The following is a 63954-nucleotide window of genomic DNA, read 5'->3' as shown; positions in this document are numbered from 1 at the left end:
TAGCTCAGGAACTAAGACTTCAAACTGCCTCTAGACAAACAAGTTTACTGTAACTACACACAGTCCTATCAGCATCTGTATGCATCTAAAACCCACACAGGTCCTGAAGCTGTTTTTGCCTCTGGGATGCAGATGAAGGAAACAGAGTAACTTGGCAAGTGAGCACAACTGCATTGCAGTGAGCAAGGAGATCACAATGTCACACAGATCAGCTCTGAAGTGATGCTGATTGGATGGGTGGAGATGTCCATCAAATTACTTCTCAGACCAAGGCAACTAAACCGTATTTTCCCTTGTTTCTCTTTCCTTCTGAAGAAAAGGTTATATTCTCAACCAGAATAATGAGTCACCCTGACATTCTGGTCCCCAGATGTATTTAAGCAGAATCACAGAGCCATAGAATATGCTGAGTTGGAAGGGAACTCTCAGGACCATCAAGTCCAACTCCTGGCCCTGCACAGGACGCCCCAAGAGTTACACATGTACCCTCGAGTGTTGTCCAAACACTTCTTGAACTCTGTCAGGCTTGGTGCTTGGATTACTGCCCTGGGGAACCTGTTCCAGTGCCCAGCCACTGCCAGGGTGAAAATCTTTTTCCTGATATCCAACCTAAAACCTTCCTGACTCATACGGCTGCACACACATCATCTTTAGAAGCAGCTTGCTTTTCTACACTTCCCAATTAAAATGTGAAAATGCACTCTAGATCCCAAAAGGGCTTCTTAATCATATTTTAATTTTTATGACTTCAAAAAGGTACTTACAGAGTATACTAAAATCAGTGTTAATTACAATAACTCCTTGCAATCAAGGTCCCACCCATTTTCATATGCATATCATAATGTCACTGATCTCCCATGAAAATCAACACAGGACTAAATTTCAGGAAATACAATACAGATATGATATATGATAGATAATATCTATGATACATAATGCTATCTACTGCACTGTTCATGCTCCCAAATTAATTAGATGTGCAATTATATGCAAGTGTGGTTTGTCCCTGCACTTCCTTTTATTTTTTCTTATGCATCCACAGTTAACTATGCACCTTCTGGTAAACTCTCACTGTTAGTTCACCACTGATAGTTCTAAAAATTTTTAAAATGTCATGTTCTGCAGTTTTACATTTTTTAAAGTATTTATTTCATAATCACATATTCTTTCTCTGTCATTCCATGTATAGGGAGATTTTGAGGGAAACACTGAGAAACCCAGTGAAGCATAATCAGTAAACATATTTCTTTGGACAAGTCTACTTATTTGTTGGGTTGGGGATTTTCCCATTCAAAAGCTTATTGTTAAGAAATCACATTGATCCAAAATGTATATTAATAGACTGGACACGGGCATCGGTGGATAATTCATTATGCTGCTGGTCTCTGAGGAGAGCAAATCAATACTTTTGTTCTGTTGTTCAAGTAACTAAAAACCCTATGTGAATTCATTCATTATGGGCATGTTTTCACTACAGGTTCAGTGCTTGCAGGTGAAGCTTTTACTGGCATTAAACTAACTGACTAACTGAAGATGTCTGAGGTCACACAAAGGGTAACTTGCACTCTTCTCAAAGGTCCTCAGCATTGACAAAGTAATAATTTCATTCTTAAAACAGACAAAATAAGCAAAGTCAGAGTAAAAAAGGGATTCACGTTTCAGATTTCATGTGTATACAAAGGTAATAATAGATTGAAGATGTTATTTATAACTGCTTTTAAACTGCTTCCCTGCCTAAAAGAAAGGGGGGATCCGTGCTCACCAAGGCACAACCCACTTTCCCCAACAAATGCAGGCCTACCTGCAAGAGGTTTGCATTTCTTAGCTTTTCCAGTAATTATTTTTAGGAGGCTACATCCACTTAGAGGATTCTATAGATCATAGGTGGAAACTCGCCAGACAGAGCAGACCCCCCCCACTTGAATTTCAATATAGCCCAAGGCAAATTTTGGCAAAGCTTGACCCTGTTCTCCCCATTGTCAACTTCAATTAAATCTTCAGAAAAACTGGGGGAAAAAAAGGCCAAATTGATTTCAGTGTCTGTGGAAAAGCAGTAATTGCACAATCTACAAAAAGTAATCCATTACACAATATTAGAATGTAAAATGAGTCCTGTAGTGAAGTGCAGTTCTGTGGTAGGGGGTAGTACAATGGAAAAACACTGAACTATACACAGCTGTGCATGCATGGTAGCTGTGCATCCAGCTCACCTGAAATATTATTTGAGACGACATGGCTCTCCTGGGACAAAATGAACTGTACTTGTGAAAAACATATATAGTTTAGTTAGAAAGCACTAAATCATATTTCCTATGAGTAACCAATGCAGCTCTTTGCCCAATAAACAAGCTGCTGTTAAACCATCAAATTCCTCAAATAGCAAGTTCTGCCATGGAAACTGCATGGAAAACAATCTTTGGATTTTTTTTTTTTTTTAATGGAAGGATTCTTTCCCCTTTAGATGCAAAATGCTACTCCAAAAGCAAATCTGGATGATGACAAAAATCTTCAGTCTTCTGAGAATTCACAAGACATTACAACACTCTTGCAATCTTTGCTTTTAGTTGTGCTGAGGTGCAATCCACAAACTCAGGGAGGGAAGATTTAGATTAGAGGATATGAGGATAATCAAACACTGGAAAAAGTTGCCCAGAAATGGGGATGCTCCATCCTTGGAAGTGTTCAAGACTAGGGTGGATGGGGTTTTAAGCAACCTGTTTTACTGGAAGATGACCCTCAACATGGCAAGGGGGTGGAACCAGATAATTTTTAAGGTTCTTTACAACACAAAATCATTGCATGACTCTATTAATTATCCCATGCAAAACTTAGATGCGCTACTCTGGCAGCCACTGGGTGCATTCAGAGTGGAGCTGGATCTCTCCATACTGCACTGCACTGTGCTGCACAGAAATAATTCTCTGTCCCATGTAGCACCAGTCCTTGAGTGAAGACAAAGGGTTATAAATGTCATGAGAGTAACAGATCATACTCATATCTCATCTAACCTCCTGAATACTGCCACCATTGTATTTTCTTTAGACGCTACATCAAAGTAAGCCATTTATAAAGACCTCTGATTTTTGTTAAGATTTCAGGCAATCACAAGTGATTAATTCCTATATTACCCTAATAGCTAGAACAGCAAAGCTTACTCAAGATTGTGTTTGTTAAACTTCCAGTGATGGGATCACCTTATGTCATAAGACTATAAATTTAAAGACTTTAAATCCCTCCAAAGTTATGCCTCTTCCTACATACAGGGATTCATTCCCTCCCTTCTTATCTCTTTTCTTTGATAAACTTAATTTAAAGTCCTTCAACCTCATGTCAAAACTGATTTTCTATCTTAAAAGGCAAACATCACATCTGGACACAGTTTTCCAGTCAGTTGCTCCATGGATGCCACATACAGCAGAAAGATAATTTCCCTATTTGTGTTTGCCATTCTTCATTTATATACTGTGTTGTCCTTTTGGTGACATCCCAGAAAGAACTTACACTGAATGAGCTACTTAAGAACATCCCTACCGAAAACAATCTCCAGTCCTGAAGTAACCTGAAGTAATCCTGAAGTAACCATTGCATTCTTCATTGCTTGCTTGCAGCAGCATTAAAACACATTGCTTTTTAAAATGTAGCAATTGAATCCAGCTATTCAGATAATTCTTACTAGTAATTTAGACAGTTTACTACAGAGCCATCAAATAATTTATGTTGAAAAGGATCTGAAAAATATCCAGTCTAATCCCTTGCTTAAAGCCAGGCTAGTGTCACAGTAATAAGAAGTTGCCCAGGTCCTTTCTTAGCCTCTCTGGACACCATCTTTCACAGTTTACTCACTTTCAGGCAATTTTTAAATTCTATATAATAAAATATGTATTATCTAAAAGCATAGCCATGGAAGACTTTATGACCACATTTATGACCACAAAAATTTAGCCACTAAAAGTATACAGGCACCTAACTAGCAACAACCTTATTCACTGGCACCTGACCACTGGCTATCTGTTATAGAAATGTAATAGTCCATGTAGCAGATACAAAATCTAATTCAGTTAATTCAGTCTAATTTCATTGGTTCAGTAAACAGCATAGGATATTGAATTAAAAGCTCCAGTACAGCCCAAGGAAACATCATGAAGACTGAGAGTCAGATGAGTTGTTTCTGTCAAAAAAGATCTACCTTCTAAGATGGCAGGCTGGCTGGTACTTTTTTTTGACTGCTAACTTTAGCTATCAGTGTCCTCCATTGCTCCTGGGAGTTAGCAAAGCAAGAACTACTGCCTCATTCACCTCCTTTCTCCAGTTGCTAATTTCAGCTGTACAACTTCTGCAATTTTCTGCAAAGGTTCAGCTGCTTAAAGTACTCCTCATCTAGGTCTTTAAGATTCTTGGGAACTAACCATACAGCTATGCTGATTAGAAAATGTTTAATTTCAACAAATGCTGCTTTATATCTTCCTTGAGTGCACTTCTATTCAAGTCTTTTATCTAAGTGCCAATGAGTCCTTGAAGCACACAAAATCTGACCAGCAGCAGATAAAAGATAAACCCAGAAGGACCTTATTGCTTTCCACAGGCACCCTGCTCTTGGCATTATTGCTACATATTTATTGGTAGAGAAGGTATTGTTATGACAGCATTTGGCTTCAAAATCCTGTTTCCAAGATAGCACTCAAAGAAAGCAAGTCTAAATGCTATGAAGTCCAATATGGAAAGCAACTTGGTTTACACTTTTACTTGGCTAATTTATTTGCCATCTTGCTCTTAATTTTATTTGAACACACTTCTATATCTTTAATAAAAGTTTTTTTAAATGTTGTAACTGTTTGAATGCTGTCACAATAGGTTGTTATAGCTCAAATGTTTATTTCTTCTCCATTTGGGACTATGAATCTAATATACAGTAATATAGCTACTTAAGAGGAGCTATTACACTTTATGTCAACCCAGCTGCTACGCAAGTACATAAAATTTGCATAATAACAATCCTGATGTTAATTTTCATTTTAAAAACTGTTTGCCAGGAACTATTTGTCAACTTTTGATATTTTAGCTAATGGAAACATTTTCTTGCCAAGATAACCAAATATGCTAATATTTATTGTTAATTAGATAAATTTGTGCTGAAACCAGTTTATCAGAAGTGGGTGGTTCATATATAAACTCCTCTAATTTTAAAACAGCAAAATATATTTTTAATCTGCTCGAAAAACTTTAGGTGGCTATTTTTCCACATTTTCCCTAATTCTCTATACTAGTGCTTAAATACCCTTGCAGCTGAAAGCTTTTATGCATGTGCAACCTTGAACTGCTGTACTTTCAAGTTCTCTGTGGTATGTGAAAAAATAGTGGCTGAGGAGAAGAATGCTATCTTGCCCTTTATCCCAGCATTCAAAACAAGCCTAAAGTGCACAGGTGCTACACAGGGAAATAGCTAAAAAGGACACCATTCTTCATTCAATCATTTATTTCTCCACACCATCATCCTCCAAAGAGAAGGCAACTGAAACTCAGTAGAGCTCTGCCACCCTGTCACACCTTTCTTGGATGGCAGCTGACCACATTCCTTTCTCTTCTTATGGACGACAAGGGCAGGAAAACCAGAATGCTGCGGACAAACCTCGCAGAACTCCAGTGAAATTCCACCTTCGTGGATGGTTTTTAACAGAGGTCTCCACGTTCACACGAGCTGCAGCTGACCTACAAGAGGAGGCCGGCAAATGTCTGTGAACAACCCCTCGCGGAGGAGAGCTGGTGTGCGTGCTGGGCTTCTGAAGGATGCCCGGCCGCACATAGCACGTAGAAAAGAGGGATGACTGGATTGATGAGGCCGCCGCCTTGGTCCATCCAAAAGGGTGGCTACATGCTATATCCCCTAAGGCCCTGCACAATGGCAGGAACAGCCTCTCCCGGCTCCGCGCGCGGATCTTCCTTCCCCGCCGGCAGCCCTGGGAGCAGGGCCTCCCCCTGGCACACCGCTCCCCGCGCCGCAGCCGGGCCCGGCCCGGCCCACCGCCCCCGGCCCAGGCGAGGCCGGGCCGCTGGATCCGGCCCCGCCGGTCCTCCCCGCCCCGCGGCGCTGCGGAGCTCCCGCCCTCGCCCCTCTCTCTTCCTCCGCCGGCAGCTGCGGCATTCCCGGGGCGGCGGGACCGGCAGCGAACGGTTCCCCGCGCACGGCCCGGGCTGCTGCGATCTCCGCGGTCCCCGGTCTTTGCCCGAGGCGAGCGCGGTGAGGCGGGGGCCGCTCGCCAGGCCCAGATCAGGCAGCGCAGCAATGCCGGCAGCCCGCGCCGGGCCGCGCCGGGCCGCTCTGCGCCCGCAGCATCGCGGCGGCCCGTGTGCGATGAGCCGCCCACCCTTGGGCACCTTCTCCGCCCCGCTCGCCTCCTCCTCCCACGGAGCCACCCTCCTCCTCCGCCCCCTCTCCCTGCCAGCCTCCTCCCCGCCCTTCCCCGCACTCCACGCCGGTGCCGGAGCCGCGCGTCACTCGGGCTCCAGCCCCGCCGCAGACATGGCGACACTGACAGCGGTCCAGCCGCTCACGCTGGACAGAGGTAAGCGCGGCTGCCGCCGCTCCCCGGCCGCGCCTCCGCGTCCGCCCTGCCCGGGGGCCACCGCGGCAAGCGCCGGCTCTGCCCCCGCAGCTCCAGCGCGGCAGCGCTCCGGCCCCGCAGTGCCCGGGGACGGCGGTGGCGCCGGGCAGCGGGGACGCGCCTCCCCGCGGGGCTCAGGTGGGCTGCGGGAGAAGGTCTGAAACGGAGGAGATAAAACTTTGCGCGGGCAAGGGCCGGGATGGGGTAGGTATCCCGCCGCCGGCAGCGCGGCGGTGCCGCAAGCGCAGGACGCGGCTCCGCGGCCAGCGCTCCGGTCCGGAGGCGCTCCTCGGTGCCGCTCCGCCGTCCTCGCCCTGCCGGGCTCCCCCGTGGGCGCTCCCCGCCGTGGCTCCGCGCCGAGGCTCCGCGTCGCCACCCCCGCTGGTGGCTCGGCGGGGGATGCTCGGTGGTGGGGCAGCGCCGCTCCGGCTGCGGGTCGGGAGCCCGAACCTCTCGACGAGAGCATCGTTTGCCGGCAAAATGCGGCTTTTTGGGGGCTTGCGCGGGGGTGTGCGGGGAAGGGATCCGTGACTGCAACTTGTCCGTCCGCATGCAGAAGATCAGTTCTGCGTATTCCTGTAGACAGCTGCTCGGTCCGGGTAGGGAGAACGTGGTGTTTGGGTAGCCCTGAGGCTGAGTCTGTAGTAACCTTATGCAGGTAGAGTAAGAGGGTGCTGAAATCTTGAAGTTTACAGTTAAAGTTTTGCCTTCAGGCCGTAAAAATGGAACCTCGTTCCCTTGCAGTGCAGTGCAGTTGTGCCCGTAGAACTGTTCACCAGAAACCTCATTCGATTTCTGTGGATTACAAGGGAGAGCAACTTTGCTCCTACCGCTCCCAGTACGGCATTCTGAATTGCCGAGTTGTCCTCCTTCCTCACTTGCATCCAGAGGCTCCAAGAGGCTCAAAGTCCCTATAAATCTTGTACTCTTGAAAGAATAATTGAGGCCAGTGGCTTGCTGTTTTAAATGTTAGGGTTTTTTTTCCAAAAGATTAAGATGGACTGTTGAAGTAAGATGGAGATTTTTTTTTCTGTGAATCCTATGCAAACTTAGTTTCAGAATTGTAAAGGAGAGGTAGGCACCTTTTCTAGAACCTGATTGAGAGCAAAACTGTCCACAAAGTACTCCAAATACAGTTTGCTGGGCTTAGATTCCAGCATTAGTAGAAAGGGAGAAGGTAAAGTTATTTTTTTACTGAAATAGCAAAGTGTTAGCCTGCACTTTAAATTAAACTGCTCAGAAATCCACTGTGTAATCTACAGTTTCACCCTAATACTGTTTTCAGTAAGCAGGACAAATCTACTTTCTGGCAAAGGGTTGAACAGATGGCAATCCATTAGTAAACCTGACTTTTCAAAGGAAATATTACTATTTCAGAATTATACATCCCTTTTTGCAAAACTATGCTTTAAAAATTCCACAATACACAAAAAGGCAAATTAGTCCTAATTTAAATATAAAAATCTGTTGTCTGCATCCAGAATATGCCTAACCATTTGGCAGGCGTGCCAGTGTTACGGTCCTCCTGGTTGTCAGCCACAGCTGGTATTAGTGTGAGTGAGATAAAACATCACAGGATGATAAGATGTGATGTGCAAAACAAAAACACAGACAAGAGGAAATAGATTTAAATAGTGCGCCTGGCCTGCAGAAGGCCATTTCATCAGAGGGTTACACTTATCACTTGTAACATGATGCTGCATCGACTGTAGAGGATGGGCTGAAGCAACTCCAGAGGCAACTAGGCAACACCAGTGCTTCCAAATATTTCCTCTATAGTCTTTTTTTCACAGTCATGGGAGAGGGGAACTTCTGCATAGTGAGATTTTCTAGATTCCTGTTACTTTGATTGAAGCAGATGATCCATGTTTACTGTCACTATGCCTTGCACTTCTCTGCTGTGATCTAGGCATAGCCCTTAAAAGTCTTGTACCCTCATATCCATTTCACCATGTCCCACAGGGAACTCAGCACAGCAAGAAAATAGGGAGCGTTTCAGGAGAGGTGGTATTGTTAGTCTTGTGCTTCTGAGGGAATTGCTGCTTGATCTCTGTCCAGGAGGTGTTCTGCATTCCCCCTTGCTGTGGGTCACTGACACTGGTAAAACATCATAAGGATATATACATTAGAAATCTGAATTACATTCTGATGTGTCTTCTCCTGGACAAAAGATATTGACTGTATTCTAGTACATAGATGGGAGCTTTCTTAAAGCCTGACAAAAATGGCATTCGCAACCTGTATGGTAAAATGAATTACCATTTAAAGGTGAAGGGCATGATGTGTGTGAATGATTGAAAGCCAATTATATTCTGGAAGATTACTTCAGTCCAAAGCACAGGAATTAATTTCCCTAATTCCTGTCATCATGTGCCTTTCTACCTGCACAAATGTGTGCAAGTTCCATTAGGGCTTTTTAATATGTAGAACAAGTTCACAAAATAATGGAAATTTTAATCACTTACAATTTAATCTCTAAGGCTTTTGCCTGACCTTTGCATGGTGCTCTGTTGGGAGGAGGGGAAGAAATCAGCAACCTCCTCAGGAAGGAAACCTAAGGCATTGTAGTGAGGAGTGGTACCACTTAGGGGAAGGTGGCCCCAGCATTTGGGAGCCTGCTGGGTGTCTTCCCACAGCCAAGTGAGTCATCTCTTGGAGAAAGTGCTCCCTTCCTACCTTTATTGCAAATGTCTTACACCCTGAATCAGTAGCACCCCATCAGTAATCTCCAGTGTCCATGACAGCTAACTGGTGGAATTTTCCAGGCAAATTCAAAGCTTAAACCTTCAAGGTATAGGGAGCTATACCTTGTTTCAGGCTGAGATAAAGTTACACCAATGTCTTCAATAAAATGACAAGTAAAAGAAAGCAAACTTGGAATTTTTATTTTATGTTCAAGGTTATGGATTTTTAAAAACCTCTCCTCTCAGTGTTGTTTGCCTTGCAGAGAGACGTTGCTTCACCCTACCCCATGGCCAACAATAGCTGCCTTTCTCTTTATTATCCAGAGCTCCAAGGTCTCCCTTGCATGCTATCTTCTGTTGTCTTGCTCTTCTCAAAGCCCTGGTGCAGTTAACTCCATTGCTCTGTGCGTTGTCCTTAATCTTTATCCATTTTCATTGTTCAGCAACCCAATTTCCTGCTCTAATCCTGGGTTCTTCTGCTGTCCAGTGACTCTCAGCACCTCACCAGCCTAACATTGTCTCAAATGCTGCATACAGATCCAGCAACAATGTTCTGCTTGTCTCCAAGTGCAATGTCATCTTCCCCAGCCATTTTAGTCTCCTCATGGTTATAGGAAGACCTCCTGTGAGTTCCTGCATGCTGCAGGTACATGTTCTAAGCAATGACAAATTAAAGCAAGCTTGTTGTGGTTGGGATCACTTAGACTGTTTCAGCACAGCCTGATGAAAGCATTTTCTAGAAGTACCATTTCCCTCTTGGAAATACGTTAGAAAGGAATAGATTTCTGTGCTTCCCTTGGCACACATTTAAGGAGTGCTCATAAGGAAACCTGCAAATGGAAGGAGGCATCTTTCTAGCTATGCATTATGGATGTTCCTCTCTATCAGAACTTTTTTATTTGACTAAATGTCTGACATATTTTTCATAAACCTTATTTCAAATTTTGCTTGTGTTCTTCCTTACAAGATTAAAATCTGCTTCGAAAGAAAACTGACCATGTATTTTCTCAAACTGTTGCAAAATCTCAGTCCCAGTTCCCCTGAATAGCATCATGAAAATGGCAGCTTTAAAAGGGCACATTCTTGTTTTTGAAAATGCACAACTAGCCTATATAAAGACCGCCTCCTGATCAAGAACAAGGAAATATATTTTCATATGAAAAGGGACTTTCAACTGCCTTTTGTTAATAATCTATATCCTACCATGTTTTTCCCTATATATTTACTATTAATTTCTTAATGTGAGTGAGGGTAAAAGAAGAAATTTGAATACACTGAATATACAGTGTTGGTACTTAAATCCCTGTGAAGTTTCATAGCAAGGTCATAGCTATTGGCTATTGATTAGCAAATTTCTCTTGATTTCAAATACATCCTTGGAAATGGAAAGATTTCTTGCTGTTTGCCTGTAATGCATAACTGAGTTCTGGGGTTTTTTTTTTACAAATTCAAGCAAGTACTTTTCCAGTGAAGTGGGTGTCCCAAAACTTCCTGAAATCCTTTATAAAGCACCATGTTCAGTGACAAGAAATAAGAATATGAATGGGATTGGAATTGTCATCAGCTGTTAGACAAAATTCAGATGTGGTAGTAGATGGCACCTGACCATTAATGTACATAGGTGCTTGCTAGAGTACTCCTCCTTTCTTTCTCTTCATCTCTTCTTGTCATTTTTCTTCTCATTACATCCTCATAGCCTACATAATTGGGAATTTCTTCCCCATCTGTGCCCATGTACAACAGAAATTGTATCAAACATAAGTTGCATCAGGCTGTGCATATATTATTATAATGTATATTATCTTGGAAAAGAGATAAAACATACTCATCAGGAAGAGAAAATCAGATTCATCAAGTGTGAAAAACAGTCCTTGACAGGGGAGCAGTATAAAGCCAGATCTCTTCTGCACAGGGTGAAGCCCTGTGGAGCAGTGCTAAGTGATGTGCTGTTCCCTGCCTGGCTGCCTGTCTGTCATGGGGATGTCTTCTCTTGCTCTTCAGCATTGCATGCTAAAATTCTAGTTTCAGGCTAAAATGCTTGGGTTTTTTTACGTCAAGGTTATCATTGATTTGATTTTTTTTTTTTAAATGCATTTTTCTGAAAGGATGGATTAAGGTAAGTGGATTGAGATAGTGGTTTGTGGGTGTTGACTGGGACACTTTATAGGAATCTGTACAGTTAAAGCATTGGTTAGTTGGGTGTGTGGCTAAGCTGTGCCACCTGGAGCTCTAGAGCTGGAGTGGAAGCAAATACCCTCTCATGTCATGGAAAGAAATACATGTCACCTCTGATGCTCACGAGTGGTGTAAAAAAACATGGGTTTAAAATTTAATACACGTGTCCAGTTTAAAAGTCTCCGTAGAGTCCTCCCCTGAAGAGGTGCTGGGGCACATGGGAGCTCTTTGCAAGATGGGATGTGCCTGAGGCAGCTGGGCCTCCACAGGCACACATCTTTTAGGTTGGACTTCGCCTTGTAGGCAGGGCCTTGTCCTTCAGCCCAGAGTGATGCATGGTGACGTGGAAATTGGGAGCTGCACCTGTATGCAGTCAGATGGAAACATCTGCTGCAGAACTCATGGCAGCTTTTAACATTAAGTCACCTTTTTGAAGTGTAAAGGGGGGGAAAACCCTAAATTCTCAGTCATTTTTCCTTCAGAAACATGTAACTGATAAGAAGGCATAATCTGCAGAAGATGGATGTGCTGTCAGGACAGGTTTGTGAGGCATCTTCCAAACCGATGGCACTGCAGGGACCTTGAATTCTTCCTTCTCTCCCCAGATGAAAATGTTCTTTAGACATAATAGCAGTGAATGAATCATTTTAGTCCATCTGAATTCATCCTCCATAGAGAAAAATGGTAGGGTGGACTCACATGTATCCTGCTTTTGATCCCTCTAAGAGAACCTGCTATGACAAGAAGCTGAACAGTTTCAGGATTCACCATTGGCAGCAGGCTGCAAGTGTATTAGTGATTAGAAGGCATGAGGCATACTATTTTCTGTGTTGTAAATGTACACTCTCTAGTTACAGATAATTTTGAAAAAGACAATCTATTTTCTAGATTACATCCTTGTGCTAGGTTATACATGTTTCAGTTTCACACCGATGTCTGACAGACATTTTTGTAATTTCAGAAAAATGTATCAATCTTTTGATGTAATTGTAAATAAACAATTTTCTTAATTCCATTCTATTGCTTGAGTTGGACTTCTCTGATGATGTTACCAGAAAGAAGGCTTTTGAAAAATGGAACAAGTGAAGTCATCAGCTTTTTGCAGAGGATTATTTGTCCTTTGAGTTTACTGTTTCAGGACATGTATATCCCCATTTCTCCTTAACACAGATGACCCTCATGCAAGTGCAAAATATATAAGTACAAGTTTTTGTCTGACCTGTGTTGTTTGGATACAAAATGCTGTTCTTGAAGGTAATGCAATAGAATTTGAAATAGGAATTAAGTAAAATTATTTATTCTGGTCACTTGTTAAAAGTGCAAATAATGAGAAGGAAGGATTTAAGAGGAGACCAAGCTAAGTCAGATAGTGTTCTGGAGCACATAACTCTAAATTTGTGAGTCAGCCTTCCATCACATGGAATGCAGACAAACAAAATATTTATTTTACACGGTGCATTTTTGACATTTTTAAAAGCAACATTTACTAATGTGCTATGAATTACATAAATAAAACCAAAAATAAATAATAAAAATATTAATTATATATGTATGTGTAAATCCAGGCATTTTCAAAGTTAATCTCAGTCAGCCTAATCATCTTTTGTGACATTTGCTGAAGAGTCAGCCTCTGAATGAGAAACTTTTAACAGTTAATTCTCTATTCAGATGAGAAGATTTGATTGATAATTTTTACATATACACACATTTTCATATAATAAAAATGTTTTCCTGAGTGTATAAATCACAAGCTTGGATCATAGAGGTGTTAAATAAAGAGGGAGATGTGTGTATATATTTGAGAACTTGTTTTACCAGGGTCGAAAAGGGAGTGGTTAAATAAACCTCAGATTTGTCAAATGCAACTTAGCTAAGCTACCAGGAAATGCACACAGCTTCTCATAATGTGTTGTTACCCTACTGCTACTTTACTAATATATATAAGAAAAAAGAGATTAAAAAATCTTGATTAGAAAAAAAGAGGTAAAAAGATCTTTTTTAGAATGCCATATCTCAAGAGAAGATCAGAGGATGATTGTTCTTTATTACTTGAAAGATGGAACATTCAAGTATCCATGAATACACAGAGCATCAAAGCATTGATTTTGTTTCTGTTCAAACAGGAGTAATTGTAGAAGAAAGAGTTTTGCTGAAAATAGGCTCTTAATTTATTTCTTCTGAACCAGTTACATTTTACTAGTTCTTTTTGACAAAAGCCCATGTTTAATCACTAATCCTTCACATCCACTAACTCTTTAATTTTCTATCTCAAGCATGTCTTCTGAAAAAGTAAACCTCCTAGACCTTAAGGATCAATTCCTCTACAATCAGTTAAGCATTGGGGAAGAATGTACTTGAAACAGATTACGTGGATAACTATGGCCATCAGCAGCAATCCTGCCCCTCAGAAATGGATATATCATCATCTCTTCACTTTTCAATAGACTTGGCAGCTGTGTTTTTGTGAAACACTACTTACTGAATCAGCACAGTAGCAAAAAGATAATATAGCTGTTCTTTGTTACACAGAGACAGACCAGGGAAACTTGAGAGGGCATGGTGGCTTTCAAATCTATGAAGCAGTCATTGGAAAAATAGGTGGTTGTGTGTCTGATCTCCTCTGTAGCCTGACAGTCTTGTAAAGCGATAGTAATAGCTATGGAGTTCCTAGATACCACCTTTTGCATCCTACTGTAGAATTACATGTGCCCCTCATATCTTAGGTAGATACCTTGGAAAATCAAGCTGCAACCTGAGAGGAGTTCTAGTACTCCTGTTTCAATTCTTGGGATCATTCAACATGTAGGACACCAAGCAGCAGAACTGCAAAGGTGACAGTGAGCTCTCTGTTTCACATGGGTTTTCTGTTTCAAGGTTTTGTTCGTAAATTGCTGCAGCGATTCAACAGTTGCAGCTTTCTTGGAAGATCATATTTGTTTCAAAGTTGAAAGCTAACAGTGATCAGTTGTTGAAATCTGCCAGCAGTGAATCTGTACTGCCTCGTTTTACAGGGATTTATTAACAAAGGATTTTATTTATATCACTTTCTTCTTGCTGTTATCAGTTTTCACCTACACACTTAGAAAGAACAAGTTTTTTTTTTCCTTTCCTGAGAAATTACTAGGATGTAACCAAGTACCAGAGAGATTCAATCTGCAAAAAGCAGTATCATTAAATCCACTAAAATTTAAGACAGAATATTAACTGTCTTCTCATTACCTAAACCTACAAATAAAGTGTTAAACATGTATGTAATAATTGTGTTGCATCCATTGTTTTGCACAAATTACGTATTTTCACTGTTGTCTCATTAGACTCTCATACCATGTAGAAAAATAGAAGATAAGATTCTGATTCTAGACTTCAAGTGACAATTTGTATTGTCACTATGTACACTTGCCAGTAGCCCACAGCCATCTTTCTCATCTTTCTGGTAATCACATGAAGAGATTTAAGGCTAAGATTAGCTGGAGAGAGAAGAACTGAGGAGAGGCAGCGGGAGACTCTGGTAATGACATAGGAGCAGGGAAAAAGTGAGAGTTACTGCTTTGGCTCAAACACAGTGCCTGTTGTGAAGGAGAATTAGCATCCCTAGGTTAACCTTACCTCCCTTTGTGAGACACCTGTTGGGTCCTTTTCTTCCCCCTCTTCCTGTCTTCTTCCCTGCCAACAGAAATCTCTGTGATGCAGACTAAAAACACACACTGGAAGCAGCAGTGTGGGAAAGGCAAGAGGTTGCCCATATGCCAATAGTTTTGTTTCGTGATGCTCACATAGTTTGTATAAATACTTGATTTTGCTTAGGCAGGGGACCAAGAGAATGGATTTTAGCTAAGAGGAAAGTGTGTTCTTTTTTCTTTCTGTTTTTTTTTGTTCAGGCTAGCTTATTCATTATAATAATTTCTGTTTTCTGCTTCTAGCTTAGTCAAATTTTCAATTCTTTCACTGATTTGAATGTTTTTTCTCCATATGCTTGAGGTTTAAAACACAAAAGTGAATATTATGTTCAAGTCCTGAGGTTATGTTAATGTATCAACCCTTTATGTTCTTCTAATCTGGGAACAGAACATCTAAAGTTTTTTTTACATTTGCTGTTCCAGCCAAGTGTCCAGAGTGATTTTGTTTAGTGTTTAAAGGAGCTTCATGCCAGCATTGTGAGTGGTCTCTGCTGATGCAGAACTGATCCTACAAGATCAAGTGATGTGATCAAAAGAAGAGAGGCTGGTGAAGTTATCAAGGCATCACTTTACCTGATGTTTATTGCTACAGAAGGCAGCATGCAGTTTCCTTGCTTTGACATAGCTCAGCTTGTAGGGACTGAATGAATTAAGGCTAGGTGTATTCACCATACTTTCTCAGCAAGTTATAGCTTTCCTTCAAAGGTTTTTTTTTTTTTTTTCTGTTATTTCACAGTTTCAAGAAGTCAGACAGAATATAATTTATCATGTCCTGTGTAGGTAAATAACTGCTTTAAACTCTTGTCATCTCTATTTTTTAAATAAATGCTTTCAGAAGGATTGAGAATTTAAATAACAACAAAGTCAGAAACTACAGAATACCCCGCTTCCTGCAAGAAACAAGATTAAATAATACATGCTTGTATATTCCTTATATAAATAATATATTCTTACTTGAATACAAAATAAATTTTAAGAAAAACTGTTGTCTTTTTGTAATGCATTTGTAGCCAACTGTACCTAGTCAAAAAGAAAGGATCAAAATCATGTCTCAACTGTTCTGTTCATTAGTGAGTGACTAACGATAAATCATAGTTATGATCACAAAGAGCAAGTATGATGAAACTTTATGAAGTCAAAACTACATACAAAGGGAATAAATTTTACCTTTTAAAAAAGGACTCTGACCTTCCTTTCCCTCTTCTCTACAGCTAATTTAGGGGGAAAAAATCACGAGATTTTGTTATAAGTACTGCCTTAGAAAATACCATAGTTTTCAATGCTCTTCCGTTCTTTACATTTTCAGCTTTATGTTTTTATCTTTTCTCTTAAAGGATAATTCGGTATCTTGTTTTCACACTGATGCTGTGTTCAATGTCTTCTATACAATGCAGTGGGTGTTGTCAAATGTGAAAGGGTTGTTGTAGCTGTAATTTCATCTTTCTCACAGATGGCAAAATCTTCTGGTGAACATTTTCAAACTCGTATTTATGCACCTCCTCATCCTGATTGCTTTAGAAATTGCAATGAAGCTAATAATTTGGAAGAAGAAAAATTATATCAGTGTTTAAAAATTATTAGGCTTTAAGGTTCATTTTAAATGCTCATCTTTGAAAATTCTAATTGCATTATTACTCTTCAGGCCTTGAATTAAGCCAGTGAAACTCATCTTATTTAAATGGCCCTGAATTATCTGTTAATTTTTGCTTTACTGTTCTATGATTCATTATTATTTCTTTAAAAATCAGTACTGGAAATGTGACAGTACCATGACACTTTCTAAGTAACTGTTGAACTCTTAATAGTTCTAGGTACGCTGCAGGTCAATCTCACACATGCACAAACAAGTCAAATCTGAAATTACTGGCAAAGATGCTCCTGTGACTTACATTAGTCATGTGAAGGCTCAAGGAAAAAAATGGACTCATTCTATCTATGTACAGTAATGAATATGCTATGAAGATTGATCAAAATAAAGCAAATACAGTTCTCACAGTTGGCCTTCATGCTTGGTTAAGGCTATGAAAATCCCTAGCTGAGGACATGAACAGAAGTCACTAATCAAAATTAGTAGAGTAAGAAGCGGGGCAAGATTACTTAAGACATTGTAGGCATTGTGAGGTTCAGAGAACACATAGAGCATATTTTTTCATTTAAAGGACCTTTTGAATGTTGTGTTTGAATGACCTAAGCAGCGTATTCAGGAGCAGTTTGCCTGAAATGTCAGCATTTCAGTGTTTGCCCAAGCCACCCAAAGTGACTGAAGTATCAGAAGATAGCACTGAACGGCTTTCATGGTGTTGAGGATGCTGGACTGGGGGGGGTCTCAAGACAGTTTGCTGTCTGTGATCACAGATGGCACTGCTTTCCCTGCAACTAAACTGTGTCCTTTCTATAAGCTGTTTTGCAAAACATCTCAGATTCCTCAGACCAGCCTGTCTTATTCAGATGTTGCTGCCAAAGCTGCTGGAAAAACTCATGGTATATAACACTGCCCTGAGTTGTGCAACAGTTGCATCAGGGGTTCTGTGTCTGAGAAATGGACTGAAGCAGAGCCTGGATGCCTGTGGTATGCCTGAGAAGCTAGAGGCAAACGGAATCTGAGCACAGCTCAAACACACAGGCTAAAACAAGGTCTGATGAGTAGCCAGAGAAAATGATGATATTGATTATATGGTGACATTATGACAGTGAGGCACCAATGCTTCGCGTATTGGGGGAATGTATGCAGAAACTCATGGGGACATACCATTAATGTTTTTGAGGGCAGTCATCTCGCATCAGGCAAAGTCAGACTGACAGACATATACTCAATTATAGCTCATGACTTCCTGATTTTTTCTCTTACATTAAGAAGGGGAAAAAAACCCCATAAAATAATCAGTTAAGGCATTTTAAAATGCTTTAAATCAAAACCATATTGGCCTGCCTTGTAATGACACTTCTCTTGTCAAATGTAACTCTTCTGAGGTATGATGTCTCCTGGACCACAGGGAGATAAGTTTGCATGAGTCTTTATCTATCTGGACAGTAAGAGTGGGTTTCATCATACTGATGTCTGATATGTAGGATGCAGGCATTTACATCTGAGGTAATCATCTAGTCTTCCTTTGTAGTCAACAAAGGGACAAGGCACTCCAGATTATGATTCATTTCATGTAAAGTAGGTCAGATGAATTGTAGCCTCAAAGTGTCTGTTCTTCCTCATTGACTGTAACAACAGTTGAGGGTGAGTCGCTGAGTCTACGTCAAAAGTGCAGCACTGAAACCCTCAGCAGAAGATGAGTCATGAGAGCTCTGTATGGTTGTTCTTTGTTATTTTTATTTGTGTATTCACAGTAATGTTTAGCCACAGGACTGTAAAGTGACAATGCATTAAAACTGTAACTGCTACCCATATCATCCAAACCAGAGTGTGAAGGCACTGGTAGTATTATTCTTGTTTGATCTTGCTTATTCTTATTAATTTGAATAGACCTCACAGATGCATACTATGAAGTGTTAAATATTATTGCTGTTTTCTAACAGTTTAGCTTGTGGCTCCCTGTACATCAAGTGTAATTTACCATGGTGAAGTACATCTTTACGCTTACTGATTAGCATGAAATTTAGGGCAAGACAAACATATCAATTTAAATGAGAAAAAAGTCTGCTCCTTCCCTCAACACTTCTGAACTATCCAGATTAGACTAAATAAATATATTAAGTTAATGGAAGGACCTCTGAATTTAGGAGAGCACTGTGCTGATAGCGAGGCACCAAAGAGGTGAATGGAAGCATATTGGACAGTGGTACCATAAGTGTAAGATTTGCTGTGTTCTATAAACCAGTGGCTGAGAGCAGAACTCTGGTAATACAGAACATTTTCCAGAGATAGACACTGAATTTTTTCCAAAGCTGGTGCTTTAACCATGCAGTCACATAAATACTTTGATACAATGTACTAGGGCTGTTGGCTATGAATTATGAATGAACTTTGCTAATCACCACTGAATTTTGATTTCCCAACCATTGATTACCTGCTGTCATTTGATAGTGTTTGCAGAGGATTGCTAAATATAATAAAGCATCCTGTGTAGGCCTGTGGAATTATGATAAAAAGTTGACAGAATAACATTAGGAATTCTGGAATATATTCTCATGAGCTTGAAGGAATAACAGAACCTGAATGCAAGTGTTAGAGGAATGAAAAACTACTGACAATTATAAGGACCCTTTATGTCATGCAAATTCTTCACCTTCAGCCTGATTAAAGGTCTTCAGGCACAACAGAACAGAGCTTGCGAATTTCCAGGATTATTATTCTGTAATGCCATGGTGAAGCTAGTGAATATTTTACAGACTTACTGAGTATCCTTGCTGTCAATTTGCAGTGATGTTTTACCTCAATAAGGAATCAAAGGTTGCTCTTTATGCAGCACATTTACTTTTCCTAGTAAATACTAATGCAGTGATAGTGCCCAGAATAAAAAGGAATGAGGCATAGAAAGACCTCAAGAACATGAGAAACCTGTTCTCTTATACCTTGATAGTACAAGATGTCACCATATTTTGGCTTTGGGAACAGCCCAACAACTTAATTCTAGAGTACCTACCACAGTAAAGAAATGCTGTGTTTTCTGTATGATTACTGTTTTGACCCAAACTGATAATGCATAGTAGCATTGCAGCTACTATTTAACTGCCTAATATTCTCTAAAGTCAGAGGATAATATATTTATTTTAAAGATTGCAGACCAGTGCTCTCATAGACAATCACAAAAAAGGAAGGTTAGATAGACACTTATCTTGGTAGATCATTTTGCAGTATAAGATATGCACATACTTTCTTTTCCATCAGTCATTCAGGTATTAAATGAGACACGTTTAGCATGCTAAAATAATTTGCTACATTTTTCTCAATAATTTTCAACCTAAGTAAACTAAAACAAATATAAACCCTGCACAAAATCTACCAGAGTAAAACCTCAGCCTCGACAACTTTCAGAGAATGCTAAAGCCTGGTCTACTCAATTTTAGTGGTTATGTGAAAGGGCACCAAGTTCAGACCAGCCAGGATTCATTCTGTGGATTCATAATTTGCTTTCGAGTTGTAAAAGCTGTATTAGAAAAAGCATTTGCTTTTTAAATGTCTAGCAAATAAAAGCCATCAGTGCAAGTGAACAAAAGCCAGCAAGTGAAAACCATATATAACAGAACAAAGAGATAACTAAGCCAGATGACCTTTTTTTTTCAACTGCACTCAGCTGTGTATATATGTATACATGATCTATACAGTGTTCCACTTCTATTGCAGTATGGTATCCTGCTGCTTCCTGCTTCTAGTGGTTTCTCAAAGGGTTTGTGTAGTCATCTTCTGCTTGTGTCCTGCTAGCAGTGCAAGTGGAACTTTCATCATTCAAATGAAAATACAGAAAGAACACTTGAAATGAAGATTTTTTTTTTTCTGAGAGTCATGCTTTTCTTCTGATGAGTGCACTTGATAAAATACATTCCATCCACCCACAGCCCCCTGCCTTCTCTGTGTTCCACTGATAACGTGACCCACCACACTGAAAGAGTATTATTTCCTGAAAGGCTGTAGGCAAGCATGATGATGAGAAGAAAAAAATGGAATGAATGTTAAGCAGAATGGGAGAGAGAGGAATTGTGTGTATGAGAAAACAAAAAATTAAAAGTGTGTTGAGAGTTGGATTTAGTAAGGGAGAGGAAGTAAGTGCATATTCCTTTTAAGATGTATATATCATAGAATACAAAGGAATAATTCTACCTGCACCATCAGTCAATTCCTACCAATGTGTGAGATATGAGTGGGGGAAATGACAATAACCACATCAGCACGATTTGTATGTTAATATAATGGAGTTCATATTTTGGAAGATGTGTGAGAGTATGCAAAACAATCCTTTTCAAAAATAAGTATCTTTGCTCAAGAGAGGACAAAGGAAACACACAGAGATAAAAAGTAAGGGTATTTCATTTAAATATAATTTAACTAGTTTTAACATAATTCCAATGATTTTTTAAACATATATCTATGTAAGATCACACACACTCTTTTCATCCATTTGCCCATTTCACAACTATGTAAGAAAATGGTATTTAAGAACAAATCACTGGTGATAGTATTTACAAGCAAAACTAGTTAGATTTATAGCAAAGATGGATTGAGACAAGAAAATTATTCTGTCAGTATTTGTCAAACATAGATAGTGCTCTCTAATTGACTTCAACAGGGGCAGATTCCCTGCTATGTGCTTTATTTAATGTAACTTTAAAGTGTTACTCATTGCCAGTCATATCACTTCTTTGAGCAAGCACTTCAGTTTTAGCTGGAGCTCACCTTGAGAGAACCATCAGGAAGAAACCTGTGCATCACTTAAGCTCTTGTGCACTGCTAAATTTCACTTTTTAACCTGTCCTAAAGTTTCCCTTTCAAAGTTATTAATGGAAGGAAATACAGTCTATTTCATGAGGTTTTATATACTCATATTTTATACACTCACATTTTTATATTTTTAGCTGGCTCAAAGTTGTCTGTTTTGTGCAAAGGGTTATATTTTGCTCTTGACAAAGCATCAGCTAATAACCAACAGCTTTGGCCCTGAATATATGCCTCATTTTCTTCCTGTAATTTATATACTGTTCTCTATTCTGTGAGCAATATCCCACCAGTCATTGCCAAATTGAGCAAACTATGGGCCTGTTGGTGACAAGAGAAAGAAGATTGCTTATTGCTAATGGATAGGTGAATAATAAATCAAAACAAGAACTTGGGCATCAGCATTCTTGTATTTTAGCGTGCTGGATGAATTTAGAGGTGCAAAAAATCAGAATGCTTTGGGGATATTCTGCCTTTGTCTACCTCCAATCACTTCTGAGTCAGAAAGTTAAGTAATGTAGTACTGTCAAATGACACCTTAGTGCCCAGTTTTGCCTATGAGGCTGCATAGTAAACACCCATGCTAGACTATTCAACCAGAAGATGAATTTATCATTTGTACTGTAACACTCATCACTTTAAAAGTGATTAATTATCCTCTAGAGTCTGACCTATGCACTAGGGAAATGTTTAGACCTGTACTTAACTCTTTTAGATTGATTGATGTACCTAAAGCTTTTTATGTTTCCTTCCAATCTTTGCAAATTTCTCATTTAATGTAGTTTATTTCAGGACTATAGAAATGTTGGCTGTTTCCCAGAACTTTCAGGTGTGGTGATGACACTTCAAAACAACTGCGATGTAGCAACCAATCTGTCATCTCTGGCATTATCTTTTACAGCTATACCTGCTGAGAGGCAAAGACAGTCCAAAACTTAACCTGAACTGGAGTGGATAAGACCCCAGTCTGATTTAGATTATGTCAGTAGCTATCATGTATAACATGAATTACAGAAGCTTTATCTGATCTATTATGGTAGGCTGTTGAAGCTTCTTCAGAATAAATCATACCATTACTTTGTGTTGTCTGATATATCAGTTTACACCAACTAGTAGTAATAACTGGGGAGTGTGGATTCTGTACTTAACTAGCTACAAGTCTTGTGTTGCAGATAAAGAAAAAATCCAAGGCAAATCATCCAACAGCTTGGTTAAAAAATCATTGTGACAACATTGTTATTACTGAGAACATCAAAAAATTTGTTAGGTTTTCATATTAAGTTTCCAGCCTAAATGATTCTGTGATTCCATAATACTTAATGTTTTGTCATTTTTTGCACTCTCTTGAAATGGTTCTTGTTACAAGTGTATTTACTGCTACTCAAATCCTAAAACCATCTTCTTTGATGTATTAGCTCTTATCAGTCACATTCTTCTCTCTCGAATCTAATTTTTTCTTGATTTCCATGGCCTTATTGTTCCAGATCTCCTTTAAGCTTTCTGGTCATTACTTCAGGAAGTGTTTTAGAGGTATCTTGCTTGATACAGCTGTGATCTGGTAACAAGGACTGGGTGCCCAGTGGCAGCTGAATCACTGCTTGGAGCAAAAGCTCAGGTGCAGTTGTTGAATGCAGGGCCAGGTTAGTTTCATCTGAAAGTGTATGAGCTCCAAGACTGCTCTGCCATGCAAGCTACAGCCCGCCAAGTGATCATCCTCCTGAAAGAAACACTCTGCTTTCTGCCATGCTTCCTCTCATTATTTGAGCTGTCTTTTGGCAGAGGCCTCTAAAAAAGCTTGAGAATTGTTTAGGTGTTTGTTAATCTACTAAGGCAGCAGATACCATGCTGACTAGTTGCCTTCCTCTTTTAATTAAATTGTAAATTTTTTGAGATGTCATTGACTCTTTTCCAGTGGAAAAGAGAAATTGATGCAGTGGATAATAGTTTTTCTTATAAACACAAATTTATTATGATTTTTTTTCCTATTGCATCTCATCCACTGTCATATATTTTTTCTTTTTCCAGAAGATTTCTCATATCTTTGTTGCATCAGACATCTGGTCAGTATAGCTCAGTTGCAAGCCAAGGATTGTAAGAACTGTTTCAATTAGCATAATCTCCCAGTCACGAACAGTACGATCTTTGTCATTGGGAAGGAGAATTATATAAGGTTGCTTCTAGACATTGCAGTAATTCTGGAGTTGTGTGGTTGAAGGGAGAAGTGGGTTGGGTTTTTTTTCCTGCACTTAAAACACAGAATTAAAATGCCTCAAATACTATTTTATCATTAAATACTGTGTATTAATTTCTTTACTCGGATACAGACCTGTGTTTAGCAGAGTGCTGTAACTAGCCAGTAGTGGCTCTGGTGGCTTTGCAAAAGACACAAGAAGATGTGAAAATGGCCACATAGTCAAGATTGCAGCATTACCAGGTTCAACTCTACTGCCAAACTTAAAGGGAAAGCTGGAAGGCAACCATGAAGTGGCAGAGGAGCAAATCCCCTCTGCATAAGCTCTGTCATCCTGAAGACTGACCAGGATGAGTTTTGCTCAGTTCACTCCTAATGTAAGACAGTGTGTTCCTTGCTTGGCTAGGCTACTCTCCATAAGACCAGCCACTATTTCTTATGGCTCTGTCCCCAGCCATAAAGGATTGTTGGGCATCTTATGGGTTGGTTTGGGCTTTTTCTGAGGTATTTTGGTGATAGTAATAATGGTAATTTATTTTGTGTAAATTAGGAACTAGTGTTAAAGAGAAAAAATTTGAGTGAAGGTGCTGGAACTGTTCAGCCAGACCAGAATCCCACTCACCATTCAATATGGCTTAAGCCATCTAAAGTGCTCTTTGGAGACAGTTTGATGTTTCCCTTGACAATACCAAGGTGCTTAAGGAGAAGTCAAGCCACCAAAAACACTGTTTCATGTATTTCTCCATGTTTTCTTTGGGTCATATGAATTTTCTGTAGTAGATCAGGTCTTTGGAGACCTAGAAAAGAACGTTACATTTACTCTTCTCTAGTAGACTTCCCATTCTTCCAGAGCAGACTTTACCTGTCTCTAGAAAACTTTATTAGTTGATAGTTAGATTTAGAAGAAGAAAAGATCAAATTTTTTTCTTGGGCATTATCATCCTGAGGGTGCTTACATAAAGACACAGCTTCATTTTTTTCACTTTTTCTGAAGGCAAACCCTATGTTTTTGCTGTGCCATTTTCTCTTATGCAGAAAGTAAGAAATATTTTAGTTCTAATACAGATTAGCCACTTTGAACTTGTACCTTTGTTCCAAAGATTGTTTGCTGCTAAGACAACCTCTCTCTGTCTGTTGTACCTGCATGGCTTGTCTGTACTTTGGGATTTGGATCTCTCAACAGCAGTGTTGTTGCCTAGCAAAGTCTGGTATGACACAAGACTAATATAGTATGTGTAGGTAAAGCTGATTTTAAATTTAAAATGACAGTGTGCCCTTTTTAGTCATTTATTAGACAATGTTTATACTGACCTGTATCCCTTTTGTTTTCCCTACTCAGATGTTGCAAGAGCAATTGAGCTACTGGAGAAACTGCAGGAATCTGGAGAAGTACCAGTACACAAGCTACAGTCTCTAAAGAAGGTGTTGCAGAGTGAGTTTTGTACAGCTATCAGAGAGGTATGAATTTGAGATTTGTAGTTATTTCTCAGACTAACATTCCTCATTACAAAGAAGCATATTTGCCTTTCAGTGCTATGTTGTATAAAGGATGATGGATGTGAGATGTGTCTGCAGCTGCCTGCTACTGTGCAGAGCGTAGAAGTTCCTGAGAAGCAGACACAGAACAGTTGTGTCAGCAAGACATCAGAGCTGAGGCAGTCAGCCTTGCTGAGGACAAAGGGTGATGAATTAGTACTTTAGTATTCTGCTCTCATTGTCTGAGGGTCTGTGGTAGCCTGTACAGTGCTGTGTTGGGATGTGGGGTCATGCCAGTCTGGGTCAGTGCAAGTTTGAGTGCCTCTCCTTTGAGCTCAGGTGTGGGATAGGGAGGTGCTGATAAAATCAGAATGCAGTGACAGCCAAAAGGGGCGAGCCTGAAGTTAACTGAGCTGACAGGAATCTTACCTTGAAAGTCAGTTTTTGGGTCCCAGTGGGCTTTGTTCCTCATGTCAGAAATCCTTGTCATACTGCTAAGAACTGTGATCATTCCACCACCAGCTGTGGTCAGGGCTTTCCTAAGCTCTGCCCAACAGCAGATGAATGAATAGTAATTGTTTCCTTCAAGTCAACCTAGAGAAGATGCACCACAGTTCTACATGCATACAAGCAGTATCTTTAAAGCAGTTAAACAACAAACACTTCTGTTGGAAGTTTATTAGAAAGAAAACATGGTTTAATACAATATTGTGTCAGATATTTTACCTGCTAAACCAAGGAGACTCTTAGCCTGCCTAACAGAAGCAGCTCTAAATGCCCTAATGAAAGCAACATGTTTTTAGAAAACCTCCAAGAACTTCTGTTTCAGTTTGTCTGTCTACTGCCTGGAACTGATCATCCATTGCTGAAATCAATGGGGAATCTCATGTTCCCTTAATGGTAGCAAAACTGAGCTCCTGATAACTAGGCAACAGGAGCAGATTGATTGAGGAGACTGCTGAGTGGCTGAAAGGAAAAAAGAGATGAGCAGACATTTGTTTAATAAGCAAATTGGAACACACTCTTTGTTTTATGGAATATATTCTTCAGTGTGAGAATCAGAGAGAGGCTTCCACCTAATTAAATTGCAGTTTTCAAGACTTTTTAAAGGGAACAGTGTTCCCTGACAATAAATAATAAATAGTGTTCCCTGACAATAAATAATGGCACTGTGTACTCTCAAAAGCTGATATTTTGACTAGTCATTTCATTTAAGCAAACTAAATGCTTCTTTAAGTAACTACAGAACATAGAAAACTTGTGGGGCTGTTTGGGGTTTTCTTCAGATAGCAGAGCCTGGTACTCCAATTGTTAAAGGCAGCTTTGACTCTTTGTGCAGCATCATCAGTGCAATCTTAAACAAATTTGTATTAGCCTCAAGAAAGCAGTTTTAGCAGAAGCAGAATTTAAGAACATGGAAGTTGGTGTAGGAAAATGCTTTCTCAGTTCAATAAACTGAAAGTAGATCTTGACAAAATCATCTCAGTGGCACAAAAGGACTTTACATAGTATTGTGTAAAGACTGTCTGCATGTGACTGGAGCTAGTTGTTACACAAGAACTGAGTGATGATGAATAAACAGTTCAGCCAGCTTCATAAACAAAAAAATGTATTTGTTATTAAGTTTATATATAATCTATCTTTCTAACATATCACTATCAGAGAACAAAATTTCTACACCAAAAAAATTTGTAACATTCTCTGATACATGTGTAAATCTTCTTTTAGAAAAAAAAAATTCACATATAAAAGGCCCAATAATAAATCTTTTCATTTAGGGAGAGTGGGAGGATTGACATATGTACATTTTGAGTACTTAAGGTTGTTCTACATGTGGCTGCTCTTTTCAGCTACATTAAGTCCTTGGCAGATATTTAGACTGTAACTCTCTTTTGTTCTACCAATTGAAGAGCTGTTGGAAAACCTAGAAAATAATTGCTTCTATATAAAAAAAGATTATAAAAGCATGGAATATTTTGGTCACATTACATTGTTAGCCATCTCCAAGCACTGCAAGAGGGACTGGGAGGGTATCTGAGCTGTGTCATGTCATTAATCAGGGATGCCCTTCTTGTCTGTCCTTCATGTACACTGGAATTTATTGAGCAGCACAGATTTTTCTGTGTGTTTGAGTTTGTGATAGGTAAGGCTAGACAAAAATTTCTCTACAAATGCTCTCTCCCATTGTTTATCTTTTCTTACCTTAGTGCAAGATGTGAGAGTGTGGTGACTAGATTTTAATTTTCTTTATTAGCTCCTACACAGACTAGAGGAGAAAAGTTGTTGACATTACAAGAGAATGCACAGCAGCCAGTTGGAAATAATGAGAAAAGTGGGAGTGAAGCAGACCTGGTGTGAACTGTAGGTAGGAGTAATCAAAATAGGATGAGGAGATAGGCTTTGTGTTAGTATGCAAATTCTGAAAGAGGCTGCTTTTTATATATATGCAGATATTCAGATCTGCAATGTGCTGTGTGCATTCTATAATGCAAGATCTGAGCCTTATTTTCTTTCATCAGAAAATGTAGTAAAAGAGATTAAGGCTGACTTTTTTAGTCCTATAAGCACCATAATGGAGGAACTTTGTAAAATAAAAATTTTCATTTTCTAGTCCAAGAAATTATGGAAACTTAACTGTCCAGTGAGTTTGATTGTTGAAATAAGTCCCAGAGAAACTCAGCACTGGGCTGAGGGTAGGTGAAAGGATCAAAGATGAAATGCAATATGCACTGTACTAAATGTGTCTTGTCCATTCTACAAGTAGGAATTCTTTAACTACAGAAGCAGGAGGTTACTTTCATGACCCATTAGCCTTTAAAAGTATGAGATATGATACGAGATGCCATACTTTCCAATCTAATATGTAGAAATCTATCTAATGGCTGTAATTAATTGTATTTATGGGAATTTATTTAGTAAATCAAGTTTCAAATCCCTACACTAATATTCCATAGAAATAATTTTTTTTAAAGTGACTGAGTGAATGAAATTTAAATAGAAGTACTTTAGCATTTTTCAAGGATGCTATGTTAGGAAATGGTGATTAATGGTTCTCACTTAGCTAAATATAAGTGCCACCAACTGAAATATTCTGTCTGGCACTAGGCAGGAATATGGATTAGCTCTGACAATAATGGAAATAATTGAAGTGTATAATGACCTCAGTATTTCCTTTTCACCTGAATACCCCTAGACCGGAAAACAAGTTAACCAAAGTCTGATCACGCTGAAAGTCAGTTTGGAGAAAAATATAATTTTGTTTTAAAATTACTTCTTTTAAAAGCTCCCTAGCTACATGAAGATTAATTAGGCTTCTATAGCTTTGTCATCTGATAAAACTTGCACAAATCTCTTCCATTATACCATTAAGTCCTTTACCCTTCTACATGTTTTTGCTGTTTATTTAAAGCTGTTGCTATGTTATAGTCATCTGATTTCCAAGGGGTTACTGGAATAAATGAAGTGCTTTGAAATGGAATGCATAATTGAGCTACTGAGAAGTTACATTCATATGCAACATAAAACTAGACAACCTAATTGATAAAGTTACTTAATTGTTATAAGTCAGCAAAAGGAAGTTGTAAGAACTGTAAGATAAGGTAAATTTCTGGTCTGGCAAGAAACCCTAAAGACCTCTGGGCACAGATGATAGAATAAAAAGCTGAGGAAAACACTGTGGATCATCAACAAGAAAAAGCAACATGCCTTAGCAGCTATGTGAATTTCATTTACTGCTAACATCTGATAATTGGTGGTCAAGAACCAGGAGAATAACAGTAGAGTTTAATAAACGCTTCAAACTCCTGGTGAGCAAAGTTTTCTTTCAGGTTGATTCCCTGATTTCCATTTCTGTGTGTTAAATATGTAATATTCAGGTGTATTTAGTTTTTCTCCCAGCTTGCCTTTACTACTCAATTTTCATTTCAAAGTTAAAGCTTAAGTTTTTCTGTGTGGCTATTGTTTGAAATAAGATCTGACTAGGAAATACCCATGGTGAATCAATGCCAAAATGAATCAGATTAAAGTGTGATGTGGCAACCAGACACTCAAAAGCAACCATTTTTTTATATTGTTATGACTCCCACCAAAATATCACATTGTCACAGAAAAGCAGTTCTGTAGGATTCAGTCACTGATGCAGGAGAAGCAATCAACACGAAGTACTCTAATCTTTTCCATCTTGTATGAAATTAGTCATTGGGAAAGCATGTTGTCTTTGAAAACAGTTCCTATGTCAGTAGTTTAAAATTTGTTTAATCTTGCTATAAAATATAAACAGAGCATCCTGGACATTTAGAGACCCCTCTTGACTTAGAGGCATAAAAATGGCAATGGCAGAACGCTGACACATATTTTTCAAGAGCTCCTGATGCTCCCTAGTTACTTTAGAGATATACTTGCTCATGTTGTACAGTATTAAAATCACAGTTTCATTATATATTTGGTAGGATAGTTTCACAAGCCTAGTCAGTATTTTGGAATGTTTTCCTTTAATTACTAGTTTCATTTCCATGCCTTCATGATCTGAACGCCCAGATTCCCAGTGCTGCTGATGTGCAATGGTTCTTTGTCTGGTCATTTCCTCAAGCTGCCCACACACACTTTCCATTATTAACCCTGATATATGGCTTTGCAAATGTTAGGGACCAGAAGAAGGCCGCTGGGTGGTGAAAACTGAATCTGGTGGTACTGTGCTTATCATGATACTGTGATGCCATATGTGAGAGCAGAAGGCTGGCTGGAACCCTTAGATGTGCATTCACTTCAGATGTCCTAGTGTGGTTGTGTACTCCATTTTTACAGGGCTTTACTGAGTATAACAATCTGGATATTAGCAGGACTCAAGCAAAAATCCTCTTTTATTCTTTTATTCCATTATTAAGATTTTAATGTAGGAGTCATTTAAATACCTGTTTTCGTTGTGCTGCAATAATCCTAAAATTTATTTGTTCAGTTTGCAATATAATGCTGTTACTCCACATCCCAGACCTAGTCTCTGAAAGCAGATAGTCATTGTTTTCTGCATCATGAGTCCTTATGAAAATGGAGGTGCAGCAGGCCAAAATCTCCCAGTTGGCACCAAGGTAAGCCCCCAAGTCCAAATCTTAACGCTTTATTTTTGCTGGAAGTTGCATATTTGTTACAGGAGGAGAAATACAATTCTGGTTAGTCTCTCATCTCCACAGGGCAAGCCCAGAGTTTGAAGTTTTTAAATTACAAGATGCAAGCTTGGAAAAAAAAAATGTATTGAGAAGACTTACAGCTATAATTCACAGCCCAGAGCTGTGATTAAAGCTCAGTAGGAAGCCTGACATCTGAAGATCCCCTGCTGTCGCATTTGCCCATGCAAACCCAACTGTTGGTCAGATGGAGCAGAAGTGATATGCCAGACTTACTAATAAGGCAATTAGTAAATAAAAGGGCAATAGGACAACACATAGGAGTAAAGTGACAGAGATTTATCAGCTCAGTGCTCTACCTCAGGTCACAGAAAGAGTATGGTTTTATTTGCATGATGCCTCATTAGACTGGCTGGGAAGCAGAGTTTTTCCTTAGGCAAATCTGATACCTTGTTATAACTTGTTCTAGTGTTCCTGATGGCTTATTCAGAATCACTGCACCATTAGTTTAGTAGTAGGACTCATGCTGTAGCAAATGTGGAATTGTGCAAATTCACCAATTTAATTCAGAATTTGCAGGTTTGTGCATTGATTTATTTGTAACTTTTCAATAAAATTTCTATTCCTGGATGTTAATTATAAAGTTTTGTTATTTTATCTTTTTTTCTTTAGATATTGGAGTAGATGATAATGTCAGCCAAACCAGTTCAGTTTACCTGAATTCTGTAGCATTTGCAAGAATTTTCTACTGTACCTTTCCATCCCTTTTTCATTCCCACTATCCCAGTGATGAAAAGTCACAAAAAATAATAAGTTTCCATTAAATGAGTACTTCCATCACTGAGAGGAAAGGGCATTACTTAGCTTGACTCAAATATGATGGTATGGCACAGTAGCAATGTATTCATTCGTGTTTTACAGAATTCAGCCTTCTGCCTCCTGGTTGCAGGTACTGTACTCATAATGATGAGTTGAAAGAAGGATTTGTAAAGTATGTTTATTAGATAGTAAAAAAATCCAATTTCTTAAGATGAACTGTCTGCTCTTTGTGTTGCCACCATGCTGGATTAGGAACTGAGGAAGTTCAGCAGAAAAGCAGAAGTTAGCAGTACACACAGAACTTTTTTTCTTTTTCTAATTACCCAACTGTGTTAAAATATGTGTAATTTTTTAGGGTGAATGTAATCAGAAATTACTCCAATTTTGAAAAACAATGAAGCATTACTCTGTTGCTCGCAAGCCCTGGATGGCATGAATGAGAACTTTTGGAAATTATTACCTTGTAACTCAGCAGATGGCCTTCATTAATGGCAATTATGTGAATTTACCAAGCTGCCCAGGCATTATCTGAGAGAAGGCATTATTTAGTCTCTGTGCAATTACTAAGTTCCTACCACTTTCATGACTTCACTGCAGGAGATTTAAAACAGCTGCTGTTATCACCTGGTTTTTTATCTGCCTAGAGCTAAATACGTCGATTTCACAGATAAAATACTCTAGAATCTGGGACCAGACTGCATCATGGCTCTTTAATGGATGCTTCCTCCCACTGGTTTTGATTAAAGATCACTTTTTAGAGTTGGCTAGTGGCTTTAAATCTAATTATACTTACACTCTGCTTGTTTAACTTTGCCTTTTACAACAGATAAATAAAGTCTATAGTGCTTCAAGAATCCCGCAAGACTCAAAAAAATCACATATATGTCTTGTACAGTTTGTCTGGGTGGCTGTATCATATTTACCAAAACTGAGTGGTGCTCAGGTGATGTTCTCATTTTGGCACACAGCTGCAGCTGCATGTGCTATGGAAGGTGACTCCAGTGGAACATGTGTGGTGCATCTCAGCATCTTTTTTGTTTGCTCACATTATGATTTTAGTTTATTATTGCAGTATCCTATTTGATTATATAAAACTCTTCAGAATAAACAGAATAGCCTCTGTTGCAGTTCATCTCAAGCTTACTTCTTCCTCTTGAGAGGAATCAGCAGCAAGGCTAACTACCAAGTAATATTAATATAAGTGAAAGATTGTTGGAAGCCACTGCACCATTTTTTTTGCCTTGATGGAACCTCAGTATCCCTCTGCTGCCACTTAACTGATGTTACTGATGAGACTGCTGAGAATTGCTGCATAGTCTCCATTGTTTTAAGAAAAGGAGTTGTAAAACTCTTTTAAAACTCTATTTTATCTGATTTTTTGTTGTTGAAACAAAAATTTAAAACAAGAAGCATCAGTAGTTTCCTTCCTTCCCCCTGCCTTCTCAGCTTGATAGGAACATTTGAGATGAGTGTGATGATGTCATGTTTCATCCAGGTGCTCATTTTGGCAAGGTTTTGACAAATCTGTTAAAGTTTGGAATATGGCTGTTGAATATGTCAGCCTCAACAGCATGTACTGATGAAGTGGAGGGTATTAGATGTTTATTAATGCTTGGTGTATTTTTGAACTCAAAAGTAACTGGCAGTGAGGTCTAAGAGAGTGGTAAATTATAGGCTGTGAGTTCCAAGTGGTTTTATGGGAATTAACTAATCACACATGTTGGTATATCTTTTTATCCCAGTATATTGCAGTAGAAACAGCAGAAGAGACTTTTAGGACTGTATTTCACTAAGGTTTAGTAATTGCAAAGGATACAGTTTCTGTAACACCTGTAACAATAAAGATGACAGATCATAGTTCCCATTGACTTAGAGCAGAATATAGAACAGTGTGCAAGACATAGGAAATAAACTAATGATCCAATTATATTTTTCTTGTTCCTCATAGAAATAATTTTTACTTGCAAATAAAAGTCTATCTTTATTCTTAAAAGGGTATTAAGCAACTTCCTACTGACTTCAGAGTGTCAGCGATGACTCCAGACAGAATTGACATTGGAGGGAAGAGGGGGTGCACAGAGGTCTTGTTGTCCTAACAGCAACACCAGGGGTGTTTCAATTGACTCACCCAATATGTGCAGAGGATGTGACAGCATGAGTTTTTAGGTACATCTGCTACATACTTCTGCTCATACATAAGGGAGGAAAGAGATTCTGGCCCCAGTCTGTAACCCCTGTTGGGTTGTTTCTTGGACAGTCTCAGCATCATATGGCAAGAGCTCAGGGACCAAAACTTGGGTCAGCTTTCTGACACCACCACAGATACTGTCAGAGTAGAGTGCACACCACCAAACCACCATTTTCCACCCCCCCCCAAAAAAAACAAAACAAAAAAAAAAAAAAAAAAAAAAAAAACAAAAAAAACAAAAAAACACAAAAAGAAAAATTTCTTTTTAACTTGAGCCTTATTTCACCCTAAATTAAAATATTAATGCTTTGCAGTGATTATCCTTAATTTGTTTTTAACAATGTCTCAGGCCTATGCTGTTTTTTTTCCTACTGCTTAAGGACAGCTTAATAATGCATCAGTATTCAGATCAGTTTTTTCACTTTGGTAGAACTGACCTAGTTTCCTCCATAACCCCTATCCCCTAAAGAAGGAAACATTTATATAAAATATCCTCAATGAAAATGCTAAAGCCAGCATTCAGAATATTTCTTACACATGGTCTGAATTTAAAACTGTCTCATCTCCTCAAGTCATTAAACAAGACTGAATTTCCAGGTTTGTGCTTTTTAATGGATTAGCATCCCTATGACATCATGTGTCAATATCCATGCTGTGTTACTTCATGGAAAGGGATTGCTGCAACAGTTGTGAAAATGATGCAAAGTTTTGTTTTGAAAATAGACACCAGTGGTTTTTCCAATGCGAACATGTAACTGCTCAAAGGCTAATGAGAGCTTATCATGTAAAAATATTCAGAATGCCAGCAACCTTGAATGACCACATTCTGTCTGATATAAATAGCACATTAATGCAGACTAGTTGTCACAAAGCAGCTTTTTCAAATTCAGTTGTCGAAATTCAGTAGCTGCAAGCAACAACTTACGTAATACAGACACGTTGGTGCTTCCAGTAAGAACAATAATGTATCACATGCCTTCCTCTCACAGGAATTTTCCAGCCATTTCAGCCTCTCTGTACTCATAGGTACCTATCAACTTGTCCTGCTGACATTGATTAAAGAACTTTGATCAGCTTGCACTCAGGGGCAGACTGGATTATGTACAGAATATACACTGTGATCTTGGGTGTAAGATTGCCTAATTCTGCTTCTCTTGGGATTACTCAATCACCTGTCATAGTCCTGTAACAAAATGGGCTTTTGTGATTCATTTGCTCAAACAATCTTCTTTAAGAAGAATCTGAGTTTATTGTAAACTTGAAGTTGTTGTGTACACATCGCATCTGTGGCGTTCTCCCACAACCAGTGGTTTTATGGGGGTCTGTCCCTCACAAGCACTGCTACTTAGACAGTTACCAAATCCTCTTTCTTTTTAGTCACTCAGAATAGTCTCTTCCCCAATTTTTTAAATTAACTACCTAAGATAAAAGTAGTTATTAACACAATGTTACTATTTTTTGAGTCAACTAGATTGATAGGAGAGAGAATCAGCCTGCTTTCAACTACCAAATGGAACTACTGTTCTAGACTGTGGTGTATAACAGTGTTTAGTACGGTATCTTAGCAAGAGGCTATAGCTCTGTATCTATTTCTGGAGAAAACATGCTCTTAAAGATGTAAATGTGCTTTCCCAAGCATGCTTATCACATGAGATGATTTTTTAAGAAGCAGAACACAGGCAGAAAACCAGAAATTCCATCTGATATTCAAGAGATACAAAACTTAACACACTCTAGCCAGATGTTTTCCACTTTCATTGAGCTACCACAGGTTTATGGCTGAATGGAAATGCTCCACTGCTTTGGTTTTGAGCTTGAGTAAGATTTCAGATGTAAAAAGTCATTAAAAAAGAGGAATTAAGAAAGAATTATGAAAGAGGAAATGTGGTTGGGTCAGCTGCATACCTCCTTGCTGCTAATATACACACTTTTAGTTCTGTTTGACATGTGTGCTTTTTTTTATGTCATCGTCTTAGGTGTCATCTTAGATGGATAATTAGATATGTTTGTAAGTAATTTTATAGAAAAGGAAATACTGTTTGAAATCTCAGAAAACCTACCATAAGGGGCAGAGATATTGAAAACTCTTGAGTTCTGAAAAGTCTTTAGTTCAGGCAAAAAGGGAAATTGGTGTAAAATACTACCAGGTAAGCTTCCATGGTTTATGTTGTACAAGAGGTTACCACAATCTCTTCTAACCTTTGTAGCATTTAAACCTTGCTCCCTCAATTCAGATCCAGCTTGATCTGAATTGAGTGTTGAAGCACAGCTCAAGGGGAGTTTGTCCAGGCATACAAACCAATGCACTCCTTTCCACAGACATAAATATGTTGGATTAAGAGTGGAAAATATAGCCAAGAGGTTACGGGTGAGAAAAAATGCCAAACAGCATGTGAAAGAGTCAAAAATTATGAAAACAAAGTAGAGTGGGAGAGACACAACCAATTTGTGCTTCAGGTGGCATTTTCTCTCAGAAAATAGGAATTCACAAGCACCACTGTGGAGAGGTCTGCAGCTCTCCAGTGCACCTTCGCTCTGTAACTTCTCCCAGTCACAAGACTGGGCGTTCTTCTGGCCTGCCCCAAGGACTGGTTCATGCATCGAGTGAAATGAAATGGGGGTCTTTGAGCAGAAGGAGACTGAAGTCCTGGGAGTGAGCTCCAGATTTGGAGAGGAGGGGAGAAGAGAGGCCAGTAACTATGCTGAATAAAGCATCTTCTACCCTTCTCACTATGGGAAAAGACTGATTAGGATACTTCTTTTTGCTTGACGCCTTAGACAGGAAAAATATTTATCATCCACTCCAACATATGAAGGCAATTAGGAAGACATGGATTCAGCTGCTTGATGGCAGATGCATAGTACTGAGGTGTAAGTAGATAACAATCTCCCTTTTATAGCTTAGCATCAGTTCTGCAAGGATGCACACATGTACACTGTTCCATTGACAAGACTACAGAAGCTCAGTGAAACCAATTATGTCCTCCTTGCTCTGGTTATTCTCATGCTAACTTTCCCCTCTGTACTGTCTGTCAGACTCTTGTCTTCCCTTCCTTGAAGGTCTTCTTCCAAAAATAGATACAATTCTTTTCTACACTTGAAACAACAAAAAATACGGCAAAGGAGCTAAACCCAGATGATGGCAATATATTTTTAAAATGTCATTTGTTGGTCTTTTTGCAGGTTTTTTCTTCATTTCACCTTTTTACCTGCTTACCTGTGATTTACCTTAGTCACTTACTTAGGTTGTGACTTCTTGAAGGAATCATATCTTTTTATTGTTATCATACTGCAGGCACTATGGAAACAGCTGATTATTACTACTTACATGTATGATATGATGCTAAGAAACCCCTAACATTTTTGAAAAACGTTACTTCCCCACTTAAAAATTTCAGAAAACTGTGTCTGGGCTTGCTACATCACATGTCTGAATTGCAGTGTACTCTGTGTTTATGGGGGGTTTCTGAGCACCTATTCATTGCTGTAAAATGACTTCTGCCTCATACCTCTACCCTTCTGGTGTTCAGATCAGTTTGTTCTGAATTTGAGCATCATTATTGTAGGTACAGTTGTACTTAGAATTACACATTTCATCAGGAGATGAATCACTAAATACCACTTACAGAAGTTAATGGAATAAAATTGTTTAATTAGATTCTGTCTTAGAGAATTCATCAGAAAAGATGCTGCATCATTCAGGTTGTAAACAGAAATACTACTTCTGGACACCTTTATAAAACAGGCTGCTAAGTGCACTGTTTTTCCTGGACCTTCTATGGCTTTGTGTTGACTTAAATAGCCAAGCCCTAAATGACCTGCTGCTTTGTTATGAGTCTGTATGGAGTGATTTTTGGTAAGAAGCTAGCTCCTAAAGTACCTGTAAGGCTGTTCCCCTTCCTGTGCTCCAGTAATCTTAAACCAGCTTTTTTGCCTCCCAGCTGAATGCATGGGGGTGAGGCCCATCATCATAACAATAATACCTGCTGCATCTGACTCACTACAGCTCCTGCTGGGAGAGGTAATAAAATGTGCATTTCTCTGTGCCTGCGAGAGCTGACACAGTACAAGGAGGATTCACTTCCAAGTTCAAATTTTCTAGCTGTAATTTACCTCCCGCACTCTTTTTGTAATCTTTGAGTAGTGTGGGAGAATAACTTCAGGTTATGTCTGAGGAGACTACCTGCAGAAGCTGAAAAAAGTCTGAGATCTGTATTCATGCTTTCAGGAGTATTGCTTGGTGGGAGTGTTGTATTCTGTGCTCCACAGGAAAGAGAAAACAAAGCTGAGTACGTCTTGCTCCACAGCACAAATGAGATCTGTGCGAACAAACCCCTGCCTGCAGCACGCCTTTACCCAATGAACATTCAGCACACAGACACTCACAGTTTTGGTAGAAATCACTGTGGGGGAGAAATGATCTGAAACATTACCATTTACCTTCCAGCTGCTGGTTTGTGTCTTGAATCATTGACATTTCACCTGTAATTTAATTTCTATTACTAATTAATTGTGGAAGCTCTTTTCCCTAGGCACTAGACCATCAGGCTTTTATGGAGTCTGACAGTAAATAATATTACTAAACACCCATATAGTCTTACTCAAAAAATATATAGATGTACATATAAAAATAGATATGCTCTTTTTCAGGTTAGCAATTATAATATAATAACCATCAAGTTACTATACTGGGCAACTGGCTCTAGGTGGCCCTGCTTGAGCAAAGCAGTTGAATGAGATGACCTCCAGAGTCACTGCTATTCTCAACCAGTCTGTGATTCTGTAATATGTTAATTTTCTTTCTTCAGCTCAATCATACTATCCAATGATGTCTTTCAAAATGATTCATCTATCGGAGACAACAAAGATCACTGTTTTAAAATACTTCTTCAGTAAATATCCTACAGGGGAGATTTTCAAATGCTTTAAATTAAAATCTTTGTCTTTTTCTATACTGACTGATATTTTGTATAAATAAAGAAAGCTACAGTAGAGCTTATACAGGCAGCTTAAGGATGACATCATTGGATTCAGGAGAATTTTGATATGTTAAAAATATAATCAGATGTACAGGTAATAGCAGGAATTGAAAGAGAAGATTTTTTAAATCCATTTCAATTACTTGTCACGTACAGTGGATTCAACAAGAAGCTATATTTCATACCAGGAGGATTTAAATACCAACTTACTCAGTCTGAGAACAAAGAGATTTTCAGTTTATGTGTTCTGTGTACATAGAAGAGGGAGCAGAATGGATTTGTTGTGCTAAAGTCATGGCTAAGGTGGTGCTGAGAACAGCATAGATAAAGGGCTTAGTGTGGCTACAGGAGAACAAACAACGTTTGTTTATGGACTTCAGTGCACTGCAAGAATGAGCCCTGATTAGATGTGAACCCTCCAAAGAGTTTAAGGGGCTTGGTGGAGCAGGTACGATTAATCTGTGTTTGGTTGTCAAACTGACTCAGTAATAAGAAAGTTATGTGGGTGTATATGTTTTATCATTCTTAAACTCAAATTACATTCAGTATAATTTAACAGTTAAATAGGATAATTAGATTTACAAATGCCTCAAGCAAATATTCAAGACTGGTTGCATCTGTTGCTTATAGACAGTGAGATCTGACTGCAGAACTCTTTTTTCTATAAGAACTGTGGTATGGATGCCATGATCACTAATAACTCCTTGCAGAACAGCATTTTAAATCTGTTAGCATTGAGAATTTACAAATTACCCAAGGATTATATGACACTATTGATCATATTTTTCCAGAAGTTTTTAAGCTGCTGAATTATTTTTTATTTTACTAATTAAATCACACACTCGTGAGTCTGTTCTTTCACCAGTATACAAATTAGTTACCAGGATACTGGATATTAAAAAGTCTACCAGCTAGATACTGGTAGGATCCAGTCAAGAGGAAGTTGTATGACTTCAAACCTAACAAACAGTGAAATGAATGTATCATTATCAGCTCACCTTTTTGATTATCCAGCTTAGTCATGAATATTTTAAAGAACTTTTTAGTAACTGTTCCTTTATATGAACTACTGTGCCTGTTTTTGAAGCAATTTAATGTCATAATAGTTCAATATTCAAATATATGTCTTTAGACATTTTAGCAAGCCATAGCATTTAAAGCTGTGCAAGCAAAACATATGTCGGATCTGCTGTCACATTCTAAGTTGAAGTGGAACCTGAAGAAAATATAGCATTATTAGTGGTTCAGTACACTTAAGATTTTGAAGAAAAAAGTATTTAATGACTCATTACTGCAATTACACACAATTATTCTTCTTATATAATTTAGTTATTCTTCTTATGTAATAATAAGTCCTACAGCATAATACAATAAACACTGAACTAATCAGTGTAGTATAATGCTGAGTATGTAGGCTCAACCCATTTTTATTATGGTATCATCCAGTACTAAAACATAAGTAACCAGAAATCCTTTAGAGACTATAGATGAGCTTTCTTTTCCCAAATGTTCACAAGTAAGGGCAAAATCCTGGTTTCTGCTGTGCTCAGTGTCCATATTCTCAACGGAAGCAAGATTTCATTTCAAATGGAGAAAGCAGGAGGATTTTCAGCATGATCCCCTTGTCTCAGTTTTCTTCACTGGCCCAGGCTTTTTTGAATTCAGTTTCTAGAATGACATATGTGTTGACAGTAGTCAAGACAAAGAATCTTTTGCTGTATTGTGGAAGATCTTTCAGAGATATTTTAGATCTCTGAAATGTATCACATTTGTTATCTCCTTTCTTGCCTTTTCTTTATGTATGATACCCCAAGAAAAAAGGTTTGGGGATAAGTCATCCCCAAACATTTTGCTACTTAAGAGTGCTTGATTTACAGTATGTCTGTCCACTGAAATCAGAAATGAGACACAAATCTTTTTCTATTTAGATGTTTGCAGCATAAGTGTGTTAAGTTTCATATTAACAGGCTCAGTGGGGAGAGATGCATCCTTATGGTACTGCATAACTCATTCAGGACAGGGGAATGGGGAACATTTGTCTATCAATGGGAAAAGCCATTGTATGTAGGTCAGTTAAGTACTTCTCCACCAAAGTAACATTTACATTACCAAAGAGTAAAGTTTTGGCACTTCTGTTAAAGCATCAGCAAATGAGAGAAAGTACATCTGAATCTGCACTCCTCAAGGAACCTAAGGAGATTGCTGTAAAAACGAACATACTTTACCAGCAAAGGTTCTCTCTGATGTGAAGCGCAGCCTGAGACACAGAACATACGAAACAACAAAATTTCTGATGAATTACGTCGAGAAAATGCCCACAGTAAATCAGTAGCAACTTGCATATGGCAACTTTTATTTAAAGTTTATTAGTTTTATAAGAAAGTTAAAGAAAAGGTTTGGTTTGTTTGCATTCACCTTTGTCTTCCAAAATCCTCTCTGTATGTTATATATAAATATTTTTATTTTTTAAGTTTGCTTTCAAAATAACTGGCTAGTATCAAGGCTTTGGTTGTTATTTTTACTCTGAGAGTGTGACACATCTAGAGAACAAAGGCAATGTAAGACAAAGCCTTTTCCTTGTTTTTTACTGGAGATGTTTGAAAGGGAGAGTTAAGGACCAGGGAAAGTCGGGCTGAAAGTATATACCAGAAAAAAAAATTACAGAAAGTTATATATATTGGCATTCTGATTTTATGTAATTTATGTGTATGTACAATTTCTTTTTAAAGGATAATCTTACTCATTTACCATGTCTGACCTGACCTACCAGACTGTCAACCCTTTTCACATTCCTAGTTATGGCTGATGGAAGGTAGCACTGTCACCTTTCTCCAGAGCTATTTTTACTTTCATTCTTTCGCTGAGCAGCATTTTTTCTTCTTCTGCATGCTGAGCAGCTTACATATTTTTTTAACATCAGTTTCCGGAGTCTTTTAGTTCATAAGAAAGTTCAGAGACCAAAGAAGTCATTGTTGGAGGCTGAGACACCACTCAGGTGAATTCAGATCATTTGCATTCTAGTCAGTTGCCTGGAAACACGAATTTTTGAAAACATAGAACTTAGCTGGTTTTAGGAAACTACTTGCTAGAGAATGGAAGGGAGTTGTGTTGGAAGATGTAAAGTTAAGTTTGGAAATTACTGTGAGAAACACAGATTGATGTTCTCTGTTAACCTAAGCCTGCTCAAGTTTAGCAGACACTTGACTATGTGATTGTGTGAATACAGCATTAATGGAAGTTAGTTCTTTGAGGGAAAGGGACTCTCCTGTCTGGGTTAAAATAAAGTCCTTGTTTTGCTCCTATAATTAATTTCATTTTATTTTCATGAACATTTTAGGTGTATCAATACATGCATGAAACCATAACTGTTAATGGCTGCCCCGAATTCCGAGCCAGGGCCACTGCAAAGGTAGGATACGTGCAGCTGTTGAAATACGTGTTACCAAAGTGATCTAGTAATTGACTGTGCGCGTGTGTGTTTCAGGTATTCGTGTGTACACTGTAAGAAAATTTAGACATCAGTGGCAGCCCAGAGTCTAGAACCAGTGCTACTTCCCAGGTAACAATCATAATGGAAAATTTCAACCTTTATGCTGCTTCTGTAGCTTAAGAAAAGAGAATGATTTTATAGAATATGATGCTTTTTGAAAAGTTGCTTTGCAAAAGCAAATCTACTGGTTCTTCTATAGCAGTCTGCCTGCAACAACCAATATTTTAATGGACTGTTTTCCCATACATCTCATCCAGAGAGGACACAGTTATTTGGGAGGAAGAAACTAAACAATCAAAATTCCCCTTTTAACTAATAGGAACTGTAGGTACTGAGCAAGTGGTAAGGATGAACAGTGACAGAAATGGCCTGATCAACATTTTATTGACTCCACAGCTAAATGTAAGCCTGGGGCTTTTTTTCTGATTCATTGCCTGTTTTAATAAAATATATTCTCTTTCTCCATGTGGACCTGCCTTTCTTATATCCTAAGACAATGACAGCTATGTTACTGCTGCTGCTGAAATGATAAGGGAGTTCACACCACCATAAAGAACCCATTCTGTGTGCCAGTATGAAATATGCTCTGTATTTCATAACATGCACAAAAATAGATGCTTCCAAACAAGGGGGTCCACCATGGCTTTCTTTTTCCCATTATCATTTTGCAAAAAACACTGTCTTTATGTGGTATAACAGATTCTATGCGAAATAAATTGAAAAACCCATAAATCTTTTCTAGAGATACTTCTTTATGGTCCCATTCCTGTGAACATAAACTCCCTGAAGTCCTAGTGGAATTAAGTTCTCTTACCATTAAGTAATTATGTTCAGAGATTCTAATTTAAAGCTGTATCAGAAGAGGAAGGTTGGGAATGTGTTACAAAGTGATTTAAGAGGATTTTAGGGAAGCTAGCTCTATAATAGTAGCAACTAACCCAATATACTCTAAATTGCAGCGTATTTTCCATATTAAATAGGACTTTTTTTTCTGTAGGCCGTTTTTCTTATTTTAACCTAACTGAAAGTTAATGGTCCATGTAAATTTGTAGGATCTTTCGTTCTATATGGAGAAATGTGTATATAAAATCCTGATTTGTTTACACTGCAGATAAACATAGAAATTAATGCTATGTTATTTAGTAAATGGGGAGAAGTCCAATTAGTGTTTCCCATTCTCATTTCTTACTCATATAGAACAGCAGGTTACAGAGCAATGTTTCAATAGTGCAATATTTCCTGGTTATTTCTGGGCTGTCTGCATTTCATTCTCCTAGTGCATTCATGTCTAACATAATATGTATGCATGATGACAAGTTCTGCATGTGCAAAAAACATGTAATTGGGAATGATCCATTATATCACATCATCCACTAGCTTCGATTAAGCATAAGCATTATAGGATGCTCAAAAATATTAGTGTGATGCAAAATTGTTCAAGCAGTTTAAATTACAAATGCATTTTAAAAACTATAAAATATTCTCTTAATGTTTATTTAATGATTTATTAAGACCAATAAGTAAGAAAATGCTTGTAGTGAAAAATCAAGTAGAAATTTAATATTTTCCTGGATGCAAGCTTACTGTAACATACTGATGTTAATTCTCTTTTTTTTCCCTGGAATAAGTTAAACAATCTAGATTTTTCTGATTGATTTCTGCATCTGTTGTTGTCTTAAGATTTAATTTTTCCATAAAAGTTTTGATTGAATTATATAATAAAACCTCCTATTCCTGTTCCAGAAGTTACTAGTTTGCAAGACTTCACAAAGATTTTAAGTTAAACTTCTAATTTAAGAATATAATTTGAGAATTTAAAATGAATAATTCCATAACTCTGAAAGCAAAGCAGAGTCAAAAATTCAGTTCATCCACTTAATTTCAGCTAGGAGCACATTAGATTACATTAAATTATCCCACAGGAATAAATTTTCTCCCTGTGAAAAGGTGAAGAAGAAATGCACTAATGATCATAAGGGTGCACCACCACAGTATAAGGCTTCCTGGTGCCTGCTTCTGCTCTGCTGGTAACTTTCTGTATTATCTTTGACAAATCACCTAACTCTTCCGTTTATTCCTTTATTTCAAAAACATTGGCATAGAACTTAGTTTTTAAAATATTTTCAGATAATCAGAAAATGTCAGAGTAAGATCCTGAAATGTTTCCACAGGAAGGAATTCTTCCTGCAAATGAACAACTAAGTGTTGTTACCTTAAATAGCCAAATCAATCATTTTTTTCTTCCAGGCAACAGTTGCTGCATTTGCTGCGAGTGAAGGCCATTCACACCCGCGAGTGGTGGAGCTGCCAAAGACTGAGGAAGGCCTGGGCTTTAATGTCATGGGAGGAAAGGAACAAAATTCACCTATTTATATTTCTCGCATCATTCCTGGAGGAGTGGCTGAAAGGCATGGTGGGCTCAAGCGTGGGGACCAGCTGCTTTCAGTTAATGGAGTGGTATGTGGAAATTTGATAGAGCTTCATCTGGATTTTCATTTTTCACAGCTGTTCTAACATCACGATTTAAAATGCAGCCACATGAAACAAAAACAATTAATTCTGTGAGAGACCTGCAGTGTGCGCTTGTGGTGCAGTGAGGCAGAGCTCCACCAACAATTTTGTGCCATTTTAATATCTGTTGTAATGGAGAGTGCCTGAAGAGCTTCATTTCAAATCCACACCACCTGCCTCATTTACAAGGAACCTATGTCCTTAATGATAATTGATAATTCTGTAAATTCCTCTTGCAGTAAAAGCTTAATAACAGAGTGTCGTTCTTTCATTTTGTAGCCTTCAATGCACTCAGCCCTTTCCAAGCACAGTGATGACACAATGGCATTTCTGTAGTCTTGTGACCTTCAAGGCTTTGAACACATAAAATTGAAAGAAATTTGGTAAGCACATTTGGTGCTGATTTGCAATGGAGGGTGCATTCTAGATTTCTTTTAGTGATATTCATCCAGCTGTGATATCTTTGTCAGAGAAGTCAGCAGTACAAATTTTCCCATACAGGGAGCATGTATGCTTGGTAAAAAGATATATTGATATATTTTTTCCATGGTCATTTTTCATTTAAATCAAGGTGGAGTATTTTGTAGTAATTTCACTGTGAATGTCAACATGGAGATAAAAAAAAGGGCTGTTGGACTAGAGGACACATAAGGCTCTGACACCATGATATAGGTCAAACTCTGCCTTTCATTTTGCTTTGTGTGCTCTTTTACAAAGGAGTGTAAAGTATTGAAATGATTAGGATAAAATTAACATAACCTTCCCCTTCCCTTTGTGAACATGTAGTCTTTTTCCATGCAGACCTCCATCTGACCTTGTATTTAAATGCATCAAAGGCACAGAGTAGCAGTTTCTGAGTCCAGTCAGAAATCTAAGACTTTAAAACTTAAATTTCTTCCTTGTTGCAAGGCATAAAACAATAAAAATGCTTCTATGATGCTTTTCATCTATTTCTCTCAACACTAGCTATTCCGTTTCTGTTGTAACAAAATATTAGGGTAATACTTCAGACAGACTTTTTACCACTTCTTCTATCAATTATCACGGTCTCAAAAGAGAAATACTAGTTTTGAAAACTTGCTTGTACCAAATTGAAATAAGAAAGGAAAGAAAACCTCCCTGAAAAGATTGTTTAGTCTCCAAGAAAAAGAACTAAATGGAATACTTAAGGAAGTTGGTTCCTTGAACTTCACACTGATTTAAAGTTGATCAGAGAATTTTGTTGTTGTTTATTTCAACAAGTGATTAAAAAGGTGAAAATAGTTTCAATTTACTAATTGATAGATGGTCCTTCAAAAATCCTTTTACTGTCTACAGTGTCTAGACAAAGACCAGAAAGGAAATTGGTGAACATTCAGATGTCAAGATATATTGAATTTGACCCTCTTGTCACCTTTGTTTTATGACTCTCCAGTCAAAAATTTGATGCATGTGCTGCAGAATATCTGTTTAGGTAATGCAGCAAAAAACACAGTACAAAATTCCCAATTGCATGTGGACAAAAGAGAAAGTTGCTTTAGAGAGGCAAAAGAAGTATTTTTGTATTTGGAATGTAAACAACAGAATTCAAAGTCTGAATTCAAGTTGCATGCTTGGCACAATCACAGAATCATAGCATGGTTTGGGTTGAAAGGGACCTTAAAAAAGCTCTCATTCCAAGCCCCCTACCAGGGTTGGGAACCCCTTCCACTAGAGCAGGCTGCTCAGAACCCCGTCCAACCTGACTTTGAACTTCCAGGGATGGGACATCTTCAAGTTCTCTGGCAACCTGTTCCAGGGCCTCACCACCTTCACAGTAGTGAGCAACTGTTCATAAACCAGTCTTGGGCTAAGTAATCCCACACAATGTAATCTGTAAAAAGACAAAAATTATAGTGGTGATTATTTGTTGCAAACAAGATTGAGACAGGACAAAAAAAAAATCTAAATTTAGCATTGTTCACTGGGACTTATTCACTCAGTGGTTCTCTTGATTTAGCTGGAGAAAAGCAAATAATGTACAGTATGTACAATAGAACAGACAGTTCAGTGGTGGGACATGAAATGAAATATCTGTAACTTGTTTGTGCTCAATCACTGATGGTTAGCCAACTTCATAATTGGGAACATAAAATTAGAGCTGTGTGTTCAGCATCCAGATTTGCTATCCCAGCATGACTGGGAAGAGTGTTCCTTGAGCTGTTTCGCTGCATGTTAAAAAACAGTGTTTTCTCGTTATGCTGGGGATTTTGTTACATACTTTTGTCCCACACCCCCTAAAAATAAAGGAAATTGAAAGCAGTAAGCCCTACAGATGGCTCAACAAAAACACTTGCTGGTGCCTGTTGATATCTGGCAAAGATTCTGCATTTGTCAGATACCTTGTGTGAGTCAGATACAGAAAGGATGCAAAATAGATTTATAATGACTAATTTGTCAGCCATGTGTTTCTGTAGGGATACCTAATAGGAATATTCTTCTTAGTCTCCCAACTTGTGGGCTAGCAGATGTTTCTTTTTTGTCTTCAGGAAAGTGAATTTTTTTCTTTTATATTTATGGCAAGTCTGTGAACCAGGATAGAGTAATGGTTGGTATTTGCCCCCAAAATACCTGCAGTTCTTTCAGCTGTTCTTGTCTCTTTAATGTTTTTTCATCCTTCTCTTTGATGCAATATGCCAGTGCAATAATGGAAAAAAGGAATAAGTGTATATAAGTATATGTAATAAAATATTATATGTTAAGTAAATATATACTTTCAAAAATAATTTTACCAATTAGGTGGGCAGTTTTAAAGTAACATGAGTGTGTCAGATCCTTACAATGTCCCCCATTATCATAATCCAGTCATCAAAGTACCTTGTAGAGGAATGACTGATACCAGCAGGAGTCCTTTGCCAGCCCAGCCTTAGAGTTTTGCAGAGGCAGAAGCATTTCAACAGCAAAACAACTCCCTTTGCCCTTTCCTTTTCCTGCCTCTATTTCACTTCTGCAGCTGTTGTTAAGCAGGTAAATTAAGCAGTTTTTGTAATACCTTGAAAACTGGAGTGCAAGCAGCAATAAAGACATTTAGAGCAAGTTTAACCATCGTATTAATAAAAGCTGAAAACTGTGGTTGTCAAGATCTGAGTGAGGTGGGTTCAGGGAGCAGGATTTGTATTTAGCAGCGCTGTGTTTGCCGTTGGTTTTGTCCCCTCTTTGCTTATGGCTCAGAGCATTAGGCTTAATTCTGCATCACTACTATTCCGATCAATGGGAGTTTTCCATTGACCTGGATAGCAACAAAATCAAACCCTTCATTTATAATTAAAAGTTACGGTCTAAACAGGAAGAACAAGGCTGGGGACAACCAGGAAAGAAAACAAACAAGCATGAATTCAATGCAGTTTGCTAGGCTGTTCAATGAAGAAAACACCCCATCTTATTATTCCCCTACAAAACAATCACAATTTCTTAATGGTGTTAATAAGAACCATCCAGCATTTTGAAAGTAAACAAATGTTTCTACTGCATGTAGCTTGGGAGGTTACAGTGTTTATTCATAGCCTGTTCTAAGTCCATGCTGTTGCACAGCAAAACCAAAATGACACCACTGAATATCCTCTCATTTCCTCTGAATGTCCATGCCATGCCATTCTGACCATGATTTGCAAGCAAAAAAAGGAAATATAAAACAATGCCAAATTTTGTATAATTTCTCTCAATACTTATATTTCCAAAATACATAAGAGTTTTAAAACTCAGCAGGTAGTAAAACTTTGGTTTATTTTAAATGGGAAGAAAATTATTTATTTTTAGATTATCTGAAACCCATGTGAAGGTCACAGATGTTCAGGCTGTTGGGTTTTTTTCTGTGCAGAGATACTTTTGGTTTTGGATTATGTCCTACAACATGTGGACAATCATGCACCATTCGAAAATTTTTCCCTTTTTCTTAAGGTGTGTAACAGTGCACAAGCCTAAAAGGCATATGACTCCAGTCAGTCCACTTAATGGTAGAAATTGAATACTCTATTTAACAGCTGAGTCACCTGCCTTCTTTGGAAATTTAATGTTCCAAGCAACAGTAGCATAGAAATCAGGGCTTGAAAATGAATACATGCCCAGCAGAGCATAAGTCTTACTTAATGCTTTCTTTTTAGTGGTCCCTTAAAAAATGTAAGGTGTGGAAACTACATAAAACCCTGCCACGCTTTCCATATGAAAGACACAGCTGTGGATCCAAGCACCATTTTCACTATTAAATATGTTCTCCCAGAGTGTGGAAGGAGAGCACCATGAGAAGGCGGTGGAGCTGCTGAAGGCGGCCAAGGACAGCGTGAAGCTGGTGGTGCGCTACACGCCCAAGGTGCTGGAGGAGATGGAGGCTCGCTTCGAAAAGCTGAGAACAGCCCGGCGCCGGCAACAGCAGCAACTGCTCATTCAGCAGCAGCAACAGCAGCAAACTACACAGCAAAACCATATGTCGTAGGTGAGAGGATTCATTGTTCTTCCTTAAAGTCCACTGGCAGCACCCCCCCTGGGCCAGCCACTTCCTGGGCTCTGTCAGGGCAGCATCTCCTGCCAGAGCCCATCTCAGCCCCAGAAAGGAGCAAGGCAGCCCCAGCCTGGGCACCTGCCTGGGGATAGACACAGGCTGGGACATGAGCCCACAGTGGGCCAGTTCAGTGGCACCCCCTGGCTGGGCAGGGCAGGGCTGTGGGGAGTTGGAGACTGACCCTGCTGGGGCAGTGCTGGGGCAGGAGATGGCAGCCCTAGTGGCTGACATGAGGCCCTTTGCTGTGGACAGGATGGTGGGAGCCCCAAGGGGGGCAGTCAGGAGCCTGGAGGTATCCTTGGGGGCCCAGCCAGTACATACTGCAGTCAGGATGAGCAGAGCTCATTCTTTGGTACATTTCCACATGGTTTTTCCCAGTAAAGATGCATTTTGAAAGCAGATTAAAGGCACTAGGAAATTCTGGAGCCAGTTTCCAACTAACAACCCTGAGATCAAAAGCCATTATGCACTTCTGGCTTATCTGTAAGTGAAAGAAGTCCTGGGAATGGTTTTTTATATTAACAACCAGAGCTTTTATGACAAATAAGAATATGCCACCAGGTTTAGACAGTTTAAAGAATTTTCAACTAATCTGTTACCACTCTACAATGAAACCTCAAGATTTGCTGGTGGTAGGTGAAGAAAAGTCTCCCAAGCCTCTTCCTTGAAACAGAGAACACATACTTCATTCTGGTTACTCTGCAGGGCACCTCTAAGTGCTTGCTTTTGGATACAGTTTGGTATCCAAAACTATTTCTTTCACTCTTAACTGACATTCAATATCACAATAACTTCCAAGAGGCTTGCAAGTCTCCCAGTGGTGTGAGGTTCAGAGGTTCTCTGTATGTGCAATTTTTCTGAAATCAGTGAGAGTTTGTGCTATGAATACATTTATAGATATGCTTCGTTTGCCTAAATAAAATCAAGTAGGAAGCATGTCCCAATGACTTAAATCCCAACCCTCATCTTTGTTCCCAAAACAGTATACATGTACTAGAAGAGTCAATAAGTGACTCAGAAAGTCCCCAAATGGTCAAAATCTGAAGCTCCCAGTAATGGTTCCATCCTTGTCAGTGTTGACACTGACCTCTGTTGGTATTCAGGGGAAAACACCCACCTTGTAAACACCCTGTCCTGTGACCCACAAGTATTCCAGATTTGTTGGGGCAAACAAGGGCCCTGAGAAGGGTTTGAATCCCAGCTCAGGGCCTCAACTCAGACAAGAGGTATAAACAGTAGAATTTCATGAAGTAAGTTTGGGGTTTCTAAGTAAACCAAGGCCATTGCAGGAGACAGACATACATGTGAAGTTTTTAATTTTTTTCAGTTGCCTAAATCATTACACTAGCAAGTAAGGCATTTTTGCTGATTTTAAATTGAAAGGGAAAAATGGCAGGCAGAGACAGCCACCAGCGTAGTTCCTCAATTCTTTCTGCTTGCTCTGAGCAGTGTGTTTCATTATTTCTAGGTTGTTCTCGAGAAAGAAGAAGCCTCAATCAAGAGTTCAGTAATCAGGCAACCAGAGCTGTACTCTAAGATTCCAGCAAAAGAAAACAACTACAGGAACATGAAACAGAATTCATCTGGAGAATGTACAGTACCAGACTAAAGTGAGTTGTAGGGAGGGCACCATCATGGTAAGGCTTTTCAGCACACAGTGGTCACAGATACCTTTTACTTCTGTGACTGTGTTCCTAATGAGAAGAGCATGATTGGTAAACCCTATGAAACAGCGAAGTCCAGGGCTTCCAAATAATTCTGTCTGATCTCATCTTGCACTCCTTACTCTGACAAATTTCTAGTTGGCTTTCTCTAGACACTGAAAGTTTTGTTTAAGGAGGTTAAGATTGGCTGCTTTTGAGAGCAGGATCTTTCTCTACAGTTATCTCCAGAAATGAAAAACATCACTTCAAAATTTTGCCACAGACATCAAACTTGAACATCACGCTTCATAGCCACTTTGTACTATATCTGGTAGAGCTGTTTTAAATCTAACTTCCTGTTTATAATTTTCAGATTTCCCTCTGGAAATAGCAATTTACTATATTTATAAAGTATTCCATTTGTAGAAGCAATTGGCTTTTTACTCTTGGTGTTTCCATATATTTTATTATGCATCAACAGAGTGAGAAAGTTTTAGGTCAGCTTTAATTTTATTAGTAGTAAAGTTAGGGAAGCCTAGAACTGTATTTTTAAACGTAGGTATTGCTTGTATCTATTATAGTTACTATTCAGAAATCTATAACTGGATATATTATATATTTATTCAATAAAATATATATTGTCTGAATGTACCTGTTAGAGAAGTAGGGTCTTTGCTTAGCATGTATTGCAAATGTAGTAAGCTAATGTTAGCAAAAGACCAAGCTTTGTTTGGCAGATATTACTGTGATAGCATAATCTCTGCACTTCTGTACTGTTTAATTTATTTTTCAGTCTAATGTTAATATATTTTAGAGAGGAGGAAGTGTAAGTTGTTTCTTTTAAGACTCACACATTATCATTTAAATCAATTTGAAATTACAGTTCTGACTTTTTTTTTTTTAATTAAACTGAATTGGAATGTGCAAGCAAAATCTGTAAGTTCTTAAGTTTACATGTCTGCTTTTCCAAAGAAGATAGTCAAAACTGGAAGGCTATAAATGTCATCTGCTTTCAAGAAAATAAGAAAATGGACCCTCAAATCCTAAAAAAATGATCATTTTTACATGCCTTCTGTGCTTCATTAGAAAAGACTTGGGGGAGATTGGGGGAAAACCATACAGTCATTGCATGTTGAAAACTCTTGCTGATGTCAGTGAAAGTTCAGTAATGTGAGGAATGGAATGTACAAATGGCCAGAAACAGTGTTCTGGCTGTGAACTTGGAACAAAGTCAGAAAAATATTAATAAATTGGAGGGTCTGTTCTCAAACAGAGAGAGACAAAGCAAAACAGGGTAAAATGGCAGTATCATAGCATATGTTAGAAAGCAAATGCAGGCTAGCCAACAGTCTTGACAGTGTTTGATCAGTGTAAGTAGCCATTGAAAGGAAATTACTGTATGTTTAAAACCAAGCAGCATGAATTCATCTAGAGAAGCTTCATTTTATACAGAGAGGTAATTATATTCAGCAATCATTGGTGACAATATCAATTAAGACAGTGGAGCTTGAGAACTACCAGAACTGAAGATGAAATATATTGTATTGTGCTCTGCACGGTGTCTTTTTATACTTAATAAAATTGTATGTACCTATTTTAAAACTGTTCTCAAACAGGCTTTGCTATTAATATTGAAAGAATTCCAGTTTTTATTATGACTGCATATAACTGTCATGTATCTCATCAGTATGATTTGGATTACACTGATAGCTGCATTTTCAGAGACCAAGTATTAAGATTTAGTCAGCCCACTGTACTGCATTTTTCCAAACCACTTCTCAACCTCCTTCCCCCCTCTTCCTCAAAAAGTTTGAGTGGAATGTGCTGATTAATAAATTTCAATAATGGACTGTCATTCATATAGAGAAGTATATAAAATTCATTTTCAGATATTATTATTCAATAAATTATTTATACACTTTAAAATTAACATTCTAGTCTTCGCCAGCATTTAACAGTAAGAACTATCAATGACTTTGAAGTGGAAACAGGAAGAAATAACTTTCTGTTGCTTTTCATGCCCCTTACTGATCAATAAAACATACAGCTACTTAATCACAAAATAACCATTGTCCCTAAGCCTGTGATGTGGTTTTGGTTGTAGCCAGTATTTTCATTTGTGATTTAAATGTATTTAGTCCTGATTTAACATGGTACTTCCACGTGTGCACATGAGTTGAATTAGTATCCAGAAGTGCAGGGAAGACAACTCTTTCCACATGCAGGTCTGCAAGTATTTGTGCATTGTATTTACCTGATTGGTCTCCTGGCATTTGCTGTTACACAACACTAAACTGATATTCTTTCAGTCAACTTAGTGAGTTTTATTGCCTATATTTACCTTTGGGGCTCCCTCATGTTTCTCTGCAGTGGCAGCAAACTGAGATTGGAGATCCAAGATGCCTTTTTTGTCTCTTTATTACAGTAGCCAAAGGAGTGTTTACACACTCTTGCATCATGTTCACTTACACCAAAGTTCCAGATGCAGGATCTAATAATAATAGATTTCAGGTTGGTGGTGTTTTCTTAGTGAAGTTGATGGCTCTGCTGTGCTAGCCAGAGTTTTTCTGTTTGTGACATTTGATCTGATTGGCACTTTATAAGGTATTGAAGAATTCCATAATCTTTGATAAAGCAAAAGCTCATCAGCTTGAATTTCAGCATCATACAGAAAAGCGTCTGGAAGTACTAAGGACCATTCCATGTGTAAGCAGTGGATTATTAGCTAGAATCAGTACTGTCCCTCCATAGGTATTAGTGAGACCCTTTCTATATCCAGCATCCAATAAAACAAAACAGATTTCTAAACCTGAGAGTATTCTGGGCCAGTTTGCAAGAATGCGCTGCAGTACACGTCTGATGAGACATACAGCTCATTGTGCTTAGCCATGAGAAGGTCAGGCTGAATTAGGGATGAGCTTAAACATTCTTGCAAGCAGACCCATGTTAACCCTGCTTGTCCATGAAGTGAATGCAGTCTGAATGAGCAGAAAGATTTAGAAACATATTTGATGAATGCATTGTCTCTACCTTCAGCTGTCCAAAATCAAGCTGTGGAGCTTACACTGATTGTTTCCAAAGTCAAGAGTTAGAGGTATCCATTAAATGTGATTCATTTCACCTGTCTCTGACATGCATCTTAAAATATAGTAAGACATTCTGCTAAAAAGATAATAAACAGAGCCACTACTAAACAACTTAAACTCCTAGCTTGGAAAAAATAATGTCTTTTGAGGGGGTGTTACTGCCACACTCATACACAGCTTTGAAATAATAAATAAAAAGTCCCCAGTGTTTGAATTCCCTAATTTTAAACCTCTACATGCATAGCTTAGACAACCAAGAGGCCTTGCACATGTTCTGGTTTGTAAGGAGGTTCCTGTCACTACAGATGTATGTTCTGAACCATTCTAAGAGATTTAAGAGCTCAGCACAGGTATTTTTAGCAAAATGCTTTGGTTGTGGTGCATACAGGAGCAGATTGCAACAAGCTTCAGCCTGTGAATGCTAATAGCAGAAGTCTGTACTGCCACCCCAGCACTGGGCTAGTGTGCATGCATTTTATAATACCTGCAACCAAAAAGATGAACTATTGCTTTTGATTTCTGGTTACAAACAGAGGTGCACAAAAATGACAGCCATTAAACTTCCAGTGTAGGTATTTGGAATAACAGAAGTCATAGCAAAACTTGCCCAGTTCTGAAATGTAAAACCTGCAGCTATCTAGGATTAAGTACAAAGATTACAAAATCAGATGTCTAAAAGGAACAGCCAAGATCCAAGAGGAAAAAAAGTCACATAGGAGTTTAACCTCTGAGCTTTTTGTTTACTTTCTTATTTTCACATATTCTTGTCAACTCATCAACCACAAGAAAAGCATATGATTCATCAATTGCAATTCCTTCTGTCAAAGTCATAAAGAGCTGATAGGGTAGAGGAGTGCCTCTTCTCTTCCTTCTTCTCTCTGAGACACAAGAAGCTGGATTGTGCTGCAAAAAGGTGATACCCAAACATATCCCAGTCCCACAGACTTTCTTCATTAGTCCTGTTACAGTTTCTCCCCAGCAGCAATTCTCAAGTTGAGAGAACTCTAAGCACGTTTTCTCAGAGTGGGTGTGTTAGACACATAGACACACAAATTCATCTTCATTTCAGTGAAAGCTATATTAAGCCTGAAGTTGTAAAGCTTGTCCAACATTTTAATTTTAATTTTGACATCACAAAACAGACCAACATAAATTAAACTTATGACCAGTTGGAAGCCTGGGATTATCTTGTAAACTGGCCCAATTAAAAACTGGATCCCAGTCCAGGAGACTCTTCCGTACCATTTCTGTTGAAATTGAAGAAACACAAAAGTACAACCTCTGAAGTACAGAGTAGCCAGTGCACTACAGAAGAGGGAAGATATTAAAAATTTTTCCCATATCCATGAAAACTTCTCCAGAAATATAGAATATTATTTTCATCTGAACCAAGGTACTTTTTTCTGTTGAGAGGATAAACCATGTCTCTTATAGCAGGTTTTGGAAATGACAAGACAAAATGCTTAAAAAAAACAGCATGGGAAGAATTCTGGGTATGTTAAGGTAGCCATGAACAGTTTGGTGGGCAAGAGTGGCCCCAACTCAGATGAGAGCAACTCAGAATTACCTCACTGATATCTCTCTTACCACTCTAACTTTTGGCTTCACAAGAGCCCAAAGGTCACCACAAAGCTACTCCAACTCTCCCACTGCAGTATTACCTTACCCTTCTTTCCATGTGAGTTTTCTGTTGGCTGAGCCAATCCTCACTTCTCACATTTTTTGATCACAATCTCTTCAGCCAGGCATGGCATTTAGGCTTTGCCATGTCTACCTTCTGGAGTGCTCTGCTCTTGACTTACACTCCACATCCATTAGCTGCCCTCTCATGGCCACCATAGTCAGCTGTCTTACTTGCCTTACACCAAAAAATGGTAGATAAACCTTGGAAAAAATATAAATATGCCAAGAAAGTCACCTTTTTCCTGAGTCACCCCTTTTTCAGCAGGTGACCATTTTCACTTTCATTTGTTCCCTGCTGACAAAGCACTCCATGCCATAACAGTGACTGTGGAACAACCACACACCCTCCTCTAGCTTAAAAAACAGCTCCTTGTCTGAAACAATGGACATCTAGACCTGCTTGGGACATTACACCACGAATTCACACACGAGCAGTAGGTCAGAGTCACTGCACACACAAGTGAGGTTCATAGGTGAAGAAAATCCATCACATCTGGAATGTAGGCCCATGTCTGTCTGGAATTTCACAGGTGAAAACGTGGAACCAACTCCTGGCAGCATCCTAACACTGAGTCAGTGCCTTCAGCCATCCAGTCTGAAAGTGTATTATAAAAAGACATCCAGGAACCAATGTTTTGTTTGTTCTGAAACTCTATTTCAAAGTTTCTGCCAGTAAGCAATGAGTAAGCAAGAGCCTTTTCTAAACTCCCAGGGATCAAACATGTAGCAAAATACTAATTTCACTACTAAGACCATGCTTCAAGTGCAAAACTTTCAGCAGCACCACCTTTCAAGCCTCGGTTTGTGCATGTTGTCCTTATCTTGTCTGTAGGGTTGACAGAAAGAAATTAAACTATTCACTGTTGGGTGTTAATACCCCTGAAGGAAAACAAAGACTTGGTCATGTGAAGGGGCTTTAAGCATCAATTATCTCAGACTAAAGAGTAAGTGCTGACTGGGTCTTTTGAGCAGTATTTGTCTCCACTCCATGTGCAGCGCTGTAGCGGGTTGAGAGCCCCGTTGTCCGGATCTGTCGCTGTCCCCAGCTCCGGCTGACTCCGTTCAGCGGGCACGGCAGGCGCAGCTCGCAGCTGAATAAATATGCCAAGGGAGACGCCTAGTGTAAAGCGATGCTCATGGCACCGAGAGCTGCTCGTTCCGCCGCCACTGCTGCGGGCTGCTTTCCTCCTAGCGTTAAAGGCTGCCCACAGAGATGCACACAGCAGTCGCTCAGCATATTGCCACACATTTTACAGTGAGTGGACAGTTCAGAACTGCACTCGATTTATATGTAGAATAATACCACAAGAGTTAACTCCCTGTGTTAAGAATGGCAAGTAGCAGTAGGATTATGGCAATAAAGGCAATACTCTTACCTGGGTAATAATTCTAGGGTAATGTAAATATTAACATGGTATTGGACTGCACACAGGGTCTGATCACACCACCTGCTGTTGCTGCTGCTGAAGACTATACATGTACTGATAAAAAAAATGTTCTCAATGTTAGGCAAGTGTATCATCAACATTGAAGTAAAAGATAGATGAGGCACATCTCCATGCCTTGCTGAAGGGAGCCATGTAAGGTGCAGTAACAAATCAATGCAAGCCATGAATCTCCCACTGCAACAGCTGCTCTGCTTTTAGCAGGGGACCTACCAAAGATATCCATGAAATTGGGTTTCCATTGTAGCTATGATTGTCTCAAAGATGGTAACAGTCTGTACCACTGCCTGGCACCTACCTGGTACCACTGCCTACCCTCCTCAGAGGGACACCCAAATAGAATCCTGGATCGTTAGATCCAGGTGTATCTATGGATTAGCTCTACAGGCATTTTTATTTCTCACCTTCTAGACACTCCTGTAATTTCTTCCTCCACCACAACTTTAATCAAGGCTTTGATATTTAGCTTAAGTATGCAGACCTCTAAAAGTTCTCCTTTTTCAGCAGGGAAAACCATCTAGGAGCTACACTTTGTATACCACATCTTATATTCTCAGGCAGGTTCTTCTCTGAAAGGCCTGAGAGAAGGCAATGTCCCAGGAAGCACCAGCTTGACAAATACAGGAGCCCTCAGAAAACTGTCACCACTGTTTAGTTAAATGGACAGAGAAAAGAAGTCAGAATGATAATATAGTCCTACCTTCAGCAAGCTGCAGAGCTAAAGCCTGGCTCTGACAGCCTTCACTGTTTGTTAAGGACCAGATGTCCTGCTCAGTTTTCATACTCTTGACTATGGTGACTACATCACCATAGTCAAGAGTTCTCCAGTTCCATTAGAAGCCTCCTTATTCTTAAAAAGGTTACAGTACTAGGCAAGGAAGATTTCCGAACAGGAAACTTGTGCTCATCCTGGAATTGTCTGGTGTGACTACCTGTTTGCCAAATTTAGACTTTAGGGCAAGGTAAGGCAAAAATATATTTTGTCAAAATGTGTGCCAATTGCTTTAAATAATAATCTGACATCTGTAAACAAGTCTTCACTGAGGCTGGTGTAGCTGAGGCTGGTTTCTTCCCTGTATCCCTGGCTAATTCTAGGATGATTATTTAAATCTGCATGAGCAAGAATGTGAGAAATATCATTGACTCCAATGAAGTGCAGGAGATTTCATTGCAATACAAAAGAGTCTCCAACCAGAGACTTTGCTGAACTAATGAACCCTCAGCAGCTGTCTGCATTACAATTTGTGCACCTCCAAAGCATGTTTTAGATGCATCATCTTGCCTGTATTAAATTAATCAGCTCAGCTACACAGGTAATCTGGCCTACTGAGGAGATCAATGCAATCTTAAAGCAAGTTTGCTCTGTAAGCCAAGAGTCAAAGAATGACAATCTTCAAAGGTGGGAAAAAAATAGGAGGGAAAAAAAGGATAGTTCCAAGTGTCAAATCACATGGAGATTTGGCATGTTTGACTGTAAAACTCACTGTTGAAGCAGCTGAAGTGACTCAGAAGTCAAACAAAACACCTGACATTATTTTCAGAGACCAATGTCAATGAAAGTGCAATTAATAGTAGCTACTATCTCTCTACTGCTGAGGGAACAATTATCTCCAAGAGGTGATTCACCTCATCTGGGTAATGGTTACTGACACAATATAATACCTTTTTTTTTCCCCAGGGCAGACAGAAGAATTTTCTAATCATTCTCCTCCATCCCTCTCCTTTGCCAGTCCTAATTCCCATCTCAGTTTTAACATGTTTCTCCTTCAGCCAGCGTAGCAGCAAAGAACCACTGGCTCACTCCCCACTGAAAGTCCTGTGGTTTCTTGGTTTGCCTGCAGGAGCGTCCTATTCCCAACTTGTCACTGGAGAAAATATACTGGGTAGTTACATCTCTTCCATCTCATATTAATAATGGGAAATGCCCCTTTTCCTTCATTCACTACAGAGGGAACGTAGAAGAATATATTAGAGAATAAGCCTAAATTTTAGATGCCACAGATTGCAACACTTCAGCTGACGAGCACAAAAGGTTATACCACAGGTCAGTGACTGCCAGAGATCAGTGCACAGAAGGCAAGCAGACTCTGACTGGATGAAATGGTAGGCAGTAACTGAGACACAGAATGATGTCTGTGCATGTCCACAGCACACAGACGATGCTGAATCAACAACTTAACAGGCTGGCTCCCTCAGCCCATCATCATAAGAGAGGTGCTTCAGTCCATTAATCATCCTTACTGCCCTCTGCTTGAGCTGCTCCAGGAGCTCCATGACTCTTTTGCTGAGCAGCCCAGAACTGGGCACAGCACTCCAGATGTGGCCTTGCTGGGGCTGAGTAGAGGAGCAGGATCAGCATTATTGATAACTGAAAGGCTTGGGAAGCAGCAGAAAAAAAGGCTCAGTTTAAATGCATAAGGACACCATCCACACTTCCCCAGGGACCCAGATGGAAAATAGGTCTGTGCATTTGGATGCCACTCCACATCACAACAACTTCTGAGAGGTATAAACAGCAGCCTGGCTCTTTGTTGTGCACTAGTAATAGCAGATGGATTTATTCAGGCAGAGTACATTTTTCAATCAGTTTTTCCTTTCAGGGAAGAGATAAGCAGGTTCAAGCAGGACAAGTAGTTAGATGAATCCTATGTACTGTGAGATGGACCTTGCTGCTTTAGCATCCTTAAATGTGCAAAATCACAGGAATCTGATATAGGTGACTGCCACCACTTTAAGTCACTCTAAATTACAGGATTTTAGGGAATAGAGGTAAAAAAAAAAAAAAAAAAAAAAAAGGCAACCAAGTGACAAATGCTGGTCACAGAACAGTGCAAGCACATAAGGAACCATGCCAGATTATACCAGCTTTTTCTGTGCTGCAGCAAAAGGGCAAAAAATTTCTGCCTGGACATTGCTGTATCCTTCAGCATTATTCATGAGTCACTGTCCACACACATATTCATTATGAGAGTATTCAAGCCAGGAACGACTTGAGCATTAGAAAAAAGACGCCCACATTCTATGATCTGCTGCAAGATCCCAGGACACTCAGCAGTCCTTAAGATAGTGCAACACTGCACTTTGAAGCTGGGTTTTCTCTAAAATATAAGAGACGTAACAGCAACGTGCTCCAGATGTGTGCCTGAGGCTACTGCCATTTCATCCTCATCCATTTCATTAACCTTCTTCCCCACAGAGTCAGAATTCAATTCAACAACAGAGGTTACAAATACCTGCAGGTAGCACAGATTTCCCTTTGTTTTTCATTCGATGCCCTCAGTTGCTTCTAGTAATATGCAACTCTGCAAACCCTAATATGCAGTCATTCTTGACATAACTATTCGAAGTGTGGTGACCACAGAAAAGAAAATTCCTCCAATATTTGACAAAGGCAGAGAATAAGTTATTATACATTGCTATTCCATTATATGTACTTGATGTCTATCAGAAACCGTGTTGTAATTGTCCTAGAGCTCCAGCTTGTCCTAAGAGGATAAGCTTTGGCAAGGAGACCTCCTCTAGAAGGCAAAGAGGAGTAAAATACCCAAGAAATTCAGCAAAGAATTTCTGGTGAAGAAATAACCAGTAAATACCCAAGTCATTCAGCAAACAGTTGTGGTGGATTAGGACCTCACTGTTCCTACTGCTCACACTCCACCAGATCACAGCAGAGTTAATGGAATTTCCTGACACAGGGTCTCCAGTTCACAGCCCACAAAGATCCACGTTCCTCAGCAGCCCAGTGGTTACAAGGCTCTTACTCCAGGATATCTGCTCAGTCTGAAGACGAGGAATGGGCTGTAGATCCTGACCCTGCCTATTAGTGCTGAACGAGAAGTATGCCTCCTTTGTGACCAAAATACATGTTTCAAGGGACACACATGAAAATGAGGATGAGCAGACTGCTCCCATCATGTCTGAGCACACATGAGAGGTCTTGTCACAGGACTCAATGTGCTGTCCTTGCAGGATGGGAAACACCAACAGTTTAGCCATGTAGTAACTGTGCTTCCAGACACATGACCAAAAAGATCACAGAGCCCTTTAGAAAGAGAGGATGATATGCCACACAACTCATCTATCCCAAAACCTGGGGGTAAAGGAAGCAGAAATCTGATTTAGGGGTAAATTTAATGTCTGAGAAGCCAAAGTCATCATGCAAGCTGAAGGAAGGACCATCTAGTTTAGTCCATGCAGTAATGCAAATCAAACATGCACCGGAAACACCATGCCCTGAAACACCCTCTTCTCTCCTAATCAAAACAGTCCCTTCAACATAGGCAGAAAAGGGCACAAACTCATCTTCCCACATCATTAGTGAGTGCTGTAAGTGACAACCCAGTTAATTAAAGGGAAACAATTGCACATCCCTTTTTACTTTGTAAATGAAGTAGTTATCTCTGCTTAGACCATGAATCACCAGGCTTGGGCACAGGGTGAAAAGGCAGGCAGACAGAAAGAAAGATGGACAGATTGATCTTGACTGGGGAAAGACACTATATTCCAATCCAGATTAAGATACTTAAGTAAGACATGTTCTTCATCAAATTCTTGCTATTTAGGCAGACCCCTGCTTCACACTATGTATTCCCAGAGATGACACTGGGGCCCAGGTGCCTCTCCCCATATGTTGAGAATTTCCTGTATGCCCAGTGTTCTGTATAGCTTTACAAGGACAAGGCCCTTGGCACCGGGCATCCCTAACCCAGCCTGGGGACCTGGACTCTCTGATTCTCAGCTATATTTAAACCTAATCCCCCTGGAGAATTTGAGCCTACGTCTGCCATAGGATTTTGTAAAGTGCCTAACTCCTGTGTATTTCAATATTTTAAATAGTACACTTGACTTTTTAGTCATATATTTAAAATTCTGTACTTCAACAGAAGTACAGAAGAAGAATGTCATTTTTAGAGAAATGGAATTTTTAAAAAATCCTACATTCTATAGAAAATCTGTCCCTTAAGTTTCAGAATTTTTTTTTTTTTTGGTGGGAGTGGTGGATGGGGGTGGAGAAGCACAGTTCAGACTGTGTCCTGTACTTCCGACTTTTTTTATTCAGACTGGAATGATTAGAGCTACTACTGGGCCTAAAATAGATTTACCACTTTCAAATACTCCCCAGTGACAGCTGAGAAGCATAATGATGCTTTATCCCACATTAGTGACAAAATAAATTGCTTTTCCAGCACACACACAGAGCTTTATAAAAAGAATAATCCCACTGGAAAAAGGATTCTTCAGCTTTGAATTCCTGCACCCAAAAGGGCCTCAGCTGCAGCAGCCCTCTCTGGAGAAGCCAGAGGGAGTAAAAGCTCGCAGAAGTGCAGGGTGTCACTTGAAGGTTGGCTCTTCTATTAAGACCAAAAGAATATCTATTACAGTGTTCTTATCTTTGAGTGCTGCTGAATTATTTTTAATTTTATAAGTATTTGTGTGTTATACTTTCTGCTGGATTGGGGTAACGCTTATAAATTCCAATTTTCAGGCTACGGCTATTTAAGTCTCATTTGGCTCAGATGCACAGCATATGCTTTCAGTATGCATTCAGGTTTTTTTCCCCCTTCTCTTACCAGGTGCTTCATTTCATTTAATTGCAGTGGGAGAATTGCAGCATCAAAATTAATCCAGAAGCTCTTCTCTCTGCTTCCAGTTCTAAGTTAGAGCTCAGGTCTGCGTGTCTGCCATGCCAAACAGCACCAATGTCAGCTCTGACCTGCCAAATCCTGCCTGAGGATGCACATCATCAGAAAATTTTGAGGATTGTTTAACATTGGGGCAATGCTCTAATTCTTACAGCACAGGCAATTCTCAGATAACCCACATTTTTAACTGGATTATACACTGCTTTTCTCCTTTTCAATTGGAAACAGGAAACAGGAACATAATAGCATTCATAAACCACCAAATATTTGCCAGGCACATTTCTTCCTGTAATAAGAGGAAGAACAGTTGTAGGTGTTGCTCACAGCTTTTAACCAAGTGACCTTTGAGATTAGAATCAAACAGAGCTATTCAGGTAACTAAAAGATGTAGAATCTCCCCCTTGCAGAACTGCTGCTTTCCAGGGGCCTCTAAAATCTCTAAAGGCCCTGAGCTTTCTGAAAAAATCACCTGTAGCAGTATGATGGTAAAGTTATAGGCAAAGGCTTTGCCTGAGACACTACAGATATCTACATATAACACCCCAGGATTACATATAATAAAAATTATATGGGGGCTGAAGACTCAGTCAAGCATCACATGACCAATCCCCCCAAAAACACTCCTATGTCATTTTAAGTAAAGAATCTGGTATGACTGCCATATTGGTTTTCTTCCTTCCCCCAAATGGAGTCCCTTGTTAGGCTTTGAACTTGATAAAACCTGCACTTATAAAGTATATCTCTGCACAGGTATTTCTACTGGTTCAAAAAGATGTGAAAATAAACTTTTTTATGTTGCATCTTACTCTAACATTTTAGACATACCGATTTAATGGATCTGAAATTTGTTTTTAAAAAGTAGAGGGTTTTATCATGTGTTCAGCAACATTTTCTCTCTGGAATTCTTTCTAACTAAACAAATGGGCAAAGTTTTTTTAAAAATAATTAGGCTCTAGAGGAAGAGTTCTTCAAGAGCTCCTTGAACTTACTATCAATAAAGTTATCTATCAATAACTACTGTGCTAAGCAAGGAGGTACCTACCTTATCTTACCTATTTAGTAAGACCTGACTGGCATTCAAGACCATCAAAACAACACTGCAGTTATTGTGAGCACAATTTGAAGCTCCTACTTCTAGATATCATGGCCAAGGTAAACAGAAAACATGATTGTACTTGATATGCCAGTGTGTGAACAGAGTGTGGGCTCTGGCTCTCAAGCACAATGCAAGTTGTGTGAACCACTGTATCCATTATAATCACAATAAAAAGCAATTTTCCACAGTACTTTTTATTTAAAGAAAAATTCCTCTGAAAAGGGGGCTCCTCTGGGAATGGGGCAGCAAGTCTCACAAGGGTTCTGAGCTGAAAGGATCAACAGAAACCTTCTGCCACAGGAGCTGGAAGGCTGGGCTGGTGCAGAGGGCTCTGGGCAGACTTGGGGGCTGGGGTAGCTTCTGAGACATAGGCTCGCTACAGCTAAGCTTCAATATCAGCCAGGCTAGTCCTTATTTCAGCATGAGCACCAAAGCTGTGCCCCTGCCCTTGTTTACCCTCAGCAGCAATAAACCCCTCCTTTTGAAAGCCAAGGAACAGTTTCAGATACCAGAGGATTTGGAGCAGAGGATTTGGATATTTTAATGTTGTTCAGG

The 63954-nt window shown here is 39.1% G+C and overlaps 1 protein-coding gene across 2 annotated transcripts; it reads left to right on the top strand.

Moving 5' to 3' along the window:
* Positions 1 to 6280: 6280 nt before the first annotated feature.
* On the top strand, positions 6281 to 51098 carry LIN7A (lin-7 homolog A, crumbs cell polarity complex component). Of its 2 annotated transcripts, none has more exons than XM_018910138.3 (6): positions 6281 to 6560; positions 25048 to 25166; positions 41628 to 41699; positions 44028 to 44237; positions 48526 to 48734; positions 50273 to 51098. In XM_018910138.3, exons 1-6 carry the CDS (start codon positions 6281 to 6283, stop codon positions 50313 to 50315), a joined length of 933 nt encoding a protein of 310 aa, XP_018765683.1. In that variant the 3' UTR covers positions 50316 to 51098. The 2 variants fall into 2 exon arrangements, with proteins under 2 accessions (XP_018765683.1, XP_009084947.3); XM_009086699.4 differs by having other exon boundaries at positions 6445 to 6560; positions 48526 to 48738.
* The last annotated feature ends 12856 nt before the right edge of the window (positions 51099 to 63954 follow it).

This window comes from Serinus canaria, chromosome 1A (genome assembly GCF_022539315.1).
Source record: "Serinus canaria isolate serCan28SL12 chromosome 1A, serCan2020, whole genome shotgun sequence".
Classification (NCBI taxonomy): Eukaryota; Metazoa; Chordata; class Aves; order Passeriformes; family Fringillidae; genus Serinus; species Serinus canaria.
The sequence above is the reverse complement of the archived record's forward strand: the minus strand, read 5'-3'. Positions and strand labels throughout refer to the sequence as shown.

Coding starts and splice junctions, on each gene's coding strand:
- LIN7A (XM_018910138.3), top strand. CDS start 6,281: ATGCCGGCAGCCCGCGCCGGGCCGCGCCGGGCCGCTCTGCGCCCGCAG. Junction 25,167..41,627: donor TTTGTACAGCTATCAGAGAG/GTATGAATTTGA, acceptor TGAACATTTTAG/GTGTATCAATACATGCATGA. Junction 41,700..44,027: donor GAGCCAGGGCCACTGCAAAG/GTAGGATACGTG, acceptor TTTTTCTTCCAG/GCAACAGTTGCTGCATTTGC.